Source organism: Cetorhinus maximus, chromosome 26 (assembly GCF_964194155.1).
Source record: "Cetorhinus maximus chromosome 26, sCetMax3.hap1.1, whole genome shotgun sequence".
Classification (NCBI taxonomy): Eukaryota; Metazoa; Chordata; class Chondrichthyes; order Lamniformes; family Cetorhinidae; genus Cetorhinus; species Cetorhinus maximus.
In genome coordinates, this window is record NC_135904.1 from 32199757 (window position 1) to 32271845 (window position 72089).

The following is a 72089-nucleotide window of genomic DNA, read 5'->3' on the forward strand; positions in this document are numbered from 1 at the left end:
ACTTAGGAACAGTCGAGCATCAATGGGTAGACAAGGGGATGATGGAATCAGAGATGGGGGCAGGCGGTATTCGTGAAAGTCAAACAGGATACCTTTCCTCTTGTTAATGGTGCTTCAGTTGATTGGGAACTTAATAAAACAGCTATAGCCATGTCAGTGATGGTGCTGGAGACGGAGAGTTGGGTGTCATCAGTTGAGACATTGTTTGCTTTTTATCGCAAGGGGGGCTGGAATACAGGTGGGAGGAAATGAAGTACAGCTGTACAGAGTTCTGGTTAGATCTATATAGAGCACTGGGTTCTATTCTGGGCACCACACCTCAGGAATGATATATTAGCTTTTGATCAGACATAGCACGTGGGGAAAATAGGGTTAAATTATGAGGACAGGTTGCATTGGCTAGGCTTGTGTCTGCTTGGATATAGAAGCTGATGTGGCAGTCTAACTGAGGATTTAAGACAATCAATGAAGTTGAAGGTCGTTAGAGAGGTCATTTCCTCTGTTGGAAGAGTCCAGGACAAGGGGGCACTTTCAAATTAGAGCTAAGCCATTCAGGGGTGACATCAGGAAGCACTTCTTCACCCAGAGGGTAGTGGAAATCTAAAACACTGTTGAGGCTGGGGGGTCAATTGTACATCTTAAAACTGAAATTGCTAGATTCTAGTTAGCCAAGGCTAGTAAGGGATATGGAGCCCAGGCACGCGAGTGGCATGAAGATACAGATCATCCAGGATCGAGCTGAATGGAGGAACAGACTCAAGGGGCTGAATGGCCTCCTCCTGTTACTATGGCCAGGACTGTACGGCCTTCCCCGGCATGTCTTTCCCCCAGCGGGCACAGCGAGCTATTTAAACCTCCATACAGCTCGGCAGGACCGTAATATCCCGGCAGGCTGGAGGGGCCATCAAACCCTGGCCTGTGTTCCTGTGACATCCTCGTCCCCAGAGCGTGCTCAGTATTTGTCTGTTAGTAGAGTAGCAATCAATTGAAGCCTAAAAAGATGAAGAAAGAACAATATGACACTTTATTAAACAAATAGGAGCCTCTTTTTAGCAACATACAAGCACCCTGTGATCAGACACTAGTCCCTGAAATATATTAAGCTGATAGAAAGTTTCATTTGTGCAAGATGTTAAGTTTATGCCACATTAAAAAAAATGGCCAAACATCTGGAATTAATAAAATATGCAATTTCAAAAGTTGCTTGCGAGCAGCAGGAAGACTTTGCCGATGGGGTGCTTCGAGTTTACTGTTTACAGGGACATTTGCCTCTGTCTGTATTTTCTGATAACATTTTAATTGTGTTGTGAATGTTTTGCAGCCTAGATGGAGAGATGTTTGTGGGCAATGCTGTGCAGTAATTATTTACCATGTGTCTTGCAGGTTAAATTCCCCCAAGTAATGCTGCTGGAATGACTCTGGTCCTGTCCGAGAGTGGGAGAGGCGTCGCATGAAGAAAGGAGGCAATTGCATTTTGATGGCATCTTTCACAACCTCAGGACAGTCAAACCAAACACTTTTGAAATGTAGACACTGTGATAGTGTAGGAAACATGGCTGCCAGCTTGCGCAAGGCAAGATTACACAGACAGTAATATGATAAATAACCTGAAAATCTGTTTTAGGTGCTAGCTAGAATAGATGTTGACCAAAACACTGGGGTGACTCCCCTTTTCTTCGAACATTAACATAGGATTTTTGATATCCACCTGGGAGGTTGATGGGGCCTCAGTTCAATATGTTGTTATGAAGGTGTGCTATACGGAATATTAATTTGTCATTTCATCAGCTGGTCATAATATTTTAAAAAGAAAAAGACATGTTGGCTAAACAAAGGACACTGACTTGAAGTTGCTTCTCCTTCGTGCCTGTGAAGTCACATTCCATTCCATTGAGATGCAAAACCTAGAGAGAGCCCAACAGAGACAACGGCGCCCCTGGAGGTAAGAAACAGCTTCTTCTTTTCTCATCAAGATGGAGGATGGATCCTTTAGGAGTTAACATTAAAAAAAATTGATCACCTTGGTTATGAAACAATGGCTAAAGGGAAGCTATGTGAGACATGAGCTAGTCCTCTGTATTCTTTGGAATATACAACCGACATGGAGTGAGGTCATGTGATACAACCATTTGTGTGGATGCCAGAATTGGGATCTAGGTGGAGAGCACATAGGCTGCCACATGGGGCAGGGGTCTCCCTCTCTCTCTACAACTTTTCATCTAAGTTTGTGCCCTATTTTGCTGAGCAAAGTGTCTACATTCCTACAGAAGATAGAGACTGAAAGCCATTGGATTTCTACGACTGTTGGTCCAGGAGAAAAGGGACACACCAGCCATGACTGTGAAGAACCAACACCTCCGGATACAATCAGTGAATCAATTTATTGACTTGTCCTTTTTTTTTCAATCTGCAAATTAGCTTGGTAAAATTGAACAACTAATAATCTGTAAAGTCTGATCATCGTTGTGGGTCTTAGGTTAGATTGGCCTGGTTAGGATCGATAGAGACTGCAGGAGGCTGTTGAAAAACTTTACCTTTTATTAACCATTTTTCTAACTATACACAGGACAAGGTTTAGCACGAGGCTTCACATAGAACCATCCCTCAGCATGCTCTGTTGTCATATGATCTTACATCACTGATGATGTGGAATGCCTATTTACATATTCAACATTAACCATTTACGCTACACCTTCCCAAGTCTCTGTACCTATAAAATACATTATTTCCATTATCCTACATCTGCCCCCGAAGTCTCTGCCTTCATCTCTAGTTCAGAGATAAACGTTATGGTAATTTCACCAGTCTCCCCAACCTTGTTCTCTCTCCCGGAGGATGTATAGGATTCAAGTTCTCCATGTTCTCTCCCGAACTCAGTAGAATACTACGTGAATCGTCAGCGGATACCAGCTCACTGTTCCGGTCGTCTTCCTGATGATCTGGGTAACTGGTCCATTTCATTGATGGTCTTTTTGTGTATACGAGTGTGTTTCTGTTTGTTTTCACTATTCCATTTTCAATATCCACAAAATAAGATCACGGATGTAGCATTTTCTCCGAACCCTGGCTTTCATGATTTTGGTCACCAATTCAAACTGACTCCCCTGCCTGGAGTTCTGGTAAGTCATGTACTCTATGGCATTGATTATAGTTTCTGCTTTGATTCACACAATACTCATCCTCCTTCTCCCCCAATCTTTTAAGTAACATATTGAAAGCTTCCGTGGTGGGACAATGTCTTAACCTCAATTCATCTGGAGTAATTGTCAACAACTATGAGGAATGTCTTCCCTTTGAGCACAAAAAGGTCCATTCCGAGATGTTCCCACAGTCTGGACGGGGATGAGGATAGCATCAATGGTTCCCTTTGCTCCTGGTGATGGATCGCACAGGTGATGCAGTTTGAAGTCATTTCTTCTAAAGGTTCACCAGACTGATTCCTGGGATGGCAGGATTGTCGTATGAGGAGAGATTGGTCTGTATTCACTGGAGTTTAGAAGAATGAGAGGGGATCTCATTGAAACATATGAAATTCTGACTGGGCTGGACAGACTGGATGCAGAGGTGATGGGTGGAATTTTCCCAGATTTGCACTATGTGCAGTACCAGGCAGGTAAAATGGTGTTTTACCTGCCGGCCGCGATGGTGGACTTTCACGCTGTATCATCCCAAACCCGCCACATTACTTATGTACTCCCGGGAGACACGCCACTTCCATGGCGGGTGGCCTCTCATTCGCCCACCTGCCATCACCCCGCTGCCGCATCACAGCGGGCGCCATGTTTAAAGTCCAGCTGCAAGCACAGCGCTTGTTGCTACCAGCTCACCGCCGCTGCCCAGGAGACATGGCCAGCAAAGGAAAAAAGACTGCAGCCCCCCCACTTCAATGACGGGTCCCTCGAGCGACTGCTGGATGCAGTGGAGGCCCACTGGGCTGTCCTGTACCTCTGCATTGGCCACAGGGTGGGCAGCAACGTAACCAATCCAGCTTGGGAGATGGTGGCAGCGCCAACGCCCTTCAAAAGAGGGACAGCCACCCAGTGCCGCAAGAGGATGAATGATCTCCGCCAGGGTAAGTCACTCTTCTCATCACTCTCAACCCACACACTCACAAACCCATCACACATCCACAGGGCCCTCACTCACTGCCAGTTCAAGGGACATCACCATTCACTCTCTCACACACACCATCATTGTCCTCATCCCATCCTTGGGACCACTCATCACCCACACAGGCCAGGCATACTTATCATCTGGCCTGGCAGGCATCCTGATACATTCTTCCCATCTCTATCCATGCAGGAAAAACTGGCTGACAACAGGAGAGAGAGGTCACAGACCGGTGGAGGGATGCCCGAAATCAAGGTCCTCACAGATTTTGAAAACAGATCCAACCAACTGGGCGGCCACAATCTGGACCGCTCCTGTGCTGATGGTGAGGTTGGCGCTGCTCTACCAAGTGAGGGCCCAGCAGTGCAACATCCACCAGACAACCATGCTGTGAGTGATGTGTCCTGTTTCACAGGCCACTGCCATGCACTAATTATCTCCCCTTGCTTCCGCAGGCACATCTGGGAAACAGCCGACAGAGTCCATGACCCAGGGCCTCCAATCAAGCTCAAAAAAAACCTCTGGAGAGGAATCTAAAGGCACCCTCCCTGAAGTCCTGTCACAGCGCTCACCCACACCCTTCACCAGCGCAGAGACACACACCTCAGTGAAACCTAACTTTAGATTAGCCTCGGGATCACAATCTGGTGAGCACATCGCACTGTCTGATCCACAGCAGGCAGAGGCAGGGACTTCCCAGGCCCCCGGCACTCGGAGGACTGCTGGAGGCTAGACCGTTGCTGAGTCCAAGTCAGATGAGGAGCCTCTGGACTCAGCCATGTCACAGTTGCTGGAGCTGTAAAGGCAAGCTCAGGAACATCAGGAAGGGATGTCCTCAGATTGTAAGGCACAATGGAGGGGTCCGTCTGCCTTCAGGCTGAGGTGATAGCGCCAGCATACAACGCACCGAGGTCAACACTGGTAGGGTGGCGGTTGCCATGGAGACCTTGGTCCAGGATGTCACTCCTGCACTGCTGTGGGGCCTCAACTCCATCGCTGATGCAATAGTTGGCCTCCAGCAGTGTGTATGTGAAAGGGGTGCTGGGCAGTTCAATCTCACTCCTGCTACCCCTTCTCCTCAAGGAGTCAGCCTGGAGCCCCCGGGCACCCATTGGGAGGAGAATCAGCAGGTGTACACTCCAGGCCCATCCATCCAGGTGACTCCAAGAGTGTCCGGCCAATCTGACTTCCCTCTTCCTGTGACCTCAGCAGCTCCAGCTCCACAGGCCGAGGAAGGTTCCCCTGCCACACAGCAGGACCCCGAAAGCAGGCTAGGGTCCTCCAAGTCTTAGCCCTGCAGAGGACGCCTGCCAAAGACATCACAGGCAGGGCATCACAGTCAGAAGGCTGCCTCCACCTCTGTTGTGAATGTCCAGGGAGCAATAAGACGCAGCAGCAGGGTTAGGAAAGTTATGGAGAATTAGCTGCACAGCCTGGGCACGAGTGTTAATCACTTGCACATAATGTTCACTATTGTAAATAAACTCCCAAGAATGTCTCCCTGCCTATGGCTCCTTGTCCTGATGAGCAGTGTTCGTGTCACTCAGATGTGAAACCTTTCTACACAAGATAAAGGCAGGTGTCTCAGTCCAGGGCCTCTTCCCTGTGCTTTGTGCAGCCTTCAGACCAAAGTGATGGTCCAGCCTCACACTCCCTGGACACATTACTGATGCCTGCACCTCGATGGTGCTGGTCATTGCTGCCAGAATGTTGTGGGCAGGTGTCACAGAGTTCCATCATTCTCTCTGTGTGGCTCTCAGCACCTTTAAGGAGGGCGTGGCCCCCATCTCCTCAGCATCTGTGACCAGTGACGCTGTGCTGCATATCCTGGTGGACTCTGGTGCTGAAGTCGGACAAAGCATCAGAACTTCTAAAGTTTTATGGCTGTGTCTCTATGATATGACCCTGATCGCAGAGCACAAGTGAGCTGCCCTCCATCAGACAGAAGTCAGACATTCTCAGAGACTGTGTGAAGATCTATGGAGTGTCCTAACTGCCTGTCGTAATCATCCTCCTGCAATTGAGCAACTATTAGGGCCTCCACTTTGTCTCCATGACAGGAATATTCTCACAGGGGGTTTTTGTGCTGTCATAAGTCAGACTGGAGTCAAATGTTCACAAATGCAATGTGAGGATATATGGGGCCACCTCACTGCATGTTGTCATCATCCTCCACAAATCTAGCAGCTACGAGGGCCTCCCGAGCACGCCTGCCTCGACTAGGCAGTGCGTGGGCCTCATCCCTGTCAACGTTGCCTCCGAGGACCTCCTCAGCCTCATCCCCATCGGTGTCCTCCTCATCGGAGGAGACATGCAGCTCCTCCATCTCTTCCTCAGCCAGCTCGTCTCCCCGTTGCAGCGCCAGGTTGTAAATGCTTGACACCCTCTGCAGACTGTATTGCAGGGCTCCCCCAGACCAATCCAGGCATCAGAACCTCACCTTCAGCATCCCGATGGTCAGCTCCAATATGGTGTAAGCTGCAGCATGAGCCTCATTATACCGTCACTCTGCTGCAGTCTGAGGCCGCCGCACAGGTGTCATCAGCCACACCCTCTGTGGGTGGCCCTTGTCCCTGAGGAGCCAACCCTGCAGCTTCTGTGGACACTGGAAGGCTCCAGGGATCTGAGACCAACTGAGGATGTTGGCGTTGTGGACACTCCCTGGAAACCGTGTGTACACCTGCAGGATGTGTTTCTGGTGGTCACGTAACAGATGCACATTCAGTGAGTGGAATCCCATGCGGTTGATGTAGTCCACTGTGTGTAGTGATGGAGAGAAGAGTGTCACATGAGTGCAGTCAATTGCTCCCTGAACCTGTGGGAATCCCGAGATCCAGGAGAATCCAATTGCTCTGGCATCCTGGCTGTCCCGGTCCCAGGTGACATGCACAAATTTGTGTGTCATGGAGAAGATGGCATCTGTGACCTCGTGGATGCATTTGTGGGTGGAGGCTTGTGATATCCCACAGAGGTCACCTGTGGAGCCCTGAAAGGAGCCACTGGCATAGAAATTGAGCACCGCGGTCACTTTCACAGCCACTGACAGTGGGTGTCCTCCATGTCCCCTCGACACCAAATCCTTCAATAAGTGACAGGTGTGAGCCACCAGGTCTCGAGACATGCGCAGTCATTGGCGACACTAGTTCCCGGTCATCTGCAGGAATGACAGACAGCATCTAGGTGTCACCAGGCGCCAACCTGCCAAGGCTCACTGTCGCTCCTGGGCAGTGTGTGTGGGAGCCCCAGATGCCCCTTCTTCCTGAGGCTGCTGCTCCTGCCTTTGCACAGCCAGGATTATCAATCGCTCTCTCCTCTGCCTTCTCTGCTCTCTGTAGGCCATCAGGCATACAGCTAGGTCAGCAGGCTCCATGCTCTTGATGTGGTCCTACTGCAGCATGAAAGGGAGAGAGAGACACTTGATAATCATGGGTGTACTTAGCACCTTCCCTGGCACTGTGTGACCGCCCCTTAATGCGTCCCGGAGAGTGCTGGTCACCCCTCGGACGGCCAGAGATGATTGCACTGTATGGCTGCCCTGTCAGCCTGCGACATGGGGGAGACAGCTCCTAACCGGGATGCTGAGATTGCAATGGGGCTGTGAGCACCTCCAGCAGTGACTGCGCCATGGCCAGTGTTGGCGAGGAGATTGTACAACGTGTGCAGCCTGACTGCTCCACGGTCCAGTAAAGTGGTCACGGACTCACAGTCTGTGCCGGGGAGGGGATGGGGAGGGTTGGAGGGGGGGTCATGAAGCCAGACCCCAATCATATCACTGTGGCTGCACCTGAACTGTCTCAGTTGCAGAGGAACGGTCAGTTTAAACAGCTGTCCCTAATGCATGGCCACTTCCCTCACCTACCCTGCCCCACCCCCTCAATTTCTTGTGCGCGGGATCCAACGCCAGGGCAGCAGTCACCCCCGGCAAAGCAACAGGCGACCCTGACGAGCTGTGGAAAACATTGCTGTTCACTCATCTCAGTTCCCCCAAAGTGAAGGCTGCCAAGCGCACGTTGCCTCAGTGCTGTTGTGAAACACGTCGACGTGCTTTCCTGCCGACGTAGACGGACAATCTGGCGGGGTCCAAGAGCCTGGTGGGATGGCCTTTTAATGATCTGCTGATGTATTACAATCGTGAGCTTCCCCACGTCCATTGGCGGGAAACGTGGCCCACCGTCGGCACACTGAGCGGACGATCCTTCCCGACGCCGTGAATCCAATTGCACCATGTTGTCCGCGCCTGCCAGCAGGCACAGAAAATTCTGCCCGATGTTTCCTCTGGCTGGGGGATGTCTAGAACAATAGGTCACAATCTCAGGATACGGGGTAGGCCATTGAGGACTGAGATGAAGAGAAACTTCTTCACTCAGAGGGTGATGAACCTGTGGAATTCGCTACCACAGAGGACTGTGGCGGCCAAGTCACTGAATATATTTAAGAAGGAAATAGACAGATTTCTGGACTCTAAAGGCATCAAGGGGTATGAGGAGAGAGCGGGAGTACGGTGTTGAGGTAGAGGGTCAGCCATGATTATATTGAATGGCGGGGCAGGCTCAAAGGGCCAAATGACCTATTTTTTCCTATGATTTTGAGATCCCAGGCCACCAACAGAGTTTTGTTCTGATGAAGAGTCATACGGACTCAAAACGTTAACTGTGTTCCTCTCCGCAGATGCTGTCAGACCTGCTGAGTTTTCCCAGCTGTTTTTGTTTTTGTTTCAGATTTCCAGCATCCGCAATATTTTGCTTTTAACAGAGTTTTTGTGATCTGGCACGACACTTTGTAAAGCCCAGGTGTCCCTCGTGTATTCTCTGAAGGATCTCGAGTCCTCAATCTCTCATCAGAAATCAGCAAGTCATCCACCACACTGAGATGTCTTCATTGCTCGAGGTATTGCTTCAGGGTGAGATTATTTGGAATGTATTCTGGCCACCCATTGATGCAGTGTTCCCGAATTTGAGCATATTCTTCATCAGCGTTTTGTGACTTCCAAATTTAATTTAGCTTTTGTGTTGTTACCTGCAGATATTTTGTGATCAATGAGGTATAGGACTCCACATCGTCCACAAAACCTATCTCCTCTTGTCCAGGATTTTCAATAGGAATGTGTGACAATGCGTCTGCTGTAGTTTGTTGTTTTCCTTGGACATGGTTGTAGCATTGAATCTCATCAATCCCAAACAAAATCTTTGCACTCTTGGCGGCATCTTTGCTAATTCTTTAGCATTTAATAACAATGGTTTGTGGTCTGACTCAATGATAGACTTTAGGCCTAAGACATTGCCGGCAACCTTTTCACAAGCCCGTGTCGCTGCTAATGCTTCTTGGTCAATTACAGCGACCTTTGTGCCATTCCAGTCAAGGTTCGAGATGTGTAATACACTGGCCTGCGTTTACCACCTCTCTGAGTCTTAAGGAGTGCTGCTCCTAGTCCAGTCGATGATGCACTTGCAGCAACTATCGTAGGCAGTCCTGGATCATAGAGAGCCAATGTGTCTGGAGAAATGAGCATCCCTTTTCCTTTTGACAGAAATTTGTTGATGTCCTTCCCAAAACTAAGTTTGGCCTTGCCTAAGCAATTGTCGCAGTGGTTCATTTACATGTGCCACATTAGGTAAGAACTTTCTCACTTGATTGACCATTCCCATTGTTACAATCCACCCTCAGATGAGGTTCCCCAAAGTCGTTCTGGCTGGCACGCCCCCAAACTGATATGCTCTGGGTGAGGAGGGATGAACCTGTCTTTATTCAGCGCCCCACCAACACCACCCCCCCCACCCCCAAGGCATTGGTCGCGACAAGATTTAATCTAAAAAGGATGCCTTTTCACGGATACATTTTTCCCAGACCCAATCGTTCTGGTTTTGAAGGGGCCAATTTGATCAGGCTTTCTTGAGTTAAATGCAAGTGTAAGTTTATTAACTATTAAAGGCAGGAAATGATAAAACACATACATTTATGTTTATACGGGTTAAAAGTAAGAATCTAGCTTGAAGTAAGTGGATATATATATTTTTAAAAGGGTATACGGAACAGTCCTTGATTTGTGGGGAGTAGGTAATTGAGTGTTTCGGCCATTGTAATTCGAGATTCCAGTAGAATTGACTTCAGTAGGCAAATGGTCAGTTTCGAGGTTCCAGTAGTGTTGAATCTGGTCGATGAATAGTTGGTTTCGAGGTTCCTGTAGGGTTGATTTCGGTAGAGAGGGAGAGAGGTCTTAATGACTGGAAAATGATGAGTTGCAGGGTCACTGTGTGTAGCTATTACTTCTGAGTCAAACTTCCAGTACTTGCTCTCTCTCAGAACGCCCACCAACAGACAGACACCGGGGCAGCTTTTCAGCTCACTTTTAACCCCTTCTTTGTATATTCCAAGTGGGAAGCGAATTCACCAGTCTGTCTGAGCATTGCTCACAGGATTTCTTGATGAGATGATACTCACCTCCCATTATGTCCCATTGTCTCTACCGGATGGAGCAAGTAGTTTCTGGATGTCTTTAGAAGTACCTTGTCTGGCAACAGGGTGGGGTCCCATCACCTCTTAGGGAGTCACCCTGCAGCATTCCAGACAGTGGCTTGCACATTCTTTACAAACTCAGGTCTTATTTTTAAAGTCCAATATTTCTGGGTGCAATTTGGTGTTTTTTCTTTGTTATCATGACACCATGAAGCATCAAATCTGTGTGGTGTTGCAAGGTGGTGGGAACCCTTTGATTGCTTTGGCTTTTTGAGGACCAGCTCTGACACCTGATGCATGGTCAATGTGTCCCAGGAATATAATGGTTGCTTGCAAGAACGCATATTTATCATTAAGAGCTAATCCCGCAAGAAGCAAGCATTGCGACACTGCTCTCACTCTGGCATCGTGCTCCGATGTAGTGGACCAGTGGATCAGGATGTCATCCATGTGATAGATGACCCTTTCTAATCCTTCTAGAATACTTGCCGTTGTCCTTTGAAAAAATCTCTGGTACCGATGGAATACGATTGAAGTCAGTAGTTTGGATTCTTTGTCCAAAGGTAGTCGTCAAAAGCCCCTGCACCTAGTTTTGTAAAAATTGTGCTTTTTGCTAGCTTTCCCATACTCTCATCCACAGCCACCATTCGGTGGATCTCTGTTTCCACCTCTTTGTTTAACTGTGTGAGGTCTACAGAGATATGCAGTGAGCTGTTGGTTTTAGTGCTGGAACCATACCTGAATACCAACTTGTAGGTTTTGTTCCAGGTGAGATGACTCCCTGACGCAACATTGCCTCAATTTCTTGCTTCACCATCTGTGAAAGTGGGTGTGGAACTTTCCTTGGGGTGAACAAGCCCACTGGTTTTGCATTTGGTCTCAGTGTGCTGTGATAAGCTGTTTCAGCCTCCCAAGTCCTCTAAATACTTTTGGAAATTCTGTCCTGAATTCTGTCAGTTTGCCTTGCCTTCCCAATTCATCTACTTTATAGATGAGTTACAGATCTATGCAAGCTTTTCAGTTTAATAGTGAACACACTTGCATTTGGATAAGTACAAAGTTTCTTTGGTTTTTCTTTCTTTGTACTGAAGTGTAGCAGTTAACTGTCCCTTGACCTTCAATTGAATGCCTCCTGGACTGTGGAGTCTTATGGTCGATGGTCGGAGGAAGTCTTGCTTTAGCTATTGTTCTACGTCTGAAAGTGTCATGTTGTTATAATGAAATAAGCACCAGTTACTCATTATGGATTGTGTAAAATTGTTGTGTGTTCATTGATTTAGACTATGCACAAAAGAATGTTTATATGTAGATAGTAGGCTTGAAGACATCAGCAGCAGAATTGTGTGTGTGTGCGCACGCTATGCTCAAAGGCAAAAATGAAACAAAAACTGGATAACATGACACACTTCCTATCTAGTGATGTCATGCTGCTATCCCTTAAAGGCATATTACAACATCCCCTTTTCTTTTTAAAGATACTTTTCCTCTTCCAAAGAAGTATAACTATTTACAATACATGCTCATGTTTAGTTACCATTACATAAATGTATAAGAATGGTGAATCTATGGGTGGAATTTTCCTTTCCAGAGACTAAGGATGGAATTGTCCCAGATTTGCACTGTGCAATTGCCGGTGTGAAAAAAGATGTTTTACCCACCAGCAGCAATGGCAAGTTTTCGCGCTGTATCATCCCCTTCCCATCTTATAAATTATGCAGTCACAGGAAACACGCCGGATCGCTGGTGGCTGGTCTTGAGTTTTCCCACCACATTTCCTCGCTGCTCCTCATGTCAGGTACCATGTTTAAATGGCAGCCGCATGCACACTGCTCAATGCTTGCAGCCCATAACTGCTCCGGTGAAGACATGGCCCTGAAACCAAGAAGAGTATAGACCCCCCTGATTTAGTGATGTATCCCTGGGATGCCTTCTGGATGTTGTGGAGGACCACCGCGATGTCCTCTACCCCGCTCTGGCCGCAGGAAGCCTATCTGTCTCACCACTCCAGCTTGGGAGGAAGTGGCAGAGGTGGTCAGTGCCAATGTTGCACACAAGAGCTTGGCCATCCAGTGCAGAAAATGGATGAATATTCTCATCCGTGTCACCAGGGTAAGTCAACCATCTCATCAATCTCAACTCACCCGCTCACAAGGCCATTACACATTCACTGACATCTCACTCACTGCCAGCTCAAGGGACATCACCACTCACTCTCTCACACACACCCTCACATCCCCATCTGGCCTCATCTCCTCTGGAGACTGCCTGCTCATCCCGTCCACGGCTCCCCTCAGCACAAACATATGACTGACATCCTTCTCATTTGGTGTGGCATGAGCCTTGCTCACACAAGCTCACGCACAGTCAAGGGAGAGGTCCCCGATCAGGGGTGGAGCTGGACATCAAGGTCCTCACTCTGTTTGAGAGTCGCGCGTTGGAGCTGGCCGGAAAGGACGTGGACCATTCCTGCAGTGACGGCGAGGTTGTCGGCAAATACCCACACCAGAATTCTGGACTTTATCACCCTTCTCTCAGCGGTACTCTTCCGTCCACTGTTCTGTGCTCAATGCAGGTGCTGTGCATTAATAATCTCCACTCTCTGCCCTAGGCACATCCGAATTGTTGTCCTCAGGCAACCTTGACCCTGACCCCAGCGCTGAGAGCACCTCGGATGAGGACCCTGAGGGCAGTATGGTTGAAGGCCCTTTACGGCGCTCGCCACACCTTCCACCAGCGCCGCGACTCACACCTCGATGGGACCTAGATGTAGAATATCCTCGGGATCACAATCTAGTGAGCACAGCACACGACCTGTTCCACAGCAGGTGGAGGCAGGGATATCCTTGGCCTCTGGTACACAGGGGACTGCTGGAGACAAGGAATCTGCTGAGTCCGTGTCAGCTGAATAATCAGCAAATGGAGGCCCTTGCAGTGATGTAGTTGACTGCTTGTTGCCATGGAGATCTATGTGCCACGTGAGTGCAGTCGATGGCACCCTGCACCTGTGGAAAACCAGAAATCAAAGCAAGTCCAAGCTCTCTTGCTTCCTGGCTGTCCTGATCCAGGGTGGAATGCAACACATCCTGTGCCTTCGCGAAGATGATGTCCATGACCTCCTGGATACACTTGTGCGTGGAGGCTTGTGAGATCCCACACAGGCCACCTGTGGACCCCTGGAAGGAGCCACTGGTGTAAGAATTGAGTGCCACAGTCACTTTCACAGCCTCTGGCAGTAGATACCCTCCATGTCCCTGTGGCACCACATCCTACAGCAGGTGGCATATGTGACCAACCAGTTCCTAGACATGTGCAGTTTTCAGCCACACTGGTTCTTAGTTATCTGCAGGAATGGCAAGCGCCGTCTATAGACCCTGGGTCTAGTTAGTTGCCTACGAGCGATGGTTCACTGTGGCTCTTCAGCTGTGTGTGCAGCAGGCCCTGTCACCCCTTCATCCTGAGGGAGGTGCTCCTCCCTTTGCCAGGCCAGGCACCTCCCCTACTCTCTTGTTCTTCTTCTCTGCTCCCTGTAAGCCATGAAGCATCCCGCTAAATGACCAGGCTCCATGATCCCGATGTTGTCCTCCAGCAGGATGAAAGAGCGAGACACGTGCGTTAGCATATGTGTCCTAAAAACCTCTCTTGGGTAAGTCTAAAGGCCCCTTCACGCATGCAGGAAAGTGCTTGGATGTCCTTTGTGTAGTGTGCTCATTGGCTGTCTGAAATCCCGCCCACATCCACCCCACTCCACTTGACCGATTGGCAGCAGCTTCGGCCACTGGACTGCATAATGGATATTGGTCCAAACCTTAGAAAAGATATTACAAGGGGCTCTGAGCACATCCACCAGTGACTGCGCCATGGCCACCTTTCACAAGGGGATTCTATAACTGGCCTAGTCGGCCAATTGTTGTGCTGCCCCCTAAAATGCACATTAATTTGCAGTTTGTGCCTGAGGGGTGAAAAGGTCTGGAGCGTTTTATGGCAGATTCTGCACTAGAGTACTCACTAGAGAGCTGCTTTGAGCTGCATTAGAGTGCTTAAGTTGGAGTTTGTTGAGTGAGAGACTTTTAAGGGCTAATTTATGTGTTAATTTCTATCTAACATCTTGTCTTTCTTTTGGGCTGGGAGAAGGTGAGTTTTAGTCCAGCTTTAAACAGGTGTTATACAGCTGTAGCTAGTTAATTAGAGAACTGGATTAAACAGGTTTTTAGAAGCTAGATCCAGAGAGCATAAAAACAGGCCATCTATGGTGCTGCCTTGTGTGGCAGCTTCGGCCACTGGACTGCAAGCTGTACTCTCAGCTCAGTAGCAGGCACTCTCCTAACGCACACTGCAAGGCTCGAACAATGATAGATATTGGTCCAAACCTTAGGAAAGACATTGCAAGGAGCTCCAATTTGGTGAGTTAGGGAGTTCAATGAAGAGGGAAGGAGGTGGTCCTTTCGTTTTCTAACTTTGCTCAAAAAGAAAAACAGCGGCCTTGGTAAGTAAGACCTGGTGAGTATTTCTACTGTCCTTAATATTCTCTAAACTAGAGGACGTAAAAGTAAAAGGAGTAATTCAAGTGTAAGTCATGGCAGGGCACCACAGCCACGTGGAATGCTCCCACTGTGCAATGTGGGAAGTATGAGGTATGAGTTGGCTAAGATAGATTGGGGAACTTCATTGAAAGGTGGATAGTCAATGGCTAATATTTAAGGAATTAATGTATGCATTGTAACAGTTATACATTCCTTTCTGGTGCAAAAACACAATAGGAAAAGTGGCCCAACCATGGCTAACAAAAGAAATTATAGATAGTATTAGATCCAAAGAGGAGTCATATAAAGTTGCTAGAAAAAGTAACAAGCCTGAGGATTGGGAGCAGTTTAGAATTCAGCAAAGGAGGATCCAGAGATTAATTAAGAGGGGAATAATAGAGTATGAGAGTAAACTTGCAAGGAACATAAAAGTGGACTGTAAAAGCTTCTATAAGTATATAAAAAGAAAAAGATTAGTGAAGGCAAATGTAGGTCCCTTAGAGTCCGAAATGGGAGAATTTATAATGGAGAACAAGGAAATGGCAGAACAATTAAACAACTACTTTAGTTCTGTCTTCATGGAGGAAGACACAAATAACTTCCCAGAAATGCTAGGGATCCAAGTATCTAGTAAGAAAAGGGAATTGAAGGAAATTAGTATTACTAAAAAAAATAGTGCTGGAGAAATTAATGGGGTTGAAAGCCAATAAATCCCCAGGCTCGATAATCCACATCCCAGGGGACTAAAGGAGGTGGCCATGGAAATAGTGGACGTGTTGGTTGTCATCTTCCAAAATTCTGTAGATTCTGCAACACTCCCAGCAGGATGGAGGGTGGAAAATGTAACCCCACTATTTAAAAAAGGAGGGGGGAGAAAACAGGGAATTACAGATTGGCTAGCCTAACATCAGTACTAGGGAAAATCTTAGAGTCTATTATAACGGATGTGAAAACTGGACACTTAGAAAATATCAGTAGGATTAGACAAAGTCAACATGGATTTATGAAAGGGAAATCATGTTCGACAAACATTCCAGAGTTCTTTTGAGGACATAACTAGTAGAATAAATAATGGAGAACCAGTGGATGTGGTGTATTTGGATTTTCAAAAAGCTTTTGATAAAGTCCCACATAATAGGTTAGTGTGTAAAATTAAAGCACATGGGATGGGGGGTAATATATTGGCATGGATTGAGAATTGGTTGACAGACAGGAGACAGAGTGGAGCGGCAGGCGGTGACTAGTTGGGTACTGCAAGGATCAGTGCTTGGGCCCCAGCTATTCACAATATATATCAATGATTTGGATGAGGGAACCAAATGTAATATATCCAAGTTTGCTGATGGCACAAAACGAGATGGGAATGTGAGTGATGAGGAGGGTGTTAAAAAGCTTCAAGACGATTCAGACAAGTTGAGTGAGTGGGCAAATACATGGCAGATGCAGTATAACGTGGATAAGTGTGATTTTATCCATTTTGGTAGTAAAAGTAAAATGGCAGAGTATTATTTAAATGCTGATAGATTGGGAAATGTTGATGCATAAAGGGACCTGGGTGTCCTTCTACACCAATCACTGAAAGCAAACATGCAGGTGCAGCAAGCAGTTAGGAAGGCAAATGGTATGTTCACCTTCATTGCGAGAGGACTTGAGTACAGGAGCAAGGATGTCTTACTGCAGCTGTACAGGGCCTTGGTGAGACCACACCTGGAGTATTGGGTGCAGGTTTGGTCTCCTTACCTAAGAAAGGATATACTTGCTGTAGAGGGAATGCAGTGAAGGTTCACCAGACTGATTCCTGGGATGGCAGGATTGTCGTATGAGGAGAGATTGGGTTGACTAGGTCTGTATTCACTGGAGTTTAGAAGAATGAGAGGGGATCTCATTGAAACATATAAAATTCTGACAGGGCTGGACAGGCTGGATGCAGGGATGATGTTTTCTCTGGCTGGGGGTGTCTAGAACAAAGGGTCTCAGTCTCAGGACGCGGGGCAGGCCATTTAGGACTGAGATAAAGAAAAATTTCTTCACTTAGAGGGCGGTGAACCTATGGAACTCTCAAAGGGTACCGGGAGAGAGTGGGGGTACGGCGTTGAGATAGAGGATCAGCCATGATCATATTGAATGATGGAACAGGCTTGATGGGCTGAATGACCTACTCCTGCTCCTATTTGCTATATTTCTATGCTTCAGGGGCTGCTGCCATGGAGCTTTCAAAGCCACATGTGCCCAATCGATTGCACCCTGTACGCTAGGGAAGCCGGAGATTGCTATGAAACCCAGGAATCTAGCAGCCTGGCTAGATTTATCCAGTGTGAACTACACATAATGATGAGCCTTACTGTAGAGGGCAGCTGTCACCTCCTTGGTGCCTTTCTATGTTGAGGGCTGTGAGATGCAGCATAGGTCCCTTGTGGATCCCTGGAATGACCTGCTGGCAAAAAAAAATTGAGTGTGGTGGTGACCTTCATGGGCACTGGCAGGGGATGGCCTCCCAGTCCATGCAGCATTTGGTCCTCCCACAGAATGCGGCAGAAATGAGCCACACGTCTCTTGACAAGTGTAGATGTGCATGGCATCGTCTCTCGCTCATCTCCAGGTAGGAACAGAATCTTCAGTAGACCCTTGGTTGTATGAGTCACCTCCGTGGGATGGGTCTGACCTCCTCATCCTTCAGGTCTTGCTGGGGCTCCCCTGGACCATGGACCTCAGGCTGGGCCCCTTCTCGATGCTGTGCTAGGTGGCGCCAGGCTTCTCCTCCTCAATCTAAGCGCTGCCATCAAGAAGGTAGAATTGAGCGCAGGCTCCATCATTCAATTCTTCTTCTTCCTGTGGATAGATAGATTCAACCGATTAATGAGGAATGGGCAACAATAGCAGACCTCCCAGTCGCTACCACAAAGTCACTGTCATGCTCTAGGTGCTTCAAAAGAGAGATCACTTGCCAGAGGAGACGTGGAGGAGGCTGAGAGCTCCTCGGCTGATGAAGACCTGGAAGGGAAGGAGCCTGAAGAGGGCGATGATAGGGAGCTTCTACATGAGGATGCGATCATGCTCTGTGCTACTTGCCTTTCCCTGATTCAGCGTTCCAGCTGAGGCACCACCTCACAGATCTGGGTACCCAAGATGCCAGGCCAGGTACTGTACATCTTAATTCCAGAGAGTCTGGAAGAGGCTTGAGCCTGTCTAGGATATATTCAATCCTACCTAACGCACTCCTGTCTGACCTGGTATACTGATTAAACCTAACCTGCACTTTCGGAATGACTGGATGTCCTTTGGCCTGTTAGCCATGATGATTGGAGAAAGCACCTTAGAGACTTTCATTGATCATCTTGCAGATATCCAGCTACTGTTCTCCCTTCATGGTTGGCTGCATCTTCCATTCTCACACTCCCCTCTGTTAATACTCAAATTGATCAACTTCGTTGTGAACCCAGTGACTCCTGCAGTCTCACGTTAAAGTGCTCCAAATGTCAGTGGCTCCAATTCCACCTTCTCAATAAACTTTTTCTGGGTTCTATCAGCTTAAACCCCATTTCCATGTTGTTACTCTCAGTAGTGTGAGGGTGCCTCCTGTTAGGGCCCCTGAGTCCAGCTGTGTGTACCTCTCACACTGCCTCATCCCCTCCTGTGCAGATTACTTACCAGTTTTGATTTTAAACTGTGTCATAACTCCAGGGTCTCAAGACGGTGATGCTGCATTGTTACTTTGACCCTCCTCTTGTCAGAGTTTGGGCCCTCTGACCTTCCTGGACCTCAGTATGTGCAGATAGACCTCCACCCGGTAATTCTCCAGCCTCCCCCAGTAACCTGGATCCCACTGTCATTGTTGTGGACATTCCTGCCCCCTGAACCCGTCATTGTTGATGCCCCCATGTCCTATGTGGACCTCAGCTCTCTCCATCTTGAAGCTGTGTGCACTGTGTGCATGGTCACATACAGAGGCCAACCCCCCACCACCCCCACAGAAAAGTTTTGAATAACCCCCGTTTATAACGTTTTTCCCATTTACAGGCTGCAGGTGACCCTGACCATCCCATCTGCAGCCCAGTACTGAGCCAGACACCCCCATCACCACTGGCTGTGAGACTATGACCCTGCACACCAAACTGTGCCTGATCCACACCGAGTCCCTCCCTGAAGTGGGAACAGGATGTGCATACCATGCTTAGCTCTGTAACATGGCCCACTGAGCCCTAGGAATGCGTTTAATCTCTCAACCTGACTACGAGGTTCACAGAGCCCCAGTATGGCCTTTAATCTCTCACCCTGACCTCTTGGCATCAGTCCAGGGGCTATGATTGTCTTTCACTCAGCTCTACGGCTCCTCAATGAAAGACTGCAAGACTGTTTCCCTCCCCCCAGCGTAGCTCCATGAGTCTCTATGCAACCCTTCCCTCTTGTGCCACACTAATAACCCCCCCTGCCCCTCCCCACATTTGTACTCTAGAATCTGCGTGCACCCTCTATCCTTCATGCAAATTGAATCCCATCCACCCCCTTCTGTGCCAGAGTTCTACTGTTCCATGTTAGGCTCCAGCTTCCCCACCTCTAATCTCCCCCGACCTGCCATCACTTCCCACCCACCATCAACCCTACCTTTCACCTCAGCTCTCTGTCATCTCTCCTACCCCAGGCACCATGCTGGGTTTAGAGTACAGCTCTCCCTGAGACTCTCAGCACACAATGTTGTCCTGCCGGAGTAGCCACGCTCAACACCCAAGGCAGCCACGGCAAGCGGATCAGCTCAACACCAGAGGCAGCCATCGTGAGCAGCCCCACCATATACCCCCACCAGAGTGGGCTAACCCTGGCATTGCTGAGGAACCGGATCAGCGCTGTAGCAGGGAGGCTTTGAATGTTACACTCACCTCAAAGTCACAGGTGAAGTGAGGGTGGACAGCAGCACGGCACTTATATCCAGTTGTGATTTAGATGAGTCAGATTTCTCGCTGGCGTGACACGTAATTGGGAGGGGGAGTGTGATTCTGGTGAGTTGCATTTTTAATGAGTATTCATGACATGGAAACACCTGCAAATGACGTCTCCGACATGGATTAGCGGAAAAGCTGACCCGCCATCAGCCCCCATGAAGGTGGCGAGGGGAAAATTCCAAATTCTTTTTCCACCAGTGAGAATCTGGCTTTTGGCCTCACTCCAAATCTTTTGCTCCCGTCCGCTACGAAACCCGCTGCTGGCAGGGCCGGAAAACTCTGCCCTAAGAGTCCCTAAAACACAAAGATAATGTCATGGTATGCCTAGATCTTGTCATGGTAACCTTGTTTGGAGGTTTCTTTAATTGCTCACAGTGATCTGTGGGATTGTTATTCTTGGATGTTGTTCCTGGTTGGATTTGGAATCTTATCCTAGATACAATAGGATGGTCCGGAGGCTGAAGATCTGGAATGGCTCTGATTTGTCCTCGGTTACACTTCACTGTTGTGCCTCGGTGTATAACGACTCCATAGGGCCTTGGTTCCGAACAAATCCTTGTCACCTCAGTTGGTTGCCACGTACCTTCTGTGGGATTCTGGATGCAAACTTGTTGTTCCAAGTCTTGGCAATTCTGTATCTGCAAGTTAATTGTGCAACTTGGTCATCTTCTCTTGTTCTCCAGTTTCTGAGAATGAGTAAGAGTAGATAAATCGGTGTGCACTGGCCTGCCAGACATGAGCTCTGCTGGTGATAGAATAGTTGCATTTAGAAGTGTTGATCTCAGATGTAACATTGCAATGTGTAGATCATGCTTGGTTTGTCTACATTTGAGAATTAGGGATTTCACCATGTGAATCATTCATTCAGCTAGGCCATTAGGTATAGGGTAATGAAGAGAAGAAATAGTGTGATCGATTTTCCACTTCCACTTATCCTGAAATGGCTTACCAATAAACTACAGACCATTATCTGTAATGTTCTCTCTAGGCGCACCAAATAAACTGAAAATACCACTTAGAGTGCAGGCGGCAGTTGCTCTTGACATATTGTGCAACTGTCGAAATATGGGCTACTTGGTGAAGTTGTTGAACATACGAAATAGGAACAGAATTAGGCCATTCGTCCCCTCAAGCCTGCTCCACCATTCAATAAGATCATGGCTGATATGTTTGTGTTTTGAGTTCTACATTCTCATCTAACCCTGATAATCTTTGATTCCCTTGCCTAACAAGATTCCATCTACCTCTGCCTTAAAAATATTCAAAGACCCCCACCTCCACCACCTTTTGAGGCAGAAAGTTCCAAAGCCACACAACCATCTGAGAGAAAAAAATTCTCCTCACCTCTGTCCTATAAGTGTGACCCCTAATTTTAAAACAGTTCCCCCTAGTTGTGGACTCACCTACAAGAGGAAACATCCCTTCCACTCTACCTTGCCAAGACCATTCAGGATCTTATATACTTCAATCAAGTCACCCCTCATTCTTCTAAACTCCAGTGGAAACATGTCCAGCCTGCCCAACCTATCCTCATAAGACAACCCGCTCATTTCAGGTATCAACCCAGTAAGCCTCCTCTTGGCTGCATCCATTTATATCTTTCCTTAAATACGGAGACCAAAACCGCATACAGTATTCAAATTGCAGTCTCACCAATGCTCTGCATAACTGAAGCATAATGTCCTTACTTTTCTGTTCAATTCCTCTTGTAATAAAGAGTAGCATTCGCTCTGAGCCGAAGTTCCTCTAGCCACAAACATTTCCTGCAGATGTGTTTGTCTCAAAGTTATCCTGGAGCTCCCATACGCTGCAGCCTTGACACATCATCTGTCCTGCCACCCTTAATGTGTTTTAAATAGTTACTTAATTATAGTATTCACTTATTTATGTTGGTGTTGTAAATATATTTTATTAACTTTGCCACCAAATTCTATACTATTTAAAACCTTAGGAATAGAATCGTGAGATAGTCAGCAAACACCTAGCTCCTTTCCCAGTAGTTGAGCAAGAACAAATTCCTACAGGACAAGAAAGATAGAAATAGCAAAAGGAAACAAACACCTCCTTACCCCCTTCACCAAACTCCCCCACTCACCAAACTCGCAGTCTGCACTCAGCTTCCTCAGCTGCACTCCATTTGCCTTAGCTGCACTAAAGAGGCCTTACTTATAGCCAACTGAACTGGTGCCAGCATAACCAGGTTCAACCAGTTAGCTAATTAACTACTCAGCTCTCACTTAGAGAGTGAGTTTACCCTGTCTAAGCTCCAAGAAAAAAAAGAACTTTGCATGCTTACACAGCACTTTCCAGTTACTGCTAATTACAGACTAGATTAGATTTCAAGTGTAAAAGTTAAGAACAAAATTATCACTTCAAACTCCCCGCTTGCCAAATTCCAAGTCTGCCCTTAGTTTCCTCAGCTGCACTCCATTTCAACGATGTTGACGATGAGCCGGTGCCATGGATGTGAAAACGGACAGGTGTGATTTTGGACCAAGGATGGATAGGAACTTCATATGGAATCAATGGTGCTTTGTGGTTCAGCACATGCTCTTGACATGCTTCACACTTCTTGACCACGACTTCAATGTCATTGTTCATACCCCTGCAACAGACAGTCTCGCTTGCAAGTCTGCTCGTCCGCTCTATGCATATATGTGAATGATGAAGTTGTGGAAGAAAATCACGTTGCAAAGATTCCGGTATGATGACATGACTACCTTTAAAAATGACTCCCCAGGAGATGCTTAGCTCATCCTGGTATGGCTAAAATGGTCACACGTGTTTGTGGACATGCTGAATTGAATCAAGCCACCCTTTAATGATGGTATCCAGTTTCTGTACTGTAGAATCCTTTGCCATTTCTTCTTGTAACTGCTGGCATTTGATTTGCGCAAAATGTACCAGATCAATAGATGGACTTGCATTCTCCTGCAAGCTTAACATTGCAGCTCCCTTGAACCTGCCAATTTCGTCTAAACAGTCAGGATATTTTGATGTTAAGCCATGAACTAAGGCAATAGGAGCAGTTTCTGAGGTTGATCTGTTGTAAGGGGTCTGACTGATTCTATGGATTGTCACTAGTGCGGGGTCATGGCCTGCTGGTAGGCCTGCAATCACTGGGCTTTTAGCCTCCACAGTGTCGAACATCTGTCAAGCCCAGGAGCATTGATTGTGCTTGCTCCAGGACTATGGACCCTGCACATGGAATTAGTGAACTGCTGTAGGCTGAAAGTTGCACAATCGTAGGTTTTGCCATGGCCTTCCATGTCTGTGGAAACATGTCTTTTAGAATTCACAGAAGAAGTTTGTGGCCACTTTCCCCATGTCAATCTTGGCCAACAATGGATAGTTACCAGCTTTCTTACGGCAGAAAATTTGAATCTTGGAAAACACGTCAGATAGTGTGACAGCACCTAAGTTTTCCACGAGATTGATGGTGCAAAACATGTGTTCACCCAACTTCGCCTCGCCATGCACATCATTGTCATTTTCTGGTTTGTCAATCACCTTTTGGATAGGTTTCTTGTTTGAAGGTACCGGTTGTGTACGGCCTCTTTGGATCAGTGCACAGCTTTTTGTAGCTACACCAGCCTTTGCTCGATGCACTGCTGCTGCCAATGACCCTTTCTGCCACATGCCTTGCATAATTGATGGAGAGCTGGGCATTTCCTTGGTGCATGCAGAGGGCCACACCCTCTACATGTCTCGCTAGGTTTGCGTGTTCCAGTGAATGTGCCAATTGGGGTGGTACTTAGGACCTGTGAGCTTTGTTGACCTGTGAGGATTACTTCATACTTACGTCCATCCATGCGTAGCTCTTCAATGCTATACGCTTTCGGCGTGACCAGCAGATCTCTCTGGAATGCTTCCATGGGAGTGGATGCGATCACTACCTGAACAATTCTGCCTGCTAGCTCTGCATTGAAAAATTCACAGTACATACCCTTTTCTCTGCATCTGCTGATGGAGGGGTCTATGGATTCTGTCGGCTGTTGTCAAAATGACACAAACTCTACTTGATGAACACAAAAGTTTAACCTGATTCTGAACTGGCCTTCCAATGGAGTCCATACTTTTTAGGGGATCCTTTAGCTCTTCCGCTGTTAATCCTGATGCATTCGGCCTGTGTAGACCTCCATTTCCAATTACTAGGTGAATTTTTGTGTCTTGCTTGTCTGGTTCAGACACGCCTGAATCAAGGAACCACAGCTCTGTACGCTGTTTAAACATTCTGAATATAGACAGTAGGTCAGCTGCATCCCAATTCAAACTGGGGAATTCTGTGGACATTCTGACAATATCCCTCTGACCTTCCTTCTCCTGAAGTACCTGGAATGAATGTCGCTGTAGCCACTTTTGTGCACTTTTCTGACCCCTGCCCGTTATAATGGTAACCTTCGCTGGCCTAATTTTTACGAGGGTTCTTTTCGTTTTTTTGTTTGACTCTCCCTCGCTCACTATCGATCCAGCCCATGCCCTGGTCACCAGCCTTTCCCGACTGAGCTAACATGGTACTGGCCCTCTAGACACACTGTCATAATCAACAAAAGGGATTTTCCTGCCTACTAGCTCTGTATTTGAGCACTATCCCAGCACTGTGTCTTCAAAGCTTTTCTGTGCTGACAATACGCTGATATTTCAACACTCTCCCATGCTGTGACTCCATGCGGTCTGACCAGAATGTCAAAGGTCATCTCATGCCTTGTTGGACAATCTAAGGCTGTTCACCAAGTCGTATCTGTACTTACTCTTGCTGACACGCTGTCTGACAACCGCTGAGCACCATGCCATGTTGTTATAATGGTATAAGCACCAATCGCTCACAAGGGAATTGTGTAAACATGTTATGAGTTCATTTATTTAGAGTACGCTGTTAAGAATATTTATACAAAGGTAGAAGGGGAGGTGTTGGCGTAGTGGCGTAGTGGTGTTGTCACTAGGCTAGTAATTTAGAGGCCCAGACCGAGGCAGCATTTGACCAAGTGTGGCATCAAGAGACCTAGCAAAACTGGAGTCAATGGGAATCAGGGGGAAAACCTTCCGCTGGTTTGAGTCATCCCTCACACAAAGGAAGATGGTTGTGGTCATTGGAGGCCAATCATTTCAGTTCTAGGACATCACTACAGGAGTTCCTCAGGATAGTGTCCTGGGCCCAACCATCTTTAGCTGCTTCATCAATGACCTTCCTTCCATCATAAGGACAGAGGTGGGGATGTTCGCTGATGATTGCACAATGTTCAGCACCATTTGTGATTCTTCAGATACTGAAGCAGTCCGTGTCCAAATGTAGTAAGACGTGGACAATATCCAGGATAGGGCTGACAAGTGGCAAGTAACATTCATGCCTACATGTGCCAGCCAATGACCATCTCCAACAAGAGAGAATTTAACCATCACCCCTTGACATTCAATGGCATTACCATGATTGAATCCCCCATTATCAACATCCTGGGAGTTAACACTGACTAGAAACTGAAATGGACTAGCCATATAAATACTGTGGCTACAAAAGCAGGTCAGAGGCTGGGAATCCTGCGGTGAGTAACTCACCTCCTAACTCCACAAAGCCTGTCCACCATCTACAAGGCACAAGTCAGGAGTGTGATGGAATACTCTCCATTTGCTTGGATGAGTGCAGTTCCAACAACACTCAAGAAGCTTGACACCGCCCAGGACAAAGCAAACTTCTTGGTTAGCACCCCATCCACAAACATTCACTCCCTCTACCACTGGCAACAAGGCAGGAGTGTGTACCATCTACAAGGTGCGCTGCAGGAGCTCACCAAGGCTCCTTAGACAGCACATTCCAAACCCATGACTGCTTCCATCTAGAAGGGCAAGGGTAAAAGACGCATGGGAACATCACCACCTGAAAGTTCCCCTCCAAGCCACTTACAATCCTGACTTGGAAATATATCACCGTTCCTTCACTGTCACTGGGCCAAAATCCTGGAACTCTCTCCCTAACAGCACTATGGGTGTACCATATACACCACATGGACTGTAGCGGTTCAAGAAGGCAGATCACCGCCACCTTCTCAAGGGCAATTAGAGATGGGAAATAAATGCTGGCCTAGCCAGCGAAACCCACATCCTATGAATGAATTTTAAAAGAGCTTGAAGACATCAGCAGCAGAGCTGCGTGTGTGTGCTTTGTTCAAAGGTAAACATGAATCTAAAATTGGGTTGCATGACACACTTCCCTACTAGTGATGTCATGCTGCTATCCCATCAAAATATATTACAACAGGAAGGACTGAAACTTCTGCTCCAGTGTCTAATTTGAATTTTGTTTTTATGTCCACTGACCATGTCTGGGCTCCAGTAGTTCCCATTAGCTCCTGTAATTTCTCCCAAGAATGGCACTTCATTTTTTTTTGCACCTTCAATTTCTTGAATGCTTCTTGCTTTAATTGGTTTCTCTTTTAAATTTCATAGTTGGGAGCTTTTATGTGGCAAAGAGCTTCAAAATGTCATCTCCTCTCACAGGAATGCTGCATTTTTGGCGGGACACTCTTCGTGGCTATGCTGCCTTTCCCTGCCACAGCATGAACACTGAGTAATGGCAGTCCCCGTGCATTCTTTGCTCTTTCCCTGTTGTTGTGTAAGTGCAATCCTAATCCTATGCCCTGCAAACTGCACTGTGTCAGTCATTTCTTTCCACGAAATCTCCCTGTTGCCTCAAATAAAGATGCAATTTTACTTTCTCACTTCTGCCTGCCTTATTAAATGCACAGCTGTTAAATCCTCCATCAACTGTAGAAAATCTAATTGCCTCCTCTAAACCTCCTATAACAATGCAATCCTGAATTAATTCATCTCTCAGGGCTCCATATTCGCAATTCTCAGCCAGTCGATATACATTGTTAATGAAGGAATCTACGTTGTCTCCTGATCTTTGGGTGCATAGAACGAGAAGAACCATAGAAAAGTTATGGCGCAGAAAGAGGCCATTCAGCCCATTGCGCCTGCACTGGCCAAAAAGAGAAAAGAGAAACTAGCCGCTCATTTTAATCCCACTTTCGAGCACCTGGTCCGTGGCCTTGCAGGTTACAGCACTTCAGATGCAGATCCAGGTACTTTTTAAATGAGTTGAGCATTTCAGCCTCAACCATCAACTTAGGCAGTGAATTCCAGACCCCCACCACCCTCTGGGTGAAAAGGTTTTTCCTCATGTTCTCTCCAATCCTTCTACCAATCACCTTAAATCTGTGTCCCCTGGCAATTGACCCCTCAGCTAGGGGCAACAAGTCGTTCCTGTCTACCCTATCTAGGCCCCTCATAATTTTGTACACCTTAATTAGGTCACCCCTTAGCCTTTCTGTTCTAAAGAAAACAACCATATCCTATCCAATCTCTCCTCATGGCTGCAATTTACAAGCCCTGGCAACATTTTTGTAAATTTCTTCTTCACTCTTTCCAGAGCAATTATGTGGTATGTATGTCTGTGTGTAATCTGATGACCAGAACTGTACACAAAATTTCAGCTGTGGCCTAACCAGCGTTTTATACAGTTCCACCATTACATCCCTGCTTTTGTATTCGATACCTCGCCCAATAAAGGAAAGCATTCCATATGCTTTCTTGACCACCTTGTCCACCTGTCCTGCCACCTTCAATGACCTGTGGACATGCACTTGAAGGCCTCTCACTTCCTCAACCCCTCTCAATAACTTCCCATTTATTGAATATTTCCTTGCTTTGTTTGCCCTCCCAAACGCATTACCTCACACTTTTCTGGATTGAATTCCATTTGCCACTTCTCCACCCCCTCAACCAAATCATAGATATCATTTTGGAGTTGACAGCTATCCTCTTTACTATCAACTACACGGAAATTTTTTGCGTCATCTTTCCCGATTTCCCAAATTTCCCAATCATGCCTCTCACCTTTAAGTCTAAATCATCAATAAATACAATAAGTAGGAAGGTCCCCATCACTGAGGCCTGTGAAACACTACTGAAAATTGTTTTCCATTCGCAAAACCGTCCATCGACCATTACCCTTTGTTTCCTGTCACTGAGCCAATTTTGGATCTCACTTTCCTTGCCAGTCTGCCATGTGAGACCTTGCCAAATGCCTTACTGAAATCCATGTAGACAACATCCACTGCACTACCCTCATCAATCCTCCGTGTTACTTCCTTAAAAAATTCTATTAAGTTAGTAAGACACAGCCTCCCCCTATCAAAACCATGCTGACTATCCCTGATCAACCCATGCGTTCCTAAATGACAGTTTATCCTGTCTCTCAGAATTGTTTCCAATAATTCACCCACCACCGAAATCAGACTGACTGGTCTATAATTTTCTGGTCTATCCCTCACACACTTTTTAAATAATGGTACAATGTTCACAGACTCCAATCCCCTCGGACATTACCTGCATCTAATGAGGATTGGAAAATGATCCTCAGAGCATCCGCTATTTCCTCCCTGGCTTCCTTCAACAGCCTGGCATGCAATTCATCTGGTCCTGGGGATTTATCCACCTTCAAGGATGCCAGTCTCTCCAGTACTGCCTCTCTCACTATGCTTATTGTATCTAATATCTCACACTACTGCTCTTTAACTAGAATTTCTGCATCATCCCTCTCCTTAGTGAAGACAGAGACAAAGTACTCATTGAGAGCCCTGCCCACATCTTCTGCATCAACCCACAAGTTACTATGTACATCTCTGATAGGTCCTATTCTTTCCTTAGTTATTCTCTTGCTCTTAATGCACTGATAAAACATCTTAGGATTTCTTTGATTTTACATGCCAATATTTTATTGTATCCTATCTTTGCTTTCCTAATTTCCACTTTTACTTCACCCCTGTACTTCCTATACTCCTCTAGGCTTTCTGCAGTATTAAGTCTTTTGTGACTGTCATAAGCTTTCTTTTTTCTGCTTTATCTTACCCTGTATGCTTCTGGATAGCCAGGGGGCTCTAGATTTGGCAGTACCACCCTTTTCCTTTGTGAGGACATGTCTACACTGTGCCCATAGAATTTTGCCTTTGAATGCCTCCCACTGATTTAACACTGTTTTTCCTTTGAACAGCTGCATCCAGCCCACTCTTGCCAGCTCACCTCTCAGCTTTGGTAAAATTTGTCTTCCCCAATTTAGAACTTTTACTCTTGTTCTATCTTTGTCCTTTTCCATAGTGATGCTAAATCTAACTGTATTATGGTCACTATCTCCAAAATGGCCCCCCACTGCTACTTCGTCCATTTGCCCAGATTCATTTCCTAAGACTAAATCTAGAATCGCACCCCTCTCGTTGGGCTTGTTACGCACTGGCTAAAAAAGTTCTCTTGAATGCAGTTCAAGAATTTTGTGCCCTCTGTGCCCTTCACACTGTTCGTATTCCAATTGATATTAGGGTAGTTGCAGTCCCCAATAATTACTGCCCTACTATTTTTGCACTCAGAAATCTGTCTACGTATTTGCTCTTCTGAGAGGGAGTTAGTAATCGAGGGAAGAGATGATTTCGGCCTCCGGGTTGCGTTACCAGAGGGTCCAGGCTGAGGACTGGAATGAGGAGGAGGAGCAGGAGGAAGAAGGAAAAGTCACTATCAACATGTACTCGTAAGTATTAGTTTCTCAAATAATGGCACATGATTCTCTTAAAAGAACACAAGGAAAAAGTTGGACATGCATTCCTTATTTTAAAAAAAATGTGACCAGCAGTAAAACACCTGTGTTTAGATATTTCTGATGGAAGGCCAGTACTGTCTAATAAAATATAAAATGCTGTGACTGTAAACGCAGGAGATCCATAACTTTCTTTTGAGAAGGACAGTATTTATATAGTGCCTTTCACCACCTGCTGTATCAGCTGTGGGGCACAATGGGTCACAGAGTTCAGTGTCAGGTCCCACTTCAGGGCTTTATCACAAAAATCAAGGTTGACACTCCAGTGTGGTACTGAGGAAGTGATGCTCTGTCTTTTCTGATCAGACTTTAAGCAGAGACCCTATTTGACTGCTCAAAGAAGTGTAGGAGAGTAATTCTTGTTGTTTTGGACAAATTTATTCCCCCAATTAACATCACAAAAGGAAGCAGATTTTTCTAGGCGTTATCACATTGCTGTTTGTAGATGTTTGCTGTGCACAAATTGGCTGCTGCATTTCCGACCTTACAACATTGATTACACGTCAAAACTAGTTCACAAATAAACTGAGTAAAGAAGGCAGATTTCCTTTCCTAAGGGCAGTTGTGAACCAGTTAGGATTTTACAACACCTTTTTACAAATACTGGTTTTTTTATTTACAAATTTTTTTAACTGAATTTAAAATCTCAACTTTTTGTAGTGGGATTCAAACTGGTGCTCTCTAGAATATGTAATATAAGTACGTACTAGGAACATAGCCACTACGCTAACATACACTCCATTGCAAAACACCTTAAGACAACCTCAAATTTGTTTCTTAATTTAAAAAAAAGATATTCTTGGGTATGCTTGCCGGTAAGATCAAATTTATTTCCCATCCTTAGTTAACAATTGCTAAGGATGTTAGGGGATATTGTGGATTTTCAGTAACCCTGAGACTGACTTCCTTCCCATGTAGCAGTGGATATCTTGTGGGATTGCTCAGAGTGACAGGAAGAAGCCATTCAGCCCTCTGAGCCTTTCCCCCAATCAATTAGATCATGGCTGATCTCTGTCTTAACAACATTTTTTGTTCCATATTCTTTTTGTGTTCACTGCCTGAAGGCAGGTCCTTGGTGATTGCTGTGGTTCAGCAACCAAAGTGCTGTGATTTTGTTTACTATGGGTTGGGTGAAGAGGCAGGCCCTGAGTCAAACCACGTGCTGTTGGCTTTTTAATCTGATCCAAACACAAGTCATCTAACCAACTTGTTAACTGGTCCCTGCCTTGGTTCCATATCTCTTAATTAAAATCCATCAATTTCAGTTTTGAAAGTTTCAGTAGCTCCCAGTATCAGCAGAATTTTTGGGGACAGTTCCAGGTTACCACTACCCTTTATGTGAAGAAGTGCTTCCTGACGTCTCCTTGAACAGCCTAGCTCTAACTTTAAACCCCATTATTCTGGATTACCAGAAATCCTGGATTTACTGGAGAATTACTGGATAGAAATAGTTTCTATCTGTCCTATCTACCCCTTTAACCATCTTAAACACCTCGTTTAGTGTTCAATTATCGAACGAGTAAATCCTCATGGTTGGAGGGAGGAGCTGGTTTGAAATGGCTTGTGCAAAGTACAGATGGTAAAATTCTAACAGGGCTAGACAGACTAGATGCAGGGAGGGTGTTTCCCCTGGTTGGGGAGTCTAGAACCAGGGGCCACAATGTCAGGATACGGGGCAGGCCATTTAGGACCGATGAGGAAAGATTTCTTCTCTGGGGTGGTCAACCTATGGAATTTTCTCCCACTGAAGGTTTTGGAGGCTGGATCACTGAGTATATTCAAGAAAGAAATTGATACATTTTTGGATACGAGGGTCATCAAGCGGTAAGGAGAGAAAGTGGGAATATGGCGTTGAGATAGAGGATCAGCTATGATCATATTGAATGGTGGAGCAGGCTCGAAGGGCTGTGTGGCCTACTCCTGCTCCTAGTTTCTATGTTTCTATGCTTCTAATTCCCTGCCACTATTTGGGGGTCTATAGTACACTCCTGGCAGTGTGGCTGCCCCTTTTTTATTTCTGAGCTCAACCCGTATGGCCTCATTTGATGCTTCATTTAGTATATCACTCCTCTTCGCAACTGTAATTGATTCTTTAACTAATAATGCTACACCCCCACTATTTTTATCCCCTTCCCTATCCTGCCTGATAAATCTATATCCAGGGATGCTGAGCTGCCATTTTTGCCTCTCCTTAAGCCAAGTTTCCGTTATAACGATGATATCATGCTGCCCTGTGTCTATCTGTGCCCTCAGCTCACCTGCTTTATTTACTATGCTCCTTGTATTTACATATATACCTTTTAACGCTGCCAAGTTCCTGTGCTGCACACTTTTTAACCTGTGCTGCTTCTGTCTTTCAGAGTCACTCATTAATTCTCTATCTCCTGTTCCCTGCTCTGAATTTACTCCCAGGCTCCCACCTCTTGCCAATTTAGTTCAAACCCACCCCAACAGCACTTGCAAATGATATTTGTCCCAATCCTGTTCAGGTGTAGACTGTCGGGCTTGTACAGCTCCCACCTTTCCCAGAACCAGTCCCAATGCCCCAGAAATCTGAAGCTCTCCCTCCTACACCAGCTTTCCAGCCATATGTTTATTTGCTCAATTCTCCTATTTCTATACTCACTAGCAAGTGGGACTGGGAGTAATCCTGAGATTATTGCTTTAGCGGTCCTGCTTTTCAATCTGCTTCCTTGCTCCCTAAAATCTGCTTTCAGGCCCTCAGCCCCTTTTCTGCCTAAGTCATTGGTACCAACGTGGACCACGACCTCTGGCTGATCACCCTACCCAGAAGAATGTCCTGCAGCCGCTCTGTGACATCCTTGACCCTGGTACCAGGGAGGCAACATACCATCCTGGAATCATGCCTATGGCCACAGAAACACCTGTCTGTCCCCCTAAATAACAAATCCCCTATTTCTACTGCTCTTCCCCATTTCTTTCTCCCCTCCAGTACAGCAGAGTTGCCTGTGGTGCCACAAACTTGGCTCTGACTGTACTCCTCTGAGGAACCAATGCCCTCACTGGCATCCAAAACAGAAAACCGATTGGTGAGCGGGACCCCAGGAGACTCCTGCACTAGCTGCTGAATTTTCTTGGACTGCCTGGCAATCACCCTTTCCCTTTCTGCCTCCAGGTTCCTAAGCTGCGGCGTGACCACCTCTCTGAATGTGCTATCCACTTAGCTCCCAGCCTCGTGGATGTGCCACAGTGACTCCAGCTACCAGTCGAGCTCCAAAACCCGGAGCTTAAGGCTCTGCAGCTGGTGACACTTCCTGCACAATGGTCATCTAGGACGCTGGTAGCATTCACAACTTCCCACATATTACAAGACACACATTCTACATGACCAAGCTGTCCTGTCATGGCTTCAAGTTATTTCCCTTGCGTTAGCTTTATTTTACTTTGGTTTACTTATGCAACTTTATTTTATCTGGCCTCGACTTAATGCCCATTGAACCTTTCCCTTGCTATGACTGTGATCCTTCTAAGGCTGAAATACGTATCAAAAGCTTTTATAACATCTTCCTATGTTGCCACTTCTTTATTAATGCCCTCACTGACCAATACATCATCTGCAGTGCTGCCTATGGCATAGAGAAGGGCACTGACCTATTCCTTGCTAGGCTCCCTGCTAGTTCCAAAGTGGTCCTGTACTTGGTAAACCTACAATGCCAGTTCTGCCACTTCTCGACTTGATCCAGGTCTTTCACGTCGTTGAAGCAGTCTGGTAAGGGTAAGATTTTCACCATGGCCTTTCTTCACTCTAGCCTTTCTTCAAGTTCTGTTGACATTTTCCCCACACTGCCCTTTCCTTGCAGCCATTTTACTTGCTGCTTTCTCCGTTGCTGGACTTTCTTTCCCCTCTGTCTTCAGTCTTGCTGGGATTTTTACTCAGTGCTTTTCCTGTTGCATTTACCGTTGCACCACCTGTTATCATCTTGGGGGTGTTACCTTAGGTTGGCCTTGGACAGGATCAATATGGACTGATGGAGGCAAGACTGTTGATAAATGTTATCTTTTATTAAACATTCTTCTAACTATATACCGGACAAGGCTTAGCACGAGGTTTCACATCCCTCCACATGCTCTGTTGCCTTGTGATCTTAGATCACTGATGACATAGACACTCTATTTACATATTTAACATTAACCCTTTACACTACATAAAGTTGTATTTTTTCTGAATGTTTGGGGTTTAAGTATGTGTTTGCGCACATTAGTGGGGAGTATGATACATTTGCACATTTTTAATATTTTTTTCCTGACTGGGTTTTATCACAATAAAACTAACCCATTATATGTTTAACTGAAGAATACCTGGCTTAGATCTGGCTTAATTCTTACAAGCTGCACACAGTCAAATGTACACTGAATTGGCAATGCAGCATCCTACTGAATTTCAAAACCTCTGCGACAACCAAATGGGGAGTGGGAAAAGAGGAAAACCAATCTATTCCCCCTTCCCTGGTTGTAACAATGTCACCTGAAAGAGTATTTAAGCTTGTGAATAACGTGATTCGGAGTTTGATTAGTAGCAAACCAGCACTTTCACTGACTTTCTGTCTGTGTGGTTAGTGCTTGAAACAACAACACCATTAGGTGTGAAATAGATGATGTCTTTCTCAGTGAGAAGTACCATCTCCTCACTCCAGGGACTGTTACTATAATTACTGTGCCAGCTTTTCTGAGCTCATTTCTGCACCAGCCACAATTCAGAACTGAGCTTTCAGGTAGACTGGGACTAATAGGTACACAGCAAACAGATCCGAATTACAATTTTAAAACAGGAAGTTACTGCTGATTGAAAAGCAGCCTCACTATGTATCATAGATATTTCACAGATATTCAGATATTTCACAGCAAGCGAACAAACAACATCAGCTTTGACCCTAATTACACAACTTCTGAACAGGATAAACTGGATAGTAGATCAGGATTTGCAAAACACTTTGGGATGCAAAGCATGATTTAGGCTAATTATCTTGATGTGAGCAGTGAACTGTGCTGTTTGTTGTAGCTTTCTGCTCCCGTATTACATCATCCTATCAATTTGAATAATCTTTCTTCTCGATGTTGCTGAGTTCTTAGTGCGAATTTCTGAGATAAATCTCGAGAGGTTGAAATCTTTCACTGTTTCCAGACTTGATTGACATGTGGTAATTAGGAGGAGTGTAGGGAATATTTTATTCAATGTTTTTGCTATGAAAAATGGTGGAATGAAAGCTCTCCTTAAAAGTCACTCACCAATGTCAGAAAAACATGAATGCTGACTTTTAAATTATAGATCATAGACTATTACCCTCATGACGTGTAGGTAGCCTGTGATGTTGGATGATTCTTCAGACTGATTGAGAATGACATGCTCGTCATTTAATTCGTTTAGGCCTTAGTACAAATGTTTGGCATGCTAAATGGAGATGGGTGTATGTATTACTACAACACTGGCATCTACCCAGCAATGTGGAAAATTGCCCAAGTATGTCCTGCACACAAAACACAGGACAAATCCAACCTGGCCAATTACCTTCCCATCAGCCTACTGTTGATCATCAGTAAAATGATGGAAGGGGCCATCAACAGTGCTATCAAGTGGCACTTACTTAGCAATGACCTGCTCACTGACGCTCGGTTTGGGTTCTGCCAGGGTCACTCAGCTCCTGACCTCGTTACAACCTTGGTTCAAACATGGACAAAAGTGCTGAACTCCAGAGGTGAGGAGAGAGTGATTGGCCTTGATATCAAAGAAGTATTTGACCGAGTGTGGCATCAAGGAGCCCTAGCAATACTGGAGTCAATGGGAATCAGGGGGAAAACTCTCCGCTGGTTGGAGTCATATCTAGCACAAAGGAAGATGGTTGTGGTTGTTGGAGGTCGGTCATCTCAGCTCCAGGACATCACTGCAGGAGTTCCTCAGGGTAGTGTCTTCGGCCCAACCATCTACAGCTGCTTCATCAATAACCTTCCTTCCATCATAAGTTCAGAAGTGGGGATGTTCGTTGATGATTGCACAATGTTCAGCCCCTTTTGCGAGTCCTCAGATACCGAAGCAGTCCATGTCCAAATGCAACAGGACCTGGACAATATCCAGGCTTGGCCTGACAAGTGGCAAGTAACATTAACACCACACAAGTGCCAGACAATGACCATCTCCAACAAGAGAGAATCTAACCATCGCCTCTTGACATTCAATGGCATCACCGTTGCTGAATGCCCCATTATCAACATCCTGGGGGTTAACACTGACTAGAAACTGAAATGGACTAGTCATATAAATACTATGGCTACAAAAGCAGGTCAGAGGCTGGGAATCCTGCGGTGAGTAACTCACCTCCTGACTCCACAAAGCCTGTCCACCATTTACAAGGCACAAGTCAGGAGTGTGTTGGAATACTCCCCACTTGCCTGGATGAGTGCAGCTCCAACAATATTCAAGGAGTTTGACGCCATCCAAGACAAAGCAGCCCGCTTGATTGGCACCACATCCACAAACATTCACCATGGCAACTGGTGGAATTTAAATTCAATTATTTAATTAAAAAACAATTGAATATCAATAATCAACAATAATATCATAAACTGTCATTTGTCATCATTGCTGGATGTAAAAAGCCATCTGGTTCATTAATGTCCTTCAGGCAAAGAAATCTGCTGTTCTTACATGACCTAAACTACACGTGACCCCAAACACACAACAATGTGGTTGACTCTTAACTGCAAGGCACACAGTTGTACCAAACCACCACAGAAAAGTCATAGAGAAATAAAACCAGACAAAGGGAAAACCAATAAAACTTGTCCGGACTGGTCTTGTATACCTTAAAATGGAACTCCGGTATTACTGGTGCCAGTATTACTGATTTTTTTACTGGGATTTGACAATTTTGAACTTTTTTTTCCTTCAGGGACACCATCTGGCAATGGCTTAGGCAGTGGAAATGACAATGGTAACCCTTTCCTGTCCACCCTACAAAGTCCAACCTCTTGAGTGTGCTCTGCCATTCAGTCAGATGATGGTTGATTTGTACCTCAGCTCTACTACCCACTTTAACTCCACATCCCTTGAGATGCCAAAAACCAACAAAAATATATCAATCTCAGTCTTGAAAGCTCCGATTATCCCAATGTCTCCAGCCTTTTGAAGGGAGAGGGTTCAGGGTTTCACTACCTTTTGTTTGAAAGAGCATTTTCTTTCTGATTTTCCTCTTAATAACCAGCCTCTAATTTCAAGATTAAATCTCTTTGTTCTTGATTCACCCACCAGAGGAAATAGTTTCTCTGTAGCTAGCCTGTTTAATCCTTTTATCATCTTAAACACCTTCACCAGATTACCCTTCAACCTGTTATACTCGAGTCGTTACAATTTAACACACTTTTCCCCTGTAGGTTTAGATTTAGTGACTAAATTTAGTAACTGAAATAGAACAAAACAATTGCTTCATTTTTAATTAGATTCATTTAGCCTGACTTCTCCCCCATGCTAATCTTTGCTTTCATTACATGGTTGTTTACAGATTGTCTGCAATGTCATATTGTTCAGAACTACTCATTAGATAATGTTAATATACCGCGAGCTGAGCCTCGGACTGTATACGAGGCAGAGTATTCAGGATCCAAATTCTGATTATTTCTCAATCAACCTTTAGTAAAAATATCACTGGCATTAATTGTTGTTTGTGCGAATGTCATGGCACATCTTGAAGTGTGGGACACACACACACACATTGAACTCATGTAAAACCACCAGATGCATACTAAAACTTTGGTGTAAAATTGTAACAGTATGTGCATAAACAATTATAGACTGGTGGCAGTGTAGTACAGTGAGTCAGTGTTTCAGTCTTCTGTGACACATCCCCCTTGTGCCATTTGTAAATGTGCCAAGTCTAGGCATGACTTTTCACAAAGACGGGAGTTGGAAACTAAGGAATCCTGAGCCGATGCCAATACCTTTGAGTCTCTGAGTGTCTCTGAGCCATTGAGTGGCAGGAGCACAGCAGGAGGTTTGTTGCTTTTGCGATCTGAATGTAGCTATCCACTACTTCAGGTAATATGATGGCTCCTAATATCTTCTGGAAACCTCGAGTGCCATTGATAGGGTTAAATCTCAACAAAAAAAATCACACAATAAACAATTTAACACAGTCTTGAACATAAGTAAAACCAGTCTACTCTGACAAAATAGAAATTTGTGTCTTTAACTTTGGCTTGGTTTCAAAATAGCTAGGGTTAAAATGAAGGCCAGTCTTCACTAAATTTCAAAATGGAAGACAGGAGATGGCTACTTTTTGCCTTTGTTCATTAAGATTAATTAGACTTTGATGATCAGTGTTGTTCACAGTTACTGGCAGTTATCAAGCTGAGCAAGTTATATCAGCAAGTTACAGTTTTGAGCCTCTGAATTTTGATTGTCAAAGTCTGAAGACGACTAACATTTTGATTGTTTCACTACTTCAGAAGAAATGCTTGGCATGAATACTATTCCATTGCCCAGCTCCACTTTGGTGCTTATAACACAGGGGAGTTCGTTTTGAGTGAATCTTCTTCTGCCCCAAGTCTGGAACGCTTGCCCCCCAAAAAGCTGGGGGTCAATTGAAAAATTCAAAACTGCACTTGATAGACTGTCGTGAGGTGAAGGTATTAAAGGCTACAGAACCAAAGCAAGTTAATGGAGTTAAGACAACAGCCTTATTCTGTTTGAGTAGTAGAAGAGGCTCAAGGGGCTGAATGGCCTGTTTCTGTTCTGATGTCCCAATGCTGCTGAAGCCTTATGTGCAGCAGATGGGATTGGAAAATATAGACAGTATGCTCACAATTGTGGGGTCCTTGCTAGCTGTGTACTAGGCCCTACTCGTGCAATTAGGTCTCATAAAATTTGCGCAACATCTAACCCTGAAGGACCATGGACTGACCGGCTGATAGATTCTGAGAGATTGTAACAGGCGTGACTTTCTGATAGGGCTCATTACTCTCTTGCAGGCTCTCCTATTCTCTCATTTAGCAATATACTATGTAGGACCCCTGCTTTTTCTTTTGCTTAGATGCAAGTGTGCAAATTCATTGCCGAGAACCACACACTTTTAATCGCAAGTCATTTTGGAAAGGTTACTGGTACTGTAGGCATACACTTTGAAAGAGAAATAAAAGAAAATTTGCATTTATATAGGACTTTCACAGCCACCAGGTGACTCAAAGCGATGTATAGCCAAAAGTACTTTTGAAGTGTCGTCACTTTTCTAATGTAGGAAATGTGGCAGCCAATTTGTGCACAACAAGCTCCCACAAACGGTAAATGTGGCAACAATCAGATAATCTGTTTCTCTTTGTGATGTTGACTGAGGGATAAAAACTATCTAAGGCACTGGGGATAACTCCCCTGCTCTTCTTCAACATAGCGCCATGGGATCTTTTACATTCACCTGAGCAGGCAGATGGGGCCTCAGTTTGACATTTCATCCAAGAGACGGCACCTCCAACAGTGCAGCACTGCCTCAGTACTGCACGGAGTGACAGCCTTGATTTTTGTGCTCAAACCCAGAAATCAATGGAGGATGGGTCAAATGGCTATTTTTAGTGATATCTCCACAGATGGAGACTTCTTAAGTATCTGTGCCAACTTTTCAATCTGTACTGTAAGACTGCCTACAATTTCTCTTAGTACCCCCTTCCTCTCTTTGGCCATCTCTTGCATTTGATATGGAACAAAATAACATACATTTATCCAGCACTTTTCATAAAGTTAGTATGCCCCCAGCAGTTTTGTTGATACTGGTTAGGGGATAAATGTTAAGCAGGACACTGGGAGAGCTCCATTTCTCTTCTTTGAATAGAACGATGGGATCTTGTACATCCAAATTACCTGGCGCAGGCTCCCACCTCAACTCTTCAAACATTGGTCTTATCCAGTGCAACACTTTTGTTTTTGATTTTGGTTTTTCTTCTTTCAAAGTTAATTGCAAGCCTAATTAGTTGTCATCGCTGGCCCCTAAATATTTACCCCTCCTTCAGGTCACTTGTCTCAATTCATTGCCCAGAACCACACACTCTATCTCTCCTCTTCACACGATAATTTATTGACAGCAAGAACAGTCCTAATGTATTTTCTAATGCCCCATCCCCCCCATCTTTGACTCCCAATGTTAATGTTCTCCCAGGTTATCTCCGAATGGTTCATCTCTTCAATTATTTCAGTCCTATTAATTTTCCAATCCTCTCCTAAGTGGCCTCCCAACATCCCCTGTAAAAGTGAACACACTCAAAGCTCTGCTTCCTATACCCTCCCTTGCACCAGGTCTCATTCATCCACTACATTGGATCCCATCTGCCAGCATCCTGATTTTAAAATTCTCATCCTTGTTTTCAAATCCCTCCACAGCCTCATGCCATCCCTATCTCTGTAACTTCCTCCAGCCCTAAAACCCTCCAAGATCTCTGTGCTGCTCCAATTCTGGACTCTTGAGTATCCCTGATTTTTGTTGCTCCACCAGTGGCAGCCTGGCCTTCAATTGCCTAGGCCCTAAACCCTGGAATTCCGCCCCACCCCCGAACCTCTTCGCTCCTCTACCTCACTCTCCTCCTTTAAGATGTTGCTTCAAATCTGCCTCGCTGATCCAATTTTTGGTCACCTAGCCTAACATCTCCTTATATAAGGCTTGGAGTCAAATTTTGTCCAGTTGTGCTCCTATGAAACATCTCAGGTGTTTTATTATGTTTGGATAGATGCGCATTGTCATTGTAAATCTCTTTGCCTACAAATCTCTTCTCTTCCCTATTATTTGAAATTGTTATTTCTGATGATAATGTCGATGCCTGAATTGGTATTTTTGGCCAATGCTCCAGGTTGCCTGTATTAGACTTAACTCAGATTGATCCTTTAGATTTACACACAACCCCAATGCTGTACAAGAAGTTACAGAATTGTTACAACACACAAGGAGGCCATTCAGCCCATTGCGTCTGTGCTGGCTCTCCGAATGAGCCATGCACCCAGTGCCATTTTTTGGGCATTTATTCTTTCGTGGAATGTGGGCATTCGCTGGCAAGGCCAGCATTTGTTGCCAATCCCTAATTGCCTTTGAACTGAGTGTTTTGATAGGCCATTTAAGAGTCAATCATATTTTTGTGGGTCTGGAGTCACAGTCACGTGTACGCCAGACCAGGTAAAGAGGGCAGATTTCCCCTAAACGTCATTAAGTGAACCCGGTGAGTTTTTACAACAATTGATGATAATTTCATGATCACCATCATCGATAGTAGCTTTCAATTATAGATTTTATTAATTGAATTTAAACTCCAGAAACGACCATGATAGGATTTGAGCCCAGGTCCCCAAAGCATTAGCCTGGGTCTCTGGATTACTAGTCCAGTCACATTACTACTATACCATCATCTCACCCTAACGTCTCTCTTTTTCTTCTCGTAACCCTGCACATTCTTCCTGTATCCATCCTTACTGTAAGAAGAAACTGCAAACAGGTTAAAATGCTCAACTGTTTACACTGTTCCGGCGCAGTTTTAATTACCTGCGAGGAGCAGAAAGTAAAAATAAGTGTTTGTTTTTGATTCTTTTGCATGGTAAGATCTCTCATAGCTCATATACTCAGGGCTTAATACTAACTAGTTGGTTTGTTGGAAGTGCCAGCAGATCTCCTGTAGCTGAGCTGGAGGTGATGTCGCTGCTTGCTCATTTATCTGTTTCTCTCTCACAACTGGGGACAGCAGTCAGCTGGGTGTGATGTAGTAATTGCATTTATTCAGTTGCGGAAGTGGCTTCACTGAGGCCAGCCCCTTACAGTCGCTACAATATCAAATCATTAAAAAAAAGACAAAGATGCAAGCTGTTTATCTGGCTTACGTTATACAAACTAAAACAGACAAAACTGGGGCACGGCTATAAAAATTAACATTCTGCCTTGCAGTTCCTTTCATATTTCCTTCATGGCCAGAGGTATAAAGCACAAGTTTTGAATAAAAATCTTACAATTTATGTAAATCTTTTCTAGAGCTGTCCTTCAGTAAATCATTAAATAGGCATCTTGACCCTCATGCTCAGGATGCATGGTTTTGGAGTGAGGTCCAAAAAATATACCAGAATTTCCAATGGAGTGACAATTGAGTTGAATGCCGCTCCACTCGAAAGCTCTTACTTGAACATCCAGACGATCGTATTTAGTCCAACCTTCCGACTCAGGCCAGGTGAGATCGATATGGTGCAGGGGATCCCCAGGGCCTCATGTTGAAGGTCTGTAGAGTTGCAGGTAAGTAAGTCACACCCCTTTTTTACGCCACTAGCTGCAGTAAACCAGATAAGTTGAAGGGTCTTTGACAAGGTAAATGTATAGGGTAAGTGGGTAGGATTGGAGAAGGGTAGAGGGGGTCGGGGTGGGGGGTGGTCAGGGGTTGAGCCTTTTTTGGGCCAGTATGAGTCGGGCCTTGTTGGGGGTTGTTGGGTCAGGCCATGGGGGTGGTGGGTGTAGGGTTGGGCCTTGTTCGCAAGGGGATTTGGCTTGGATCGGGCTGGGCGGTTGGTGGGGTGGGGGCCGAGTCAGGCCTTGCGGGGGGCGGCAGTTGGGTCGGGGGTCAGATCAGGCCTTGGCGGGGGTGGGTGGGGGGGTGCAGTGGTTGTGTCAGGCCTTGGTGGAGGGTGTCGGTTCAGACTTTGGGGGGTGTTGAGTCAGGATGGGTCAGGCTTTGGGGTGGTGTAGTCAGGTTATATCTTCGGGTTTGTCGGGTTAGGCTTTGAGGAGGGGTGTTGTTGGGTCAGGTTGGGTTGGGTCGGGTCTTTGGAGAGCGTTGGTCAGATCCCACTTTAGGGGGGGTGGGCGGTGGTGTCAGGTGGCGTCCTGCCCTGGAGGTGATGGGGGTGAGACTCAGGCCTGGCCAGGGTAGGGGGTGGGGGGGGTGTGGGAAAGAGTCCCTATGGGGTGGGGGGAGTCCTGTGGGTTAGGAAATTCCAGTCAGTGGGGGAGTGGGGTATTGCCTTGGGGGTGGGGGTGAGTCCTGTGGGGGGGTAGTCAGTGAGTGTTGGTGGCATTGGGGTGTTGGGTGAGTCCTGCAGCGGGGCAGTACTTGGAGGGCCCTGTGGGTTTTGAAGTGTGGGAGGCGTGCGTGGGGGGGATCTGAGCAGATTTGTGCAATATTTACCCAGAAGACGTTTTAATTCTTCTCACTTTTTCTGGGTAACTACAGATGTGACACAATTGGAACCACCCGAAGTTTGCAATTTAAATCACATTTTCAGATGGCTCACAGAGCAGAACAATTGCCCACCAGAAGTTTGCACTTTCTGGGCAATTGCTGTGCAAACCGTACCTGGGAACTTCTGAGGGCTGTAGGGGGAAGGGGGGGGGTTCCTCAGCACATCTTTGGGATACCCCTCCCCACCCCACCCCCTCATCCCACCCCCTCCCCCCAATCTGATGTCCTGGATCTTGGAAGTTATGGCCCATTAAATAGCATAAGAAAAAATGAAACTAATTTGTATCTGTTCTTTTTATCAATGTCTTCTATCAGAGCATTAAGTTTCACTCAGCACTCAACTAAATACGTTCAAAATCAGGATTTGGGATTCTGCACATTTGAAAAATATTGGTATCGAACATTCAGAATTTGTCATTCATTCTGCTGCTTGTGGGCTTTCTCCAAGTTACATTAAAGCAATACAGCTGTTTTCATCACTCAGAGTGCAGCATTTTAAAATGTGATAGCCAAATTGATAGTGATTTCATAGCAAGCACTATGAAAGGGCTTATTGTTAGAATAGACGATATGTTAAAAAATTGTGAAAAATGTTTTGTCAGGTGCAAATAAAGAATCAAAATTTTGTAAAAAAAAAAATCATTGAGTGTGCTACTGGAGCATTAAATTGGCTTTAATACCTAAATATCTTTAACTATAACATATAATGACTGGCCCATCAGAGCTAGAAATGTTTTTGCTGAGAAAAGAGACATGCTGTCTAAGCTTTTCATCTTGCACTCATCAGGACAGATCACAAGATTACCAACAGTAAAGGGAACAATAATTTATACTGCATGAGAAGAGAATGCTAATTGATTGGCAAGTGGACTCTGATTGGTAGAGGCGTGCCATGGTGAGTGCAGCAGGGTACAGTTAACTACCAAGCTTTAGTTCAAATTCAAACCAGGCAAGACGACTCTGATTGGTCAAGGCATTGCCATGGCATTGACCAATCAGAGTTGGTCTGTCTGGTTTGAATTTTATCAAAAGCTTGGTATTTAATTGTACCCTGCTACATTTTCCATGGCAACGCCTCCACCAATCAGAATCAACTTGCCAACCAACCAGCAATCTCTTCTTGTGTGGAAATTGTTGTTGCTTTTACTGTTGGCCTTCTTGCAATCTGCTCTGATGAGTGCAAGATGAAAAGCTTAGAAAGCATGTCTCTTTTTTCAGCAAAGCTCAAGAAATGCTTTATTCATTTATTCCAGGCATATGGGTATCGCTGGAAAGGTCAGTGCTTATTGCCCATCCCCAATTGCCTTTGAGAAAGTGGTGGTGAGTTGCCTTTTAGGTGGCTTATTAGATCATTTCAGAGTCAACCAGATTGCTGTGGACTCTTACATTGGTCAGACTGTATAAGGACAACAGGTTTCCTTTCCTAAAGGATATTAGTAAACCAAATGGGTTTTTGGTGAAAATCCTGTAGTTCCCATTACTGATAGTAACTTTAATTCCAGGCTTATTAATTGACAAAACTTAATTTACTTAGCGGCTATGGTGGGATTTGAACTCCTCTCTCCCCATCATTAATTCAAGCCCTTGTGTTGTTAGTTCAGTGACTATGCTAGCACTCACAGTCCTAGGTGTTTTGGTGTGTATATATAATTCTGCTCCAATATTCCAGAGGGAGACTATAGCCTGTTACAGTAAGACTATAAAGTAATTGGATTTGCACTTCTATTGAAATACTGATGGAAGAATGATTTATGAATAAGTGGAGTTTGTAACAGCGGCAGTAACATTTCAAACTATAATGTAAATCACATAATTTTACTTTTGTAGAAATCTTTTAAAAAAAATATGATGGGTCATAACTGTTAAGAGGTTCAACTGGCACACAGCAGGGTTAATTAAACATGCCTGTTCCGATTTTGCTGATGGCTGGCATAGACTGGATACTGCTAAGAATGACCATGCAGATATATGCAGGCTTCAGCCATAAATTCTGATGTAAGTGGAAGATCAAACCATTCAGCTGGGATATGGCCATATCAATGGCTTCCATTGTGTGTCGCTGAGTCCTCTGACATTTGTTACAACATATGGCCACATTGGTAAACATGATTGTGTTGTTCGGTGGGGATGGGGCTTTTAAAGCATTAACTGTGAATAATAGCAGTTTAGCCCATTTATACGTTAAACAGCTTCTCTTTATAGGGAAGGTGTTACTAGGAAAAACAGTATTGTAGTGTCATTTCGTTTGCAGGATGGTATATGTTATACTGGGGGTTAGTTAGTTCATTAGGCTGGATGGCCAGCGTGTTGTTCAGAATAATGCCAACAGTGCGGGTTTGATTGCTGTTCAGGCTGAGGTAGACTTGGGGCCTGTTTCCTCACTCTCTCCCTGAGAGTGGAAGGCAATGGCAAACCACCATTGACGATTGTTTTAGGTCAGTTGAAGGAGATACTTCCTTCCATTGGTCAGACTGTATAAGCCTATGACCTCTACCATCTCGAAGGACAAGGGCAGCAGATACATGGGAACAGCATCACCTGCAAGTCCCCCTCCAAGCCACTTACCATCCTGATTTGGAACTATAACGCTGTACCTTTGCTGTCGCTGGGTCAAAATCCTGGAACTCCCTTCCTTACAGCACTGTGGATGTACCCACACCAGATGGACTGCAGCGGTTCAAGGAGGCAGCTCACCTTTAAAGGGCATTTAGAGATGGGCAATAAATGCTGGCCTGTCCAGCAATGTCCATATCCCATGAACGAATAATAAAAAAAGATTTAAAGAAGAGCAAGGAGTTCTGGCCAACATTTGTCCCATAATCAACAACAACAGCTTGGATTTAGGGGTGAGAGATTGGAGAGGCAGAAAGGTTTAGAGAGGGAATTCCAGAGCTTAGGGCTGAGGCAGCTGAAGGGACAGCCAATGATGCACCAGGGATGCACAGGAGGCAGGAATTGGAAGAGCACACAGGAAACAGAGTCATAGAGCTGGGGAAAGTTACAGAGATCGGGAGGGGCAAGAGTATGGAGGGATTTGAAAACTAGGCTGAGGATTTTAAAATTGCGGTGTTGCCAGACCAGGAACCAATATCGCTGTGAGTGCAGGATGATGAAGTGTCAGTTCCCATACACCAAATGACCAACATCACCTGTACCAACATTACACAGCCATCTTTCTTCCATCAGCCCATTTGCCTGACATTCCGCCAACGATTCTGTGCCCTTTCCCTACCCTGCCACCCTGCCCCAAATCCCCCGCCCCCTACCTCTGCCCCCTCCTCCAAACAATAACCTGGCTGGCCCCTTGATCAGACCACATCACAAGTAACTTCAGTGTATTGTTGTACCAGGAGCTGAGCTTCAAGCCATATCTGACATGCATTGCCCAGGTTATTGATTTCCATCTTTCAACACTGGCCACCTCTACTTTGGCCTCACCCCCACTGATGCTGAAACCCTTTTGTTTCAACAAGACTTAATTCTAATGCTTCATTGAAATGAATTACGCCAGTGAGACACCTTTTATAACACCTTTCCCCTGCTGGTGATTGGGAGCTACGTGTTGTGATGGAGAGTCATACGGACTCGAAACTTTAACTGTATCCCTCTCCGCAGATGCTGTCAGACCCGCTGAGTTTTTCCAGGTATTTTTGTTTTTATTCCCGGGTCTTCTGGTTTGAATTCTGGGTGGGGCAGATATCATCATAAAACTAGTGTAAACACTGAACTGTCTGGAAATTCCTGTGCAGAGTTTAATAAGTCAATTCAGTACGCAATCCTCAGCAGTAGGCTGGGGTGAAAGAAGCAAGTGAGAAGCAGTGTTGGGCTCTTTCACTACACTCTCAAATAACTTCATCAACAATTTTTATAATTATTTTCATACAGGATGAATGTCCAGTCAAGCACCGTCTGTGCCCACAGGGAAAGAGGACAGAACCCGGACCAGGAGAAGAACATAAAACCTTGTTGACAGAGAGTGCCAAGATATTATGGAGAATTCTGAAAGTAAAACAGAGGTCACAGACTCCTGGGTATTGAGGCTGGCAGCAATAAAACTCATGATGCATGGAGAGAGATGGGAGTGGCAGAGTACCAACTCCCTCACCCTGAGAACTGCAGATTAGTGCCACCATCTTATTAGGGGCGCATTGAGCACTCTCTCCATCTTTGTCACCCGGGGCACCAGCACATTCTTGAACCTCTTAAAGCAGAACCAATCCTTCACTCTATATTCTGGTTAAGGGTAGCTCCGATTCTGTACACAGCTCTCTTTACAAAGTAGCTAGCATGCAATGTAAAATATTGGGTTAATAGTTATGGTAATGAGTTGGCGATGTGTGTCATGATGTTTCAGTGACATCAGCAGTCATAAAAGATTAAGAAGAAAGTTGGATTGGCTGTACAAGAGAGAGATGTACTTACCACAAAGCTTAGAATAGAATCAATGTACAAGGGTGTGGAGAAAAAGCAGGAGAATGGCACTGAGTCATGATGCTCATTTGGAGAGCTGGTGCAGACACAATGGGTCGAATGGCTTCCTTCTGCACTGTAACAGTTCTGTGATTCTGTACTTGAGTGTAAATAAAGGAGCTTTGAAGAAACCTACTGAAGTTACCTGAAGAGAGATCCAGATACTACTCAAAGTGGAAATCAAACCACAAATTATGCAGAACCCATAACCCACTCTCCACTTTAACAGCCTTACCTCTCTCCCTACACCTTTCCCAATCTACTTGGCATTCACTCCTCAACTGCTAGCCTTACCATCATATACCTGTCTTCTCGCAGGGCAAATAATGCCCACCAGGGGCAGACCATCAGAGAGGGCACCCCACCTTTAAACCCATTAACTCTTTGAGGACAATGCCATTAAGCTACAGAGTATTTACTCAACTCTAGCCATCAGAGGTGGTGAGGTTGCCGGGTTAGTGACTGAGCATTGACATTGTCACCATGGCATCCCTGTGAAGCACCACACAATCTCAAACTTCCATCCCCTCCTCTGTTTCCTTTATCCCTAGGGGCTGGTGCTGACCCATTCTCAACTCTTCCACCCCTTTTCTGTGGACCCATCACAGCTTTGGGGCATTCAGGAGGAGGAAGATGATGATAGGAGAAGGAGGAATTGGGGACATAGTTTTCCCTCATTTTGACAATGATGATGAGGGAGTAGAGGATGATAATTGGGGCAGCTTCAACTTAGAGTCACCAGATCCTTCACGGTCTGCCTCTCACTCACCAACTGACTCCTTGGGGAAATTGCTGTCTCAATCCCAGGAGCCAGTTCAGATTCTTTCACCTTGGGGGAATGAGATATTATTGGTGGTGAGGATATGAGACCAGATAACTCACAGAGCCACAAAGGAACCGGATACATGGGCTGTGGGTGAGGACTTGTCATATTCCCTGTGGATTTGGAGGAGAAAGCTGTCAATGACTTTGGAGTTTGGAACACAGACCTTAAGGGCACTCACCTGAAAAATAGGACATCTGAAGAACAGTAAACACATGTGAAGGCTCTGAGGTCAATCTTCAAGGGCATGTGGCAACTGACACCTGTAGTTCTGGGGTCTACAACATGGGAGCTTCTTCTGCCTGACAGGTAGTTTTGCTGCTTTCTGCTTTACATCTCTTGCCAAGATGCAGCTATGAACCAATGGATGCCCCCACTCCATGGAAGGATGCCAGAATGAATAAGACCATAAGATAGGAGCAGAAGTCAGCCATTCGGCCCATCGATTCTGCTCCGCCATTCAATGAGATGATGGCTGATCTGATAATCCTCAACTCCACTTTCCTGCCTTTTCCCCATAACCTTGATTCCCTTACTGATTAAAAATCTGTCTATCTCTGCCTTGAATATACTTAACCACCCAGCCTCTACAACCATCTGCGGTAAAGAATTCCACGGATTCACTACCCTCAAGAGACGAAATTCCTCCTCATCTGTTTTAAATGAGCAGCCCTTTACTCTGCGATTATGTCCTCTGGTCCTAGACTCTCTCACAAGGGGAAACAGCCTCTCAGCATCTACCCTGTCAAGCCCCCTAAGAATCTTATATGTTTCAATAAGGTTGCTTCTAAACTCCAATGAGTACAAGCCTAACCTACTCAACCTCTCCTCATCTTTCATGAAGATGTGGGCGTCACTGGAAAAGCCAGCATTTGTTACCCATTGCCCCTGAACTGAGTGGCTTGCTAGGCCATTTAAGAGGCAGGTAAGAATCAACCACATTGTTGTGGGTCTAGAGTCATATGTAGGTCAGACCAGGTAAGGATGGCAGATTGCCTTCCCTAAAGGATATTGGTGAACCAGATGGGGCCTTATGACAATCAATGATTGTCCCCATTACTGAGGCTAACCTTATATTCCAGATTTTTAAATCGAATTTAAATTCCACCGGCTGTTCAGGTAGGAGCCTATACCCCCAGATCATTAGTCTCTGGATTACTAGCCCAGTGATGTTACCAATACACCGCTGCCACCTTCCCCTCCTGAGCACTGGAATATTAGCTACTCCTCCAGTAGAGACACCATTTCTCATTCCTGTTGAATTCCTGTTGCACCGACACTGGATGGAGTTCAGCATCACTAACCTTTGAGTAATCCTGCAGCTCGCGTAATGCAGAGATTTGTAATGATGCTGACCTGTTCTTGCAACACACCTGGCTTTAAACACCACGTGAAGTGTGAGCTGTGTATGGTTAGCATGTTCTGGTGCTTCACTGAGTATAGAGAACCAAGAGAGAAATTTTAATGTATTACACAAATTAATTATTTCCTCAGGGGGAAATCTTTAAGCTGAATACAAAAAGAAATACTATCCTGACGACTAAAATTTGAAGAGCTCAAACCTGCGAGAGCAACAATCGAACCAACCAAATTAGGTTTGGTTCAAAGATATCAAGCAGCATTTCACCTTGCGACATCAATAAAAGGTGACCAGTACTGGATCCCTCAACACATGCACTTGATCTGCTTCTCAGAGAGTCTCATCTGATGGTCTGATTATTGTCTTCTGTCTGATGCTGTGTAATTAGTGGGTGGGAGTGAGCTTCCTGCCTGGTGACTGTGGTTTGGAGGGAACAGAAGAATGATCTCACATCAGAAATATGATTTTCTTTGTCAGAGCCATTATATAGGGCATGGGGAGATGGTAAACTCTCATTGACTGATGTCCTATTGAAACAAAGCAATACTTGTGAAAATGCTCCCCAAAAGAAAAATATCCAATTTCTCTGCGCCACACCCAGTCAATGGGCCAATTAAATCACTTCAAACATGATGCAAATCGGGTTTGTTTTGCAGCATTTGTTCTGATATTTATTATATATTCATTGGACTGATTGGGTGGGAGATAGAGTGGGGGGGATGGGGCTGGGCGGGCTGGTGTCTGATTCCTGCTTAAATCAGGCATGAAGTTGGCCCACTCAAAGACAGCGTGAGGAGGTCCCAACAGTTATCCGGTGCAGATCAAATCGGCAGGAACTGAAGCTGCCAGTCATCAATGAATTGCTCTCACCATCCTGAGGGCTGGCAAATCCAATAGTTCAATGTCAGTCATGAATGCAGGTGTGTTATAGGGAAGAACACAGTAGGGGGTGTACTGTTTGAGGAGGGGGGGGTGGTTGCACTGTGGAGGTTGCACTGTGGGGGGTGCACTGTGGAGGGTAGATTGTGAAGGGAGCACTGTGTGGTCTGTGCTGTGGGAGTGCACTGTGGGTGTGCATTGTTGAGAGTGCACTGTGGGTGTGCACTGTGGAGGGAGCACTGTGGAGGGGTGCATTTTGGAGGGTGAACTGTTGAGCGTGTAGTTTTGGATGTGCACAGTGGAGGGTACAATGTGGGGATGCACTGAGGGATATGCTCTCTGGGGGGTGTACTGCAGAGGTTGCAATGTGGAGTGTACACTGTGGGGTTGCATTCTGGGGAGGGTACTATGGGGGTGCACTGTGGGAGTTCCACTGTGGAGGGTGCAGTGCAGAGGTGCATTTTGGGGGTGCAATATGCAGGGTACACTGTGGATGTGCATTGTGGAGAGTGCACTATGGCAGATGTACTGTAGAGGGTCCACTATATGGCGTGCACTGTTGAGTGTGCACTGTGGAGGGGTCACTGTGGAGGGTGCACTGTGGAGAGTGCACTATGGTGGGTGCACTGTGGAGGGTCCACTATATGGCGTGCACTGTGGAGGGTGCACTGTTGGGTGTGCACTATGGAGAGAGCACTGTGGGAGATGCACTGTAGGGCGTGCACTGTTTGACATGCATCATGGAGAGTGCACTGTGGATTGTGCACTGTGGAGGGTATACTGTGGAGCGCGGCACTGTGGTGAGTGTATAGTGCAGGGTGCACTGTGGGGAGTGCACTGTTGGAGGGGCGCACTGTGGAGGTTGCACAGATGGGTGTGCCCCCTGCAGGGGGGTACACTGTGGTGTGCACCTTGTTGGAGTTGTACTGTCGGGGTGCACGGGAGGGTGTGCACTGATGACATTGTACTGTGGAGGGTGCGCTGAGGAGGTTGCACTGTGGGGAGTGCACTCTGGGGGGGGTACACTGTGAAAGCTGCACTGTAGAGTGTGCACTGTGGAGGGCACAGTGTGGGGGCCGCACTCTTGAGAGAGAATTTTCCCCTCTTTTGGGGGGGCGGGTTTGTGTGGGGGCTGGCGCGGACCCAATCAGTGCCCCCGATCAGGTCCATGCAGCCACTTTACACGGGAGGGCCAATTAAGGCTCCCTGTGCAGGCGGGGAGAGGGGGGCGGGGTATTCCCTGAGTCGGGGCCTGCACTATTTCGTGCATGCGTGTGAAAGAGTGCAGAAATCTCCCTGGGGCACAGAGCTAGGGCATGTCAATGAACTTTAATGAAAACGTTTATTTAATTAATAAATCCCTCATGAAGCCTCATCCCGCCCGTGGATGAGGTTCCATGAAAAATGCGAAGGCCGCCTGAGCTCTTCGCCTGCCCGCCAACCTTAATGTTGGACGGGCAGCTTTCTCAATTGGCTTAATTAGTTAATTAATGGCCTTAATAAGCTTTTGACAGTTCGGTGGATGCGCAGCCGACTCAGCTGCTCACCCGCTGAACAGAAAATCTAAATGATGCGTGATGATGTCGGGACGCACACCCGCATCACCCTGCGTCATTTTACGCCTCGGCAAGTGGGCCCTGCCCCCTCTCGCCGAGCCAAAAATTCTCCCCTTGTGGTGCTCAGTGAGGCGTACACTATGGAGGGTGCCCTGTTGGGGGTGCAATGTGGAGGGTGCAGTGTTGAGAGTGCACTGTGTGGCATGCACTGTTGGGTATGCAGTGCGGTGGGTAACTGAGGGAGTTGCACTGTATGAGGGCGCACTCTGGGGAATGCACTGTGGATGCTGCACTGTGGAGGCTGCACTGTAGGGCGCGCACTGCGTGTAGTACACTATGTGGCATGCACTGTGGAGGGTGTACTGTGGGCATACACTGTGGAGCGTGGCACTGTGGTGTGTACTGTACAGAGTATACTGTGGGGAGTCCACTGTTGGAGGGTGCACTGAGGAGGTTGCACTGTAGAGAGCACAGTCTCAGGGATACTCTGTGGAGGCTGCACTGCAGGGTGTGCACTATGGAGGAGGCACTATGAGAGTTGCACTGTTGGGGTGCACCTTGTGGGGTGCACTGTGGAAGTTATACTGTGGGTGTACTGTGGAGGGTGCACGGTTGGCTGTGCATGATGGAGAGGGCGCTGTGGGGAGAGGCACTGTGGAAAGTGCGCTGTGGAGGGTGCACTGTGGGTGAAAACTGTGGAGGGTGCATTTTTGTGTGTGCACTGTGGAAGTTGCACTGGGGGAGTTGCACAGTGGGGTGCATCTTGTGGTGTGCAGTGTGGAGGGTATTCTGTGAGTCTACACTGCTGATAGTGCATACTGGAGGGTGCGCTGTTGGGTGTGCATTGTGGAGGTTGCACTGTGGGAGTTGCACTGTGGGGGTGCACAGTGGGGTGTGCACTATGGAGGATGCACTGAGGAGAGTGTCCTGTTGGGAGGGCACTGTGGAGGATGCAGTGTTGAGGGTGCACTGTGGGGTCTGCACTGTTGGGTGTGCGCTGTGGTGTGTAACTGTGGGAGTTGCACTGTAGGCTGCACTCTGGGGCTGCACTCTGGGTTGTGCGCTATGTCAAGTGCACTGTAGAAGTCGCACAGTAGGGCATGCACAATGTGTGGTACACTGTGTGTTACACTGTGTGGCATGCATTGTGAAGAGTGCACTGTGGAGGGTACACTGTGAGTGTACACTGTGGAGCGTGGCACTGTGGTGAGTATACTGTGCGGTATGCACTATGGAGGGTGCACTGTGCAGGGTGCAACATGAGGTGTGTATTGCGCAGGATGCACTGTGCAGGGTGCACTATGGAGGGTGCACCCTGGAGGGTGCACTGTGGAGGGTACACTGTGGAGGGTGCACTCTGGATGATGCACTGTGGAGGGTGCACTATGCGGTGTATGTTGTGCAAGGTGCACTGCGGGTGGGGTGCACTGTGGGGGTGCACTGTGGAGTGTGCACTGTGGGGCTGCACTGTGGAGGGTGCACTGTGGGGTATGCGCTGTGGAGGGTGCACTGTAGTTGGTGCACTGTGGGTGTTGCTTTGTAGAGATGGCACTGTGGGAATGCACTGTGGAGGGTGGACTCTGAGGTTGCACTCTGTGGAGAGTGCACTGTGAGTTTTGGTGTGTGGAAGGTACTCTGTGGATGTTGAACTGTGGATGGTGCACTGTGAGTTTTGGTCTCTGTGAGTTTTGGTCTCTGTGGGGCACACAAGAGTTTGGAGAAAGCTCTGCCTTTCGAAGCAAAATGCCTGATGCTGTCCCTGTCTCCACCATCCGCTCTTGCTCACTTGTGAAGTGTGAATCACCAGTGAAAACCCAATTATCTGCCTTCTCGGTCCCACCATAGTGCGACGATGTGAGCTGATGCATGCTCAGCTGATTCACCGCCATTGCCAAAGTTCATAACAGCTGCACAGCTGGAGAGTATAATAAATGGGCCGAATTCTTCCTGCCCATTTGCGTCGGGCGTCATGGCGGGCGTGAGCGGACAATATGGCGGGAAGGCCAAAATTCTGTGAAACCTGTTTGCGGTCATGCGCTCCACCCATTAATGTCCACCAGACATCAGGAACATCATTTTAATACATCTGCTTATCACTATAACCCCGCTCGCCAGAATCACCCCCCACCCCCCACCCCCCGCGTGAAATTTACCGCCCACACCAGTGGAAAAACACGCCGGTGTAGAACACATCTGGACAAGTGTGACGTGCAGAAGCTGGGACTTACCATCAGGGCCTTGCTCACATTGTGGACATCGGAGGAGCAGAAGATGCTGGAGGCCGACAGCAATGGGACCCTGGAGGAAGACGTGCATCGCATATTGGGTGGATTCTGATGGAGCTGGATCCACCACGAAGCAGCTCACGGAAGGCAGAAGGTCAATGCTGGGGGTCTGCTTTGGGATATCAGTATCTCAGTCATGGTCTGCTATGGATGATTGTCGAGGGGGTGTGGAGGAAGGTATACTGGGGGGCATGGGGTGAGGGTGGGAACAATGGTGTCAGGGGGCTGTGATTTTGGGAGGGGGGGAGCGATGATGTCAGTGGAGTGAGTTTGCAGTAGAGGAGGTACGGGGAAGAATGTGGCAGCTGAGGAGGTAGGTGTAAAGGGGGAGGAAGGTGTAAAGGAAGGAGCTCGGAAGGGGGGAAGGAGTTATGCAGTGGAGGACTTCGGGTAGCGGAAGGAGTTCAGAGGGGGCAGGACGTCGGGGGTGGGGGGAAGAAGGAGTTTGAGGGGGGCAGGACTTCGGAGGTAGGAAGGAGTTCAGAGGGGGACGGCATCCAGGGGAGGAAGGAGCCCATGGGCAGGAAGGAGTAAGGTTAGAGGAAGGAGTAAGGGTGAAGGAAGGAGTAAGGGTGAAGGAAGGAGTAAGGGTGAAGGAAGGAGTAAGGGTGAAGGAAGGAGTAAGGTTAGAGGAAGGAGTAAGGGTGGAGGAAGGAGTAAGGTTAGAGGAAGGAGTAAGGGTGGAGGAAGGAGTAAGGTTAGAGGAAGGAGTAAGGGTGGAGGAAGGAGTAAGGTTAGAGGAAGGAGTAAGGGTGAAGGAAGGAGTAAGGTTAGAGGAAGGAGTAAGGGTGGAGGAAGGAGTAAGGATGGAGGAAGGAGAAAGGGTGGAGGAAGGAGTAAGGATGAAGGAAGGAGAAAGGATGAAGAAAGGAGTAAGGGTGAAGGATGGAGAAAGGGTGAAGGAAGGAGTAAGGATGAAGGAAGGAGTAAGGATGAAGGAAGGAGAAAGGATGAAGGAAGGAGTAAGGGTGAAGGAAGGAGAAAGGATGAAGGAAGGAGTAAGGGTGAAGGAAGGAGTAAGAGTGAAGGAAGGAGTAAGGGTGGAGGAAGGAGTAAGGGTGAAGGAAGGAGAAAGGATGAAGGAAGGAGTAAGGGTGAAGGAAGGAGTAAGAGTGAAGGAAGGAGTAAGGGTGGAGGAAGGAGTAAGGGTGAAGGAAGGAGTAAGGGTGAAGGAAGGAGTAAGGGTGAAGGAAGGAGTAAGGGTGAAGGAAGGAGTAAGGGTGAAGGAAGGAGTAAGAGTGAAGGAAGGAGTAAGGGTGGAGGAAGGAGTAAGGGTGAAGGAAGGAGTAAGGGTGAAGGAAGGAGTAAGGGTGAAGGAAGGAGTAAGGGTGAAGGAAGGAGTAAGGGTGAAGGAAGGAGTAAGGGTGGAGGATGGAGAAAGGGGGTTTCTGTCCAGGTGAACATGCAAGGGTGGGGTCTGTGGAATCACTGACTGCCTCCTGGGGAGCGAAATGAGGGTGGGCGTGGTAGGAGTTCGCAGGTGACACGAAAATTGGTGGAGTGGTAAATAGTGAGAAGGATAGCCTTCGATTACAGGAGGATATAGACGGGCTGGTCAGATGGGCTGCTCAGTGGCAAATAGAACTTAATCTGGATAAGTGTGAGGTGATGCACTTGGGCTGGACAAACAAGGCATGGGAATACACGAATAGTAGGACCCTAGGAAGTACTGAGGATCAGAGGGACCTTGGTGTACATGTCCACTGGTCCCTTAAGGTAGCGGGACAGGTAGATAAGGTGGTTAAGAAGGCATATGGGATACTTGCCTTTATTAGGCACGGCACAGAATATAAGAGCAAGGAGGTTATACTGGAGCTGTATAAAACGCTGGTTAGACCACAGCTAGAGCATTGTGTGCAGTTCTGGAATCCGCATTATAGGAAGGATGTGATTGCACTAGAGAGAGTGCAGAGGAGATTTACCAGGATGTTGCCTGGGCTGGAGAGTTTTAGTTATGAGGAGAGATTGGATAGACTGGGGTTATTTTCCATGGAGCAGAGGAGATTGAGGGGGGGCATGATTGAGGTTTACAAAATTATGTGGGGCATAGATAGGGTAGTCAGGAAGGAACTTTTCCCCTTGGTGGAGGGATCAATAACCAGCGGGCGTAGATTTAAGGTAAGGGGCAGGAGGTTAGAGGGGATGTGAGGAAGAATTTTATCACCCAGAGGGTGGTGGGAATCTGGAACTCACTGTCTGAAAGGGTGGTAGAGGTAGAAACCCTCATAACATTTAAGAAGTATTTGGATGTGCACTTGCGATGACATGGCATACAAGGCTATGGGCCTAGTGCTGGAAAATGGGATTAGAATAGTTAGGTAGTTGTTTGACCAGTGCAGACTCAATGGGCCAAAGGGCCTTTTTCTGTGCTGTAGACATCTGTGACCCTATGAGGAGTGAATGGTGAGAACGAGAGAGGACAAAGTGAGCTGGTAGGATAGGAGAGCGAGGGTGCGATGAGAGCAGTAGAAGGGACGGCGATGATGGGGACTCAGAGGCAGACACAGACCCTGAGAGTGGGAAGGAGGAGGTCAGGGAGATCAATGTGGATGGGGGTGGGATTCCTGGGAAGGTAGGGAACGTATACATTCACCTGGACATCCCAGAAAGAAAAGGGTGACAGCAGGGAGGCTTTTTTCATCCGTTCACAGGATGTGGACGTCGCTGGCTGGGTCTGTCCCGAATTGCCTGTCCCTAATTGCCCTTGAGAAAGTGGTGGTGAGCTGCCTTCTTGAACTTCTGCAGTCCATGTGGTGTAGGTACACCCACACTGCTGTTAGGGAGGGAGTTCCAGAATTTTGATCCACCGACAGTGAAGGAACAGTGATATATTTCTAAGTCAGGATGGTGTGTGGCTTGGGGGATCTTCCAGGTGGTGTTGTTCTCCCCACCCATCCACTGCCCTTGTCATTCTAGATGGTAGCGGATGTGGGTTTGGAAGGTGCTGCCTAAGGAGCCTTGGTGAGTTTCTGCAGTGCATCCTGTAGATGGTACACACTGCTGCCACTGTGTGTCAGTGGTGGAGGGAGTGGATGTTTGTGGATGTGATGCTAATCAAGCGGGCTGCTTTGTCCTGGATGATGTTGTTGGAGCTGCACTCATCCAGGCAAGTAGAGAGTATTCCATCACACTCCTGACTTATGCCTTGGAGATGGTGGACAGGCTTTGGGGAGTCAGAAGGTGAGTTATTTGCCACAGGATTCCTAGCTTCTATCCTGCTATTGTAGCCACAGTATTTATATGGCTGGTCCAGTTCAGTTTCTGGTCAATGGTAACCCCCAGGATGTTGATAGTGGATGATTCAGTGATGGTAATGCCATTGAATGTCAAGGGGCGATGGTTAGATTATCTCTTGCTGGAGATGGCCATTGCCTGGCACTTGTGTGGTGCAAATGTTACTTGCCACTTGTCAGCCTAAGATTGGATATTGTACAGGTCTTGCTGCATTTGGACATGGACTGCTTCAGTATCTGAGGAGTTACGAATGGTGCTGAACATTGTGCAATCATCAATTCTGACCTTATGATGGAAGGAAGGTCATTGATGAAGCAGCTGAAGATGGTTGGGATTAGTTCCCTGAGGAAATCCTGTAGTGATGTCCTGGAACTGAGATGATTGACCTTCAACAACCACAGCCACCTTCCTTTGTGCTAGATATGACTCCAGCCAGTGGAGAGTTTTCCTCTAATTCCCTTTGACTCCAGTTTTGCTAGGGCTCCTTGATGCCACACTCAGTCAAATGCTGCCTAAATGTCAAGGGCCGTCACTCTCACCTCATCTCACCTCACCTCTGGGGTTCAGCTCTTTTGTCCATATTTGAACCAAGACTGTAATGAGGTCAGGAGCTGAGTGGCCCTGGCAGAGCCCAAACTGAGCATCATTGAGCTGGTTACTGCTAAGCAAGTGTCTCTTGATAGCACTGTTGATGACCCCTTCCATTACTTTACTGATGATCGAGACTAGACTGATGGGGTGGCAATTGGCTAGACTAGGTTTGTCCTACTTTTTGTGTACAGGACATACCTGGGCAATTTTCCACATTGTCGGGTAGATGCCAGTGTTGTAGCTGTACTGGATGCTTGGCTAGGGGTGCAGCAAGTTCTGGAGCACAAGTCTATTGCTGGAATGTTGTCAGGGCCAGTTATGACCCAGCAGTTGATAAAGCTGAGTTATTTAAAAATCCCAGAGGGAAACTTTAAACAACTGTCATAACCTATATTTTGTTTTTGTATGTTTGAGATGCAGCTCTAAATTCAGGAATCAGACCATAGGCGCAAACATGGGCACCACTTCATCAGAGAGCAGGCGGACGCACTCTTCTGACTCACGTGCCACTCTGTTGAGGGCTTCCAACAGCTCTGTGTGATGTTCCCACACCTTCTGCTGACTCTCCACGATGAGTTGGAAGGCCGAATGCAGAGGCTCATCATCTGACTCAGACCTCACAGATGCCTCTTCCCCAGCAGTACCATGAATGCCAGGGAGCTTGGCTGAAACTCTCCTCCTGCTGTGGCACGTGCCTGTGCAGTCACCACCAGACTTGAACCCGAACCTGCTCTAGATCTAGCCCCCGCCGATGTGTGTCTCTGCGCTGGTGGAGGGTGTGGGTAGGCGCTGTGACGGGTCTTCCAGGCTGTTTATTTCCAACTCTTCAATGGAGCAGGTGTCCTCTTGGCTGGAGGTGAGGATGTGGATGGAGCTGAGGGACTGGCTGGCTGAGGGTGTTGGTCACTTGGCAGAGCTCCCTGTGAACCAAAGTAGAGATAATTAGTGCATGGCAGCAGAGTCAAAAGCAGGAGAGAGAGCACTCACATTTACATGGAGAGATGGATGATGTGGTGCAGGATCCTTGCGTGGGTGCTTGGCACTGACCTCACCGTCACCACAGGCACGGTCCACATCCTCACCAGTCAGCGCGATGGCACACTCCTCAAAGTGAGTGAGGGGCTTAATGTTGGCCACCCCACCCCCCAGCCTGGGACCTCTCCCTGCTGATGTGAGCCAGCTTCTCCTGCATGAAAACAGATGGAGAAGTGTGAGCAGGACACATGGCTCTGTGTGGAATGTTTGTGTGGTGAGCGGAGCCATTGACAGGATGAGGACGTGAGCTTAAGAGGATATGAGGCTGATGGAGATGTGAGGGTGTGTGTGAGAGTTAGTGGTGTTGTCCCTTGAGGTGTGAGATCCCAGTGGATGTGTGATGGGTTTGTGAGTGTGTGAGTTGAGAGTGATAAGGAGAGTGACTTACCCTGGCGGAACAGATGAGACCATTCACCTTCTTTCAGCACTGGTTTGCTGTCCTCTTTTACAGGGCATTGGTGCTGACCACCACTGCAACCACCTCCCATGCTGGATTGGTGACCTTGCTTTCTGGCCTTCGTCCCGAGCGGGCATAGAGAACATCCTGGCAGGCCTCCGCTCCGTCCAGTAGGCACTCGAGGGAGTGGTCGCTAAACCTGGAGGCAGCATGTTTCCTCACTTTAGCAATCATCGGTTCACAGTAGCTTCCTGTCCCTTGAAGAATGCTCGCTCTTTGCAGGGGCGGCCTTTAAATATGGTGCTGGGTTTACTGAACGTGGGGCAGGTGAATGAGAAGATGCCCTGCAGGGATTTGGCATGTTTCCCAGGAATGCATGATTAATGAGGCGGGATTGGGATGAACAAAAACAAAAATACCTGGAAAAACTCAGCAGGCGATCTGATGCAGATGCTGTCGGACCTGCTGAGTTTTTCCAGGTATTTTTGTTTTTGTTTTGGATTTCCAGCATCCGCAGTATTTTGCTTTTATCTCAGGGTTGAGATGATGCAGCTTGAAAAGCCGCATTGCAGCCGGCGGGTCAAATATCCTTTTTCCCACCCTCTACCGCACTTAGTGCAAATCTGGGATGATTTCACCCAATGAATTAGCACAGGCAATGTGAGAAAATTGTAACCGATCATCATGAAGATGATCATATTTCACTCCTCTAATGGCCAGGGATGCTGAGAATCCACTGATCTTCAGCATTACCGCCTCTATAGTTACTAACGGGGAATTCTGTGGAGGCTCATCTCGGGTCCGCTCCCTCTCCCTCTCCCTCTCCCTCTTCATTGTGTTTTGCCCTGTCTTCTGGAACAAGGGAAAGAACAGACCCATGAGTGACTGTAATGATTTGTGTTCACCTGATGGATTCAGTGCCTTTGTGAGGCTGATTAGCAGGTACAGCGTGGAATTGCAAAGGATGAGGGTGAGTTGCAGCGATCGGTGAGTGGCAGCATTGGGTGAGTAGAGGCAGAGGGTGAGTGGCAGTGGTGGGTGAATAGAGGCAGAGGGTGAGTGGCAGTGGTGGGTGAGTAGAGGCAGAGGGTGAGTGGCAGCATTGGGTGAGTGGCAGCATTGGGTGTGTGGCAATGGTGGGTGAGGAGAGGCAGAGGATGAGTGGCAGCATTGGGTGAGTGGCAGCATTGGGTGAGTGGCAGATGTAGATGGATAGATGGGGATGCGCAAAAATGCATAGAAAGTGAAGGATGGATGCGCTTAGAAAGTTCGTAGGTTTAATGTGGTAAAATAAGTTTGACAAGACAGAATGAGGGGTGGGGTGAATGTGCAACTGTACTTACCTTTCCTGACCTAGTTAGGTCATTAAACTGCTTCCTGCAGTGAATCCAGGAGTGTGGTACAATGCTGCTGACCTCCTGAGTGATGAAAACTATACCCCCTTTGTTGAAGTAGTCTTCCTCCCATTGCTGGGGAAATGTATCTTTCTCCAGGTCCTTACACCCCAGCAGTACATAAGGGAGTCACCATTGAAGGGAGGCACAGCTTTTGACTGCACTGAATACATTGTCAAAGTTGCTCCTCTCTCCTGCCCAACTCCAAACTGCTCCAATTTCCATCTATAGGTTGGCCCTTTAAACACTGGAGATGAGATTATTTCATGGGGGTCCTCACTTCTCCCCCATGCTCCTGCCTCTCCCCACTACACATAGTCAGCACCAAACATAGGAACAAAGGAGCCAATTGAGCCTGCTCTACCATTCATCCATTTCAATGCCTTTCCCCCACACTCTCCCCCTATCCCTTTATGTCATTGGTATTTAGAAATCTGTCCGTCTCTGCTTTAAATGCACTCAATGAGCTGAGCCCTTTGGGGTAGAGAATTCCAAAGATTCACGACCCTCTGAGTAAAAAAAAAAGTTCTCTTAATCTCAGTCCTAATTGGTTTCCCCCCCTTTATTTTGAAATTGTGTGGCCTGGTTCTAGACTCCCCAACCAGGGGAAACATCTTACCTGCATCGACCTTGTCTATCCCTGTAAGTATTTTGTAGGTTTCAATGAGATCACCTCCCATTCTTTGAAACTCTAGAGTTTCCCCAATTTCTCTTCATATGACAGTCCCACCATCCCTGAAACAAGTCTGGTGAACCTTTGTTGCACTCCTTCTATAGCAATAATATCCTCCCTAAGGTAAGGGGACCAAAACTGCACACAGTACTCCAGGTATGGTCTAACCAAGGTTCTATACAATTGAAGCAAGGATTCGCCACTCCTGTATTCAACTCCTCTTGCGATACATAGAAACAGAAAATAGGAGCAGGAGTAGGCTATTTGGCCCTTCAAGCCTGCTTTGCCATTCATTATGATCATGGCTGATCATCCAACTCAATAGCCTTCTCCCGCTTTCTCCCCATAACCTTTGATCCTTTTCGCCCCAAGAGCTATATCTAACTCCTTCTTGAAAACATACAATGTTTTGGCCTCAACTACTTTCTGTAGTAGCGAATTCCACAGGCTCACCACTCTCTGGGTGAAGAAATTTCTCCTCATCTCAATCCTAAATGGTCTACCCCATATCCTCAGACTGTGACCCCTAGTTCTGGACTCCCCACCATCAGGAACATCCTTCCTGCATCTACCCTGCCTAGTCCTGTTAGAATTTTATAGGTTTCTATGAGATCCCCCCTCACTCTTTTGAACTCCAGCGAATATAATCCTAACCGACTCAATCTTTCCTCATATGCCAGTCCTGCCATCCCAGGGATCAGTCTGGTAAATCTTCGCTGCACTCCCTCCATAGCAAGAACATCCTTCCTCAGATAAGGAGACGAAAACTGCACAGGTGTGATGTTGAACCTCCCTGCTTCCAACCCACCTCCAAGTTAATATTGGGTAGAGTGTACTTGATGGATATTTTATGTCCATCTGAGGGAGCCGTGTGTTAGCACCTCATTTGAAAGATGGAACCTCCCTCGGTACTGCACTGAAGTGTTAGCTGAGATTTTGTGATCAAGTCTCAGGGGAGGGGTGGCCTAAAAAAGGGATTAATTGTTCATTGACTAATATCAGGTCAGCAGCTAAACAGTCGCTGTTGTCTGTGCAAGCGGGGAACACTGGTGCTGAAGATTATTTGGCTCAATATTGGACACAGACGGGGAGAAATTCAATATGTTTCACTCATTGTTTTGGGCACAAAATGAAGGTTAAGGTGACCAACTATGGGTCTCAATCTCGTGCACTGGCACTTGCACCCGTTTGTAAATTTAATTCAGGCAACTTAAAGGTGTGCGTGAAACAGGTATGGGAAGCCCTGCATAGGTAAATTAGACTCCTAACTCTGGCTGAAGGAACCACATAGAAATTGGTACACAAATGGGTGGAGCCTGTGCCATATATATCCTCCACCATGTTGTACTGGAACTTCAGTGGCTTAAGCAGCCATTGGGGGCCACTGAAAAAAACAGAAACGATTTCAGAAGTTGCATTTCAATGCAGCCAGAAGGAGTGGGAAGGCTCCACCTGACTCCAGTGTTGGCTCAGGCTCACTCTTCACTCTCTCTCCACTTCAACAGTACGACGAAATGTGTGATAGCCAATTCGTAGCCCGTGTAACACTCTATTCCAATTCCGCTTCCCTCCACTTCAAATGTTTTCACTTGGCTTAATCCTGTCTTTCTCATTTAATGTAATACTTTCAAATTAAATTTGTACATCAAACTATTCTCCCTCTGCTTATTTTTAATGTTCACTTGAACTGATCTGATTTGTCTGGGGAACCATGCTTATTCAAGAAACGACTGGAAAATATTCACTTCACTTTGGGGTTTAAAATATTAATTATGTGTTTGTTTGAATATTGCTGATATTAGTTGCGAAATACTTTGGCCACAGATTTTCGCAGAGTTGGGCCGACTCAGGTATCCTTTAAAAACGGTGGGCGGGACCCAACCTCAGGCGTTCCTGCCTCCATTCCCATTTCCGGGAAGTTTTGCCGATGCACGGCCACCCTTCTGCCCTTGCCAGTTCCATTGTACAGGTGGGCAGTTTAAACCTCTCTGCAATTTTAGTGGAGTCAGTCCCCTTCAGTAAGTAGACGTGGTTTGTGATCTCTCACAGGAGATGTGAACCATGGGTCAACCTCATTCCCAAGTGGAGAACCAAAAAAAAAAACAACCACCTGATCCTGGAATTCTTCTATTGACAGGCTTTGAAACACACAAAAAAAATGTTCTTTCAGTTTCAATAGTTAGATAATGTGTTGTAAGTTAGATGTGTTTTTACGGTAGTGATTGATTATCTCTGTTCTTCAAAGGTAAGTTGACCATCACATCAATCAGCATTGTTTAAGTATTGAGATATATTAGAGTGCTTTTCCCATTTGGAAGTGCTCTTATGTATTAAAAAATGAAGAAACAATCCTTGGGATCTCTAGTGTAATAATTTGAAGTGATTAAATGCCTACAGTTCTTCTAAAATGAAAAATAAACCCTCAACAACTGTCACTTAGAGAAAAAAGCCCCCTAATGTTGCAGGACAGTTTTGGTTGACAGGACATCTGGTGTGGCTGAGAAAAAGAAAACAATCTGTTTTTTTCAGTTCCAATAGCCTCCAATGTTTATATTTCTGAGGTTCGTTGGTACAGCTGAACCCATTATGAATGTTTGGCTGAGTTTCAAAATGTTCAGAATCACTTATCTCAGCAGGGATTGTGTTCATGTTTTGACTGACAGTTTTAAGAGGTTATTAAAGGCTTATCTGTCTTTGATGTGACTAGTGAAATAGATCTTTAGTTTAACAGATTGGCCACATGTGGAGATCTAATTTCTTTGAATTGATTTTATGAATAAAAGACTTTTCTTCAGTATTAAATGCATTTGAGTTAAAGCTCTATTAGATTGTTAGAAGTTTATTTTTTCATCACCTTCCCATAGAGGATGCTGGGTGAGTGGCTATGGAGGATACTGTGGGTTGTGGGGGAGGCATGGTGGGAGGGGGGGCATGTGGGACATGGTGGTGGCTATGAGGTGGCATGGAGGTGCCATGGGAATATGAGGGAGCAAGAGAGGGAATGGAGGAATTCAGGCGTGTGGGGGTATTAAGGGGGCATAGGGAATGTCAGGAGTATGAGGGTGCATGGAGGGTGCATGTGGAGGGTCGGAGGTGGGGGGTGGGAGGTGGACAGTGTTTGAGGGTTTGAAGGCCTGACATTCATTGTTAAGACTGGGCCAAAGTCCCAGTAAACAGAAGAGCTTGTTCCAACTTGCTGGCCTCACCATCTGCCTGCCTCCGCTTACCTCAGACCTGCCTTTGCAGGAGGTGGGCCTGACTCCATCCCGCCCACACCTCCCCAGCACAGATAGGGACCTTTATAAGGGTGACTGGTCCACTTGGGAAGTTTCCCGCCTTGACCTTCCACCTGCTCCATGAAACTCTGGCCTGTTTATTGGTGGACCTTTGAGCTTTGTGCAAAATGGACAATCTCGGAATGGTAAATTGGCTATGGTGCACAAGGTGTGGTCATTCTGATATTACCCATTTTACCCCCTATCAAAGTTAAAAGTGACAGCAAATGTGATTGATGATCCTTTGACCAATGGCTTCCGTATGCAAGTCCTCTCTTTGCTATGAACTAAACTTGAACTTATGCTGGCAGTATATGAGATAGAATGCCACAGGATGAATAATGAACCCTTATCTTGTTGGAATATATTGAGAAAATATCTTGGCCTGTTTACTGTGTCCTTCAAATCTGTTGGAATTTGTAGAAAATATTATGCTGACGAACCACATCACTCGGGTTAAACTTCTAATTCAAACGTTTCCATGGAGAAAAAAAATTATAAAGGTGTAAAAAAAGAGAACAGTAGAGGAAAAGATTCCCCTTCAGTTTTGTCCCTGTCTGGCACAGTTACAGTGGGAAATTGGTAACTTAGAATTTCAGCTCTAATACGCCTAGTATTTACCTTTACACCAGCTGTTCCAAACCAAAAGGTACCAGAATCTTGAAAGTTCCCTTGAGTCATTTCTGTACATATATCCACATTGAAAACCTTTCATTGAACTCCATCGAGTCCCCCTTGGCCCCACCTTGTTTAGCCAAACAAGAAGTGGAGGGATACACAGCACTAGCCTAATTATGTGCCTTTTCTTTGAAGTCCATGATGGCACAATGGAAGTTAAAAGGCATTCTATACAAGTGATCGAAGCTCTCCCACTTTGAAATACTCCTTGGAGTGACAAAGCAAAATGAATTGCAGATGTGAATGCCTTCAACAAATGCAGTCTGGCCAAACAGGATTTGACTTAATGAGAATATATCCTCCTGGGAGGACGGCCAGTACAGATAATGACTCACCCTCTTTCTTGCAGTAGCAAGTTCAGATACATTGTTGGAAGAAACAAGTAAGCCATTTCTCCTGATGGGGAACTATTTACATGTAATCAATACAAAGAGCACAGACATCTTCCTTTGATGTTAGAACCTACATTGCTCTGGTGATTTGTGTATTTTGCGCCTTCTCCTTCATAACCAAGCTAGGCAGCTACAGATTTATTTAAAAATAAAATACCGAAACCTTTCATCAACTAAAACATAATGGTTTCCAATCGTGACTTCTTGTGATTCAGTTGCCTGAATGGGCAGCCGACACAAATGGTCCATCCTGGGTACCAGGAATAGCCCTTCTTGCTCTGCCTATGGGAATCTGCATACTTTTAGTTTTACTTCAGTCACGTGTCTGGAGGCAGCTGTAGGGAAAGGGACTGGTGGCCATTTGAGAGCCACTCACCTGTTCCTGTGCTTCTAGCCACATGCCCATGCTGGTTGATCAGTCCTCAAGCAGGTTATTACTCTGTTTGTGCATGGAGTGTTGCGCTACCACCAAATGTCTGAATGCTACATTCATACTTTACTGGAAGCTGTCTCTAATCTCATGGAAACAATATAAATTGGCGATGTTAAAGCATTAGAGTGTGAGCTTCAAAGCCGAAGCAACGTTAGTACTAGTCTGAGCTGATGCTCCACACTATGTGCCCATGGTCTCCTCTGTAGTTGCCAGCAATATCAGCTGTATGTTATCACCCTGCCAAGCACCAATGTTTTGAATTCTGCTGTGCAAAGAGGGAAAGGTTATGCATAGATAAAAACAAAAAACTACTGCGGATGCTGGAAATCCAAAACAAAAACAGAATTACTTGGAAAAACTCAGCAGGTCTGGCAGCATCGGCGGAGAAGAAAAGAGTCGACGTTTCGAGTCCTCATGACCCTTCAACAGAACTAAGTAAAAATAGGGGAGGGGTGAAATATAAGCTGGTTTAAGGTGGTGGGTGGGGGGAGAGAAGTTGGGGGTGGGATGGTTGTAGGGACAAGCAAGCAGTGATAGGAGCAGATAATCAAAAGATGTCACAGACAAAGGAACAAAGAGGTGTTGAAGGTGGTGATATTATCTAAGAGAATGTGCTAATTAAGAATGGATGGCAGGACACTCAAGGTACAGCTCTAGTGGGGGTGGGGTGGAAAGACTGACAGGGCATTACTGGTATAGATTTAAAAATAATGGAAATAGGTGGGAAAAGAAAAATCTATATAAATTATTGGAAAAAACAAAAGGGAGGGGGAAGAAACGGAAAGGGGGTGGGGATGGATGAGGGAGTTCAAGATCTAAAGTTGTTGAATTCAATATTCAGCCCGGAAGGCTGTAAAGTGCCTAGTCGGAAGATGAGGTGCTGTTTCTCCAGTTTGCGTTGGGCTTCACTGGAACAATGCAGCAAGCCAAGGACAGACATGTGGGCAAGAGAGCAGGGTGGAGTGTTAAAATGGCAAGTGACAGGGAGGTTTGGGTCTTTCTTGTGGACAGACCGCAGGTGTTCTGCAAAGCGGTCGCCCAGTTTACGTTTGGTCTCTCCAATGTAGAGGAGACCGCATTGGTAGCAATGAATGCAGTAGACTAAGTTAGGGGAAATGCAAGTGAAATGCTTGAAAGGAGTGTTTGGGTCCTTGGACGGTGAGGAGAGAGGAAGTGAAGGGGCAGGTGTTGCATCTTCTGCGTGGGCATGGGGAGGTGCCATAGGTGGAGGTTGAGGAGTAGGAGGTGATGGTGAACTTGAAACATTCAAGGTCTCAGGCCTGGGCCCTGGATACTGTGAAATCCCTCCACTATGACATAACTCCCTCTACTGATCCTGTATTGCTTCCTACTCCAGTCATTTTCTTATCCATTCCTTTGAGATTAATTAGTAGTCTCTCATATGGAAATTTACCAAAAGCTTACCACAAGGTACGCCATGTCTTCGGGCTTCTCATAGTCCACTCAGGTTGTCGCCTGCTCAAAGAAATCACTTCAGAAGTACATGTCAAATGTTGTCTATATTGTTGTCCTGCGGACATATGTGTCTTAGGTTACCATGTGGCACAAAAACAACTTGCATTTATATAGCACTATTTACATAATCAAATGTTCTGAGGTGCTTCACAGGAGTGTGAGAGAGCAAAATTTTACACCAAGCCACATAAGCAAATATCAGGGCCGTTGATCAAAGATTTGGTCAAAGAGGTAGGTTTTTAGAAGCATCTTAAAGGAGAAAAGAGAGATAGAGAGGCAAAAAGGAATAGGGAGGGAATTTCAGAGCTTAGGGTCTGACTGGCAGCTGAAGGCCACCAATGGTTAAATTAAAGTCAGGGATACTCAAGAGGCCAGAATTAGATGAATGCAGATGTATCAGAGGATTTTGGGGCTGGACGAGATGACAGAGATTGGGAGGCACGAGGATGTGAAGGGATTTGAAACCAAGAATGAGAATTTTAAAATTGAGACATTGCTTAACCAGGATCCAATGTAGATCAGTGACCACTGGGATGATGTGTGAGTTAGGGCACAGGAAGCAGAGTTTTGGATGAACTCAAATTCATGGAGAGTTGAATGTGGGACAGTAGTAAAGAATTAATTTGAATAGTCAAACTTTGAGGTAACAAAAAGCGATGGATGAGGACTTCAGGAACAGATGAGCTGAAGCCAGGAAGGAGTCAAGGCAATATTACAGAGATGCAAATAGGCAGCCTTAGTGATGGCAAAGACATGTGATTAGAAGCTTATCTCGGGGTCAAATGGGACATTAATGTGGTGAACAGTCTAATTCAGCATTAGGCAATTGCCAGGGCTGGAGTCAGTGGCTAAGTAACAGAATTTGTAGTGTGACCAAAGGCAATGGTGTCCTAGCCAATATTTATTCTTAGATCAACATCACAAGAACAGGTTATCTGGTCATTATCGGATTATTATTTGTGGGATCTTGCTCTGCACGGTTTGGCTGCCATTTTCCCTGCATTACAACAGTGACTACACTTCAGAAAGGACCTCATTGGCTGTAAAGTGCTTTGGGACACCCTGAAGTCGTGAAAAGTGCTATAGAAACATGAGTCTCTTATTTTTCATTTTATCCCAATGTTTACTTGGAGGAAATCTTTGCTCAACAAATACTGGACGTCATACAAACAGCCTGACAACTGAGCAGCAGTGGGGGAGTTGAGAGAGCTAGGTGTCGCGTGTGGAAACAAAGATGGTGTTCTCAGATGATGTCACTGGTTAGTACTTTACTCTTCACTATTTGCACGGTGGAGGTATGCAGTTACACGCAGTAGTGTAACACTTTCAGTTTGTGCCTCATCCATTCAGTGGGCGGAATTTTACGGCCCTGTCACAGCAGAGGCAGGGCCAGAAAACGTGATGAGCTATTCAAAAGCCCGTTGACTTCGGCGGGAGTGGAAAACCCTACCGGTGGGAGGAGCCGTAAAATTCCGCCCTTTGTTTCCCAGCCCCTAGTGGGCTCTATGATGCGCTCTTCATAGACCGGGAAAGGTTCGACTTGCTGATTCTTTCCACCTATCTATGGTTGATGCTTTCTGTTGCAGCTGGTATGGAGAAGATAAGTTTCCACTAATTGAGTACATGTTCTGTGCTGTATACTGTAAAGACCAGTGTAAATTCTATGGCCAAATGTAACTACCTTGACTGCAGGAAGCTCATGAGGATGTTTGAGAGTTGACTGAGAGCAAACCTGTAAATTATTGTCAAAATTCAATCTTTCTTGGCTGCACCATAGGTTTCCTTTTTGGTCCTGTTGGACTGGTTCTCAATCAGACTAATTGCTTCCTTTTCTGCTGCTTTTGCAGAATAATGTTAGATCATTTCAGGTTAAGTATCACCAGCTGGTTTGATGCCTCCTAATATTCTTTAACAGTCATCAGCTACCACATCATCACTCACTCCCACATACATGGCCATTTCTATATATGGTTGTCTCTTGATACAGCAGTCAATGAACACTATCTACATTGCAGTCTTATATACGATGGTCTTCATACGATAGTTTCTATCCATACCAGTGTCTACACATTGCTGTCTCCATACATGGAAGTATCCATACATTGTAGTCTCTATATACGATATATAGGACAGCATATGTGTATTTGTGCAGTTTGATTTCTTACTTTGGCAACTTTTCCTCAGACCTGATATTTAATTATCCTTTCAGCCTCAAGCACATAACTCAAGCCTGTTTGACAAATGTTGCTTCACCCGCTGGGTATTGTGACTTAACCTCTCTACTCCAGAGTAGTGTTGCCAACTGTGATTAAATGTATTCCTGGCAGTTTCATCACATGACTTGCCCTCATGGTCCAGTCATTAGTTGACCAACACATCCATTCTTGTGACGCACTGCCTTCCTACGCCAATTGGAAAGCAAAACGACTCATCACCCATTTGGATGATGCTTGACTGTCAGCCAAACAGCCTTTATTCTCCCCCCATTTTCAGCATTTTTATATCTGGTAAAGAGAAATGTTCAAAGAACATGGCAAAAAAAAATCTTTTTAATGTCCTGATGATTTTTCTCCAGGGCTGCACACAGCAGTGTCCTGGAGATTGATCTTCAATTCCTGGAGATTCCAGGTCAATCCTGGAGGGTTGGCAACCCTGCTCAGACATCAGTGGTGTCTGATTCCACCATTCACTACAATCTGCCCACCTCGAGGGTGTAATCTATACTCTGTGCCAACTACTCCTCCCTTCCATTTTTCACTTTCTCTCCAATCAGCACAAGCCTGTGGGTACTTGCTTATCTTCATTGTGTGGGTGTTTAGGTGGATGAGCCACATTCTGGCAGGTGCTTGGCCAGTTAACTGTGAACAAATTGTATGATGCACCAATACAGTTGGCCTTTTATAAAGCTGTGAATTCCTGAAATGGGATCAAGCAAAGATCGAGACAGAGCCGGTGACTCCCACTTTCAAAACCTGTGAGCTCAAGACAGTTTTACCTGTTTTGTGCACACTGTATATTTAAACTAGACAGACTTTAATTAGTTTGTGCCATTGGCCTTTGCGTTGATCTGAACGAGTCTGGCACTGTGGAGCATACAGTACTTTAGAGAAGCACGTGTATTTTACATTGAACTCCCCACTGTCTCTTACTAATTATCTAGTTTCGGTTCCTGCCAACACTGTATAATTAAATTGCTGGAAACGCCAAGCGAATTGAGTCTTCTTTTTCTGGGAGACATATTGTTGTGACAGATCTCTCCTTTTGTTCTGTAAATGGGTTGTATTGCACTAATTATTTCTCAGAAATTCACTATTTAAAGTAAGTTTGTAAGGATTGTGGTTACCGTCTACCGCAAGTTCAGTTCGGTGCAGTCAGTGGGCGTGTGGCAAAATGCTAACCTCAGTTACCGTTACAACACCTTTAGCAAGATTAGGAAAGTATTTTCATTGAGTGACAGTTGTTTCCGATAAGCGCAAATCTCCATTTTAAATGGGTGCTGTGCAAACTATACAGAATAAACGAATGGAGTTCGGCAAGGTTAAGAACCTGATGCTAGACATGACGGCACTTGATTTTGACCCAGTGCTGAGGTGAGTGGCAAAACTCCCCTGACTTTGCAGCACGAGGGCCTGGGCAATTTTAACCACCTTCATGTGCATGACCTGGTCAGTCGCCTGGCAGAAACCAGCGGGAAGTGGCGGCCTGTTGGCAGGCGGGGTCTATGACACACAGGTAGGTGGGGAGGGGGTTTCAGGAGGGCCTCAGGGTCGGTGAGTGCGGGAAGAGGAGAGAGTAGCAAGGGGGCACGGGAAGCCTAAAATTTCCTTGGGAGGCCTGGAGGAGGCAAAAGACAAATACTTCATCGGGCAACCTCTCTTCCCGATTGCCCAGAGAGCCACAAAGGCTTCGCTGCTCCAGCCACAGGTTAAAAAAAGTGATCAGATCCTGATGACATCACCTGGGCCTGATCTGCATATTTAACAGGGGCTCTGCCAGATTCCAATGCCCTTAAACCCCCTCATTGAATGAGCAGGTTAAAATTGTAGATTGAAGGAAGGGGCCGGAGTGCCAGAGTGTGGACCGCGTAAATTGTGCCCAGTTCTGGGGTGTTGGTGGGTAAATCTCCCTGAGCAATTTTAATGGCTCATCCACCCAATTATCAGCAAGTGGGCAGGCCTCAAGTTGTCAATCTCAAAGCTGCAGGTGGCTAAAGGCTGAGGAATAATCTATCAGCTCTTGCATTCTTCATTCCCCCAATATTTTCTGAGGTAACATTAA

The 72089-nt window shown here is 46.2% G+C and overlaps 1 long non-coding RNA gene across 1 annotated transcript; it reads left to right on the forward strand.

The window, feature by feature from the left end:
* The first annotated feature begins 7875 nt into the window (after window positions 1-7875).
* On the forward strand, window positions 7876-47464 carry LOC144668193 (uncharacterized). The gene is made up of 3 exons (XR_013573453.1): window positions 7876-8997; window positions 29440-29597; window positions 46746-47464. It is a non-coding gene; the product is annotated as an uncharacterized LOC144668193 (long non-coding RNA).
* Window positions 47465-72089: the final 24625 nt, after the last annotated feature.